General features: G+C 46.9%; 1 protein-coding gene across 1 annotated transcript; it reads right to left on the reverse strand.

The window, feature by feature from the left end:
* Window positions 1-421: 421 nt before the first annotated feature.
* EHD1 (EH domain containing 1) lies at window positions 422-43,101 on the reverse strand. Its single transcript, XM_066582921.1, has 5 exons — window positions 42,609-43,101; window positions 35,099-35,196; window positions 8,586-8,998; window positions 6,462-6,626; window positions 422-2,333 (listed from the first exon to the last, which is right to left on the reverse strand). The coding sequence occupies exons 1-5, from the start codon at window positions 43,010-43,012 to the stop codon at window positions 1,809-1,811; spliced, it is 1,605 nt and encodes a 534-aa protein (XP_066439018.1). The 5' UTR covers window positions 43,013-43,101; the 3' UTR covers window positions 422-1,808.
* Window positions 43,102-72,089: the final 28,988 nt, after the last annotated feature.

Here is a 72,089-nt window from a genome sequence, read left to right on the forward strand (position 1 = left end):
CCAAGTTCAGCTCAGCTTAAAAATCAGTTGTCCCGAAAGCAGGGACCACATGCCGAGTTACCCGCGGGCAGCGCAGATATCGTTTCAGCTGCTGTCCTGCTGGAGAATAGTGATTTATTTAGAGAACAGACCACCCGCTGTTCTATAAATACATCCAAATGAAGCTAGTTAGCTACTAATTCGCTGATTAGCCCATTAGTAGCCAATGCAAAATGATCGCTCAAAATTTGTCAGAAACTGACAGTTTTGAGCAATCATCTTTGCATGTAAATGGACCCAAATCCTATGTAAAAAAGGTCTATACACATGAATGGATTCGGAAGGGGTCCGTCTGGTAACAGGTGAATGCACCAGCTGCCAGTCAATGGATAGACCAGACAGTCTGCATACAGAGTTAGTAAATGACAATCACAAGAAAACATACCAAAAAGCTGTGCCGTTTATTACCACACAATTAAAACATCCACAGGGCCTGCTAACAGCATAGGACGTAACGCTATGTGAATGTGCAACTTCCCTCAGTAACAAGTCAACTCTCGTCCCATATAGGGCGACAACTGAACACCCAACCCCACTGCTGAAAGCAAAAGTGATAATCATATAAATACATACCCCGTGAACTGGGACATAAAACACATTGCCATAAGTATGTCAGTCTAGAACAGCTTTGATAAAAACTTTTATATTACAGAATTCACAGAGAATGAGAACTTCTACAGAAGAAAAAAAAAAGGCACAGACTGGTGATCTGCATTATATATGCTTGGTATGTGCTCCTTATAAAGGGTAGCTGCATCGCACAATGGGAATTAAAATGGATGGCATTCACCCCAATAATAGACAATTAAAGTCTATGGAAACATTACTACTAGGGCTTGACGTCCCAGCCAGGAAACCTTCGGTCGTCCACTCCAATGTCCTCGTGACAACAGATTCTGTTCTGTGCTCCAGCAGCATCATGGGGGATGACCTGCGGATCCAAGTCAGTATCAATCCAATATCTGGCTTGTAAAGTTGTAGTTCTCTTTGGCCACACCAACAACAAGCAGAAAGACTTTCATATACACTGAAGGGTCATTCAGCCAACGCTTCAGGTCGTTCTTTAACTTTTAGCTAAGATATAAGTCAATGAAAAGCAAGAAAATGAATGCAAAAACACAACTAGTTGAAAGAGGCTGGACAGCCGATGGTTGTTAATACCGATCACGTTCATTGTTTCGGGCAGTTCTACATTAAAGCTGGTGAAGGTAATGGAATAATACTGGAAGTACAACAGTGTTGGCATGGAGGCATTGTTCCAACTTAGCAGCTTCAACGTTTAGCAAGGCAATAAAATAATGGTAGGACAGTAAAGATGATGGCCACCACGTGATACAATGTGTATTCCTTTATGTACTTGTACAAATTAGGCAGCAAGATGGTGGTACCATGGCCAACAGAAGACATGAGAAGTCCATCTCTAACATCCTGGAGGACAGACTTGCATACAATATCATGGAAGAATAAACTAAGTGATCAGTTGTGATTTGAGGAGAGCGGCTCATTCCATCATAGGTCATGGATCACAATACCCTTCATGTCACCCACCCCAAGTCCTTCTATAGCACCGGCACACCACCTTTGCTCCACCAACAAACCAGTCTTGTTTCAGTTAAAGGGTTTTTTAAAGAATATATTTATTTTAAAACGTTATGCAGGCATCGAATCTCTTCTTTACTGTAGTAGTTCTTTCCAATGGAGCATTTAACAGAGAACAGAAAAAAAAAATGGAAGACTGAAAGTGGAAAGCGGGTTGGCAGAGTAAACCGTTACTCTCCCCGCCGTTTTGAAGGAGGGATTAGATGAGAAGGGAGATCCGCTGGTAGCTCGTGCCCTTCTAGCTTCACTTTTATTAAGTGATTTGCTAATGCAAACTCTTCATCATCAAGAAAGCCGTCTCGGTCCACATCTGCCAACTTCCAGATTTTGCCCAATACTGTGTTTGGAAGCTTAGACTTCACCATTTCCTTTTTGGCACTGGCACCAGTGATTTTTCCATTGACAGGAGAAAGTGTGTAAAAGATCTCATCATAGGTTGGTTTATCTTTACCCACTACCCACTCTACATCATCGATGCCCTCTCCAGCTCCCTCCCCATATCCGTGGCCAAATGGGCCATTCATGGTTCCCTCAAATGCACCTCCTTTGACCACTTGATTTGTCATTTGGGATTCCTCTTGTCTGACCAGGACCATAAGCTTAGCAATGTCGTTGGCCAGCATATCATCAACTGCATCCAGCAATTTTGGCTTTATAGCCTGGAACTTGGAGAAGTCTTGGGTCATAAGAATATCCTTTAGGGGAAAAGAAAAGATTGAGATGTTTGGATAGTGATATACACAAGTTTATATTTCATGTAAACTGACAGTCTATGCCTCATTATAAGGCCTGGTTTGTACACCGCTACAGTTTTCATCCATTGTAATGGGATACATGAGGACAGGTCTGTGGATCTAATCTCACTGATGGCATAGGAATAGTAGGCTATGGCAGCAAATGACAGTTTTGAAAATCGCTAGTCCTAACACATTGTAGGGGTATTGGAGTCTCAGCAAATAATCGCTGTTATCTAATCAAGTAATGTGTCAATTATCCTTTGTGTCAATTCCTTGCTGTTAAGATCTCTGCTTGTTGTTCAATAGGAACCTTGATTGTCTATTTCCATTGGCTAAAAATATGCCCTGGACAGGTTATGGACAAACCGGTGACCAGCTCTATAGTTTAGTGTTCACAGCAGTGCCTTGCAACAAACCCTTCACCATTGTGTCCATAACATGTTCAAGACAAGCAGAGATCTTGAAAATGGAGGATCGTATAATATTGAAAAACGGTATAACTTTGCATTATACAGTATCTAGTGAACTATGCAAGAGGATAGGAAGAAAAAAGCAACACTAAGGCTCTGTCCAGTCCACCTTCCAGACTTACCATAGCAAGTTGCACTGTGGCAGTGGCAGAGCTCCTTCCCTACTGAGGTGACTGTCTTTGGCACTGTCGGTGGTTTGCGACGCTCCACAATACCTCAAATAAAGCACTGCAAAGTGTCGCACGGCATCGCACACAGTAATGTCTTAATTAGTGGTGCATTCGCCTCTTCCCTCCTATAGTGGGAGTTTGTCCTGCTTTTGCGCCTCCTGCAGCCCCCTGTAGTCTGAGCTGCTGGTGGACGGAGCATCGGGGCTGCATGCACTGCTGCCAGGCAAACTGGGCATCATCACCGAGAAGTTTATGCCGTGTGCGTCTGCCAGTCAGTCTAGAGTTCATATTATAGGGGGTTATTGCAAGAGGGGGGCAAACCTTATCATGCCTGGCCATGATATCAACCATATCAACTAACACATCACAGCAAGTTGTCACCTATCCACAAGGTAGGGCATAACTTGCCAATTGGTGGAGGTCTGCTGCTGGGATCCCCACATACCAAGATTTCACTCCTGGAGTGTCCTGAAATTCTGGTAGCCAGTAAAACCTCAGGATGCACTGGACTGCAATCTTGGGATCCATGCAGGTCCCAATCGTTGGACAGCCACTGATAAGCAAGTTGTGCCCTACCTTGTGAATGGGGAATAATTTGATAAGGGGATATCCATTTAACTAAAGGGCATTTGAGGCCGCTTCAGTTGCAATTTAGTGTGGAATACATTAAAGGGCAAACACATTTTAGGGCCAGTTTCATATAAGCGTATCATGGACGCATTTTTGCGGCCATAATATGGACAACAGTTCCAGCACGGCCGTGGATCTATTGACTCGGACTCACAGAATCGTATCAATGCTGCTGTGAGCTCGGGTAAGTAAACCTGCAGTCAGGCTGGGACACCCATCTGTATGGTGAGTACTAAACTGTATCCATAATACACTTGTCCAAAACTGGCCTTTTAGAGAAGGAATATTCTTGATTCTGGTGCCGTGTCTATGTACTGAGCTTTGTTCTGGTGCTGTACCTATATTACAAGCTTAGTTAAGGTGCTGTATTGATCTTAAGAGCTTGGGTCTGGTACTGTATTTGTTATTAGCCTGGCTCTGGTGCTGTATTAATGTCCCAAGTTTCGTTCTGGTGCTGTATTTATGTACAGAGCTTAGTGCTGTATTTATCTTATGAACTTGGTTCTATTACTGAATTTATGTTAGGAGCTTGGTTCTGGTGCTAGATTCGCGTTAAGATAAATCGGTTAAAGATAAATCGGTTAAAGATTGAAACACATGGTGTGGCTGGCTGCACGTGACCAAACCGTGCCCACACGCTGCAGTCAATAGCTGCCAGCCACACCATGTGTTGTCACCCTGAGGGTGAGCCACTACCCTCATGGGCTGGTGCTGTATGCTCACCCCCCTAGGCTAATATTTGCCAGCCAGCCCCTGTTTCGGCTGATTTGCATGGTCTAGGCTAACAGCTTCTTTATATATTGCCCATGTATGAAAAGAAAAGGATTGTAGAAGCACACGCAGTCATCTGTATAATCTAAGGCATCCGTTTCATTACAACGTGCTCTTTTCATACACCAACGACTAAGCTGCAGAGCACAGGAAGTTGTGTATGTCCCTGGGCAGATACAGACATGAGATATACAGCTGATATTACTGTGCAGCTGCTGTGAAACTATTACCATTTCTGCAAACACTTCCACCTCCATGCAGTTTGCTGCTACTAGCGTGGCGCTACTATTTATTGGTTTCTACAGGTCTTGCTGTTTTCATATCCCAAAATTAAAAAAGCTTAAAAATTACTAACTTTAACCCCTTAATGACGTGTCCCCTTTTTCTTTTTCCATTTTCGTTTTTTCCTCCCCCCTTCAAAACAATCGTAACGCCTTTATTTATCCATTGACGTCGCTGTATGAGGGCTTTTTTGCGGGACGAGTTGTATTTTTCAGTGGTGCCATTTAATGTACCATATAATGTACTGAAAAACTTTAAAAAATTCTAAGTGAAGAAAAATGGAAAAAAAAACAAGACACGACATTGCCAACTTTTAGTGCGTCTTGTTTCTACGGCGCACAAACTGCAACAAAAACGACATGATAACTTTATTCCATGGGTCAGTACAATTGCTACGATACCAAACTTGTATAGGTTTTTTACTATACTACTCTTTTTTCAAAGACATTTAATTTTTTCAATTATTTTCTGCGGTCATTTTGTGCGCGCAATAACTTATTTTTCCGTCGACGTAGTTGAGCAAGGACTCATTTTTTGCGGGATCTACTGTAGTTTCTGATAGTACCAATTTGGAATACATACGACTTTTTGATCGCTTTTTAGTGCGTTTTTTCTGGGAGACAGGGTAACTAAAAAAGTGCATTTCTGTCGTTCTTTATTTTTTTTTTTTTTTTCGGACGACGTTCACCGTGCTGGAAAAACAATGCGCTGCTTTGATAGATCGGACTTTTACGGACGCGGCGATACAAATACATATATTTATTATTTAGATTTAATAGATCTGTCAAAAGGGGGGTGATTTAAACTTAACTTTTTTTTTTTTTACAATTAAAAAACAAAAAACTTTATTTTTATTTTACTTTACTTTGAAGTCCCCCTGGGGAACTTTAACATGCAATGCTTTCATTGCTTCTGCAGTATGATGTAATGCTACAGCATTACATCATACTGCCATTTAACAGGCAGTATATCAAGCCACCCCATACCCCACCGCTCCATGACGTACCTATACGTCATGGAGCGGGAAGGGGTTAAAGTGAATCTGTCATCAGACTATGCCGCCCTATGTTACAGGTAGAATAACGTTGGGACAGGCCTGCTGTCCTATTAGATGAAAAGACACAGAAAAAAAATAAAATTCTTACATCTGGCCAATATGTGTCAAAGTAAAACAACTCAGATGAGTCTGCTCTACTCGGTTAGAGCACTCCCCGTAGTGATCGATGGGCTGCAGTCTAATCGTACATTTACACGCTCGTGCAGAATATTTAGGCAGGCAGATCGCTGCGAATTGCTCACTTCGACAACTTCTTCCCATTCTATGTGACGCACGGAGCGGGGAGCGTTTAGATGCAGCCAGAAGTCAGCGAACTAGTGATAGTTTTCATGCTGGTAAAAACTAAGCGACAAACGAAAAATAAATAGTGAACAATGGCGAAGCATCTAGACGCAACGATTATCACGCATTTTTGTTCGTTTGAATTTTGCACCACACTAGTTACATGTAAATGACACAGTTACACAGCCGCCTGCCAGCCAACCAATCACTGAAGAGGTTGGGAAGATGCTTACAGGCCCGCTGTATTCTTGCACTGCTACCATTAGCGAACAAGCACGATACTGTGTGTTTGGGCCAATAGGGGAGCAGACCTGCCTTTACATAGGACAGTACATTCAGCTGACCTATAGAACAACTTGAATATCCGGGAATGCAATTTAAATAATTAACAAATAATCAACATTCCAAAACCTAAATCTTTTACCTGCATCTTCTTAATGCTCGGAAAGTCTCCAGGCGAGATCTGATGCTCCTTTTCTATTTTCACGTAGATCTCCACCAGGTTATTGATCAGCTCCCTCTTCTTGTTGTCTTTACCAAAGACATTCGGCATTTCCTTTTTTAATGAACTAATTATATAAGCGTGGACCTGAAAGGAAGACATTGGAGGTAAGATTCACAAGGCTCCTTCAGATTATCAATGCAAGATCTGTCACCCTACAACAAGGATATGTAGGGCAATGAGCTACAATACCCATATGATCCTACCCAGCTATGGCCGAGATGGGAACACCCATCTCCTGGCCGTGACCAGAAATGACTGGGATCATGGAAACGGCACAGCAGACTGTTCTACGTCATTTCCATAACTCATAGTGAATGGGTGTTCTGGAAACTGCGTGTCCGGAATACCTGGACTGGTATTTCCATCTCAACCGTGATGAACAAGGATGGGAATACCCCTTAAAGCTTAATAAAGTCCCTAGTGTAATGACTAAATGAGAATCAGTCCCTACGACAGACAACAAGGTCATCAGTCCACGACCCTCATACACTATATGGGGATCACAATAACGTTTAGTCATGTAGCGGTCCTGGGCAAACAAGCCATTTCAAGCTACCGTATGTGTGTGCATTAAGACATGAAGCGATCCATTGGTTAACCAATAACCTGAAGGCCTAGTGCATGCTGGCATATATAAGACATACAACTCATGGTCTGCAGCGGCGGGTACCTACCTTCTGTGAATACCTACTAAGTGGACCGCTTTCTAATTCTGCCTGGAGCAGCTCCATCATCAGCACACCTGAAGTCTATTGCCTCACTACTATAAAGGGGTTGAATGTTAGAGGGGTCTTTGGCTCAGGACCCCCACCTTTCCTCTTTGAGCAGGATGGAGTGACTATAGCATTCATGTGAATGCCATTGATGTAATACCATCTTGCCCTTGCCGTCAGGGGAAATTTCTGGCTCGCCGTGACTTTCCCTAACAGAATCAGCTGGCTGTTGTGAGTGCCGTATCCAGGATAGACAACCCCTTTAAGCAGGTATGATGTGACTAAGTAACCCCAAAAGTACCAGGGGCTGAGTACAGCCGAAAGCACTTTGGGGCAGATATATCTAGACTGCCCAACAGTAAGGCTACCTCCAAACAGTCGAGCACGTTCTTGATCGGAGAAACCTGGGCCCAATATTGCGCATGTCAACGTGTGTTTTACCCATGGATGTGAGGAGTTTTTCACGAAGAATGCCCACACCAATTCTGATCCTCTGGCGCTCGTTTCCCGTGTGGAAGTTGGGAAAGTATTTCCCTAGGACTTCAAGGGGGCAAAAACAAAACAAAACAACGTGCAGCATTGCTGAGAGGGAGAACACGACTCGTGTGTCTGACTTTTATAATCTGTCTGAGTTTATAAATCGCAGTTTTGTGCATCTCGCAACACAAAAAAACTCAAGTGCAGTTCACATGAAGGTAGCCCAAGGCCTCCTTGACACTGACGAAAGCGATATGGTCGCAAGAAAATCACTGCAAAAATCACAGCTTTGTTCAGACTGTTTAAGCGTCAGCAGATCTTTTTTCTTGTGCCTCCCACGATTTTCTCACGCAAAAGTCAATAGGAGTTTGTCAACGCATGAAAAAATCGCAAGTTTGTGTGATGCGATAAAGAGGAGGCTACATAGGAAATATGGGCTAGAGGAGCAAAAACAAAAAAAAACAAAAACAAACATGCAGAGAAATAGGACAGGCTGTGATTTTTAAATCTCGCAAGATCGCAAATGAGAATGAAACCATTAAAAAAAAAAAAAAAAAAATTTGGTTTCATAATTCTGCATTTTCACTCACTCTTGCATGGTGCGATTTTGTTGCCAGTGTGAAGGCGCCCTAAAACGGTCTTTGTCGACCATAGAAGCCAATCAGAGCTTGGCTTCTATTTTATAAGAGCAGTTTAAGAAATGAAAGCTGGCCTCTGATTGGTTGCTATGGGCAGACAGCCTGATTTTCCTGTTAGGGCCTCATTTATCAAAATAGTCTATGTGGCTCTGCGGAGGTCCAGGCCACCAAGGAGGATCTTTACCTCAGACAGTCAGTGACCCCCTTCTACTTACCTTAGCCAGCCTGGCCCTTTTAATGAGGTCATTTAGCTTGCGGAGGGCAGCGTTCCTGGGTAGGGACTGAATGTCCTTGAATAAGTCTTGTTCTTCGGCTTCGAACAGTTTGCGGTTGTCCGGGATGAGCAGGGGATGTGACCAGAAGGAGCCGATGTAAACCCGCACCACCTCCGGAGTGTTGATGATCTTCCCCAGGGACCACATCAGCGCCCCGTAGACCCTCATCAGCTGCTGGGTCTCAATCTGATCTGCTTTGTTCAGTACAACTCGGATCTTATCCTCGTGGTTTTTGAGGGCTTTGATGACCTCAGAAAATTCGTCAGATATGTCCAACTTGTGAGCATCGAAAAGCAGAATAATGCGATCCACGCGTTCAGCGAACCACTCCAAGACTGCGGCAAAGTCGTAACCTGCGAAGAAGTGAAGAGGTTTAGGCATCTCAGAAGACGTACGGAGTGTTCCTACATGCTGTGAACATATGCTAACAATACCAAATGCTACCTGGCAGAGGCCACGGGAACCACACCGAGCAGTGGAGAGCATACGGGAGGAACCCACTCACCCGCCACTGGAAGCACGGGAAATCATTCATACAAGTTGTCTAACATCTTCGGTTTGCGTTGACCAGAACCTACGCAGCCTCTCATGAAGTCTGGTTGGCAGGTAGCCAGTTACACCGCTGCTCCCCACTGACTTCGTGGCGTCCGCTGGGGTGTGCCGAGGGGTTATTTTGACGGGTAGAATAGTGCAGCAGGATTTCGCCCCCCGTCCCCCAATTACCTGCAGTTGGATTAGATTCTGACAGGTCCAGACAACCCCTTTAAAATTCTAAACACAGGATCACCACCACAATAATAGTGAAGCTAGAAAAGCCAGCATTGGAAGCATGGGCGTCCTCACCAAGATAAAAGCATGCGTATTTGTTTTGTGGGTCTTTAGGTCTGGAAAACAAATCGCAGCATGCTCCATTTTAGTGCGGATTCTGTGCGGGCGGCTTCCATTGAAGTCAACAGAGGTCGTCCGACCTGCGCCCGTCCGCAACTGACACTGCATACGTGCTGTGGATTTCGCGGGAAAGGAGAACCAACCAACCACAGCGTACTGCAGATGTGCGCCGGTCGGCCCCTTTTTTTTCTCTGTACTGCAGAAGACCCAGACAGGGTCAGCAGATTCTGCTGCGGGCTCCCACATGCGGAATCAGACTCACCCATAGACATGAGGCCTTTAGATGTACAATATTTATATAATACAGTATATTCTACATAATATAATTGTGTATATTACAGTATGCAGTAGAGCGGTTAGATGACGGACCTGTATACTGTAATATACATATGCAGAAGAGAACTCAGATGACAAACTTCTCTTCTGCATAGTGTTATAAACGTGTTTTGGACCTCGCCCCATATGGGAGCTATGCGAGGGAAGCTAAGTGTCAGAAGAGGTCCGACACTGGATTGGAAAATGTTAGGACATACAAGACTAACCAGATCCAACCTTTCTAAACAGGAAGTTTTGGTTAGGGCTCGCACCCACGGGTGTATGTATAAAACACTGTGAGTCTCCCCGCAGCAATCGCTTATGGCTGCATGTGCGCTGCACATGCCCACGTATCACACGGACACGCGAAGTGTGACTTTATGTTGTAATAGATGGAAAGCATAGGACCGTGTGTGACACAATGACGTCCGTGACGCGGTGACATGCCAGCAGTAGGTGGAGGGGGTTTTCACAAGGGTGCTATGTTTAAACATGAAGATTGCTTCTCCAGATCCGGCCGTAGATAAGTCAGTGACTCAGCGCTTCAAGTATGCAACTTTCACTTTCTCTCCTGAAGAGGGGGCTTCATGGGGTGGGCCAGGGAAGGCTACAAAAAGGAGTCTTGTACATTTAGCCCAAAAGCACCACAACAGATTTATCCCCCCCCCCCCCCATTTATTTACTTGACGTTTCCTTGACGATGTTCCTTCAGACATGCTTGTGTGAGTCTGAAGACGCTCCCTAATACCACTGCAGTCTCTGATTCATTCTTTACCCCTGTGGGATTTACTAGCAGCCAGAGGTTAAGTGTCCGGTCTCCATTTTGAGCCAGAGCAGGGATGTGTATGAAAACTTTGCCCATGCGTAGTATATTGCATAACGACCGTGTATCATACAGAGCCTAAACAAATGTATCAGGCTCATGCTGCGTGGTACACAGAGAAATAGAGCATGCCGCGATCTAATTCTCATGGATATCTACACACATACATGCGTGGATCACTGAAAAAGTCCATTGCCGTTTATAGACTCAACCACATATCACGCATCTGTGTAACACAAGCGTAATAAACGGTGAAGACGCAGTCAAGGACATAAGCCCTTCATGTAAGGTCAAAGTGTGCAGCAGTGGATACTTTACATTGAGAAAAATCCCATTCGGGGGTCAGACGAGTCACTTTCTGCAAGTTATTCATCTATTGTTGAAGCATGTAACAAAACACAGTGTGCTCACAATTATAGGACACCTCAAACACATCTTTAGATTGTTCTTGAAGGTTTTGCCATGTGTTATTCTACCATTCCAACTAAAAGCCCATCTACACGCAAAGACAATCAATCTTTCAAACGATTGAAAAAGATTGACAGTTTTAGCGATCATTTTACAACAAGCGTTAATGGACACTAATGTCAATTAATAAGTTATCTTCATTTGTATGTAAAAGGGCCTCCAGGAACCGTTTGCAGAGCTCAGACCACATACTGTGTTCTGCAAACAGCTCCATTGTCCTCACTCGGCAGAATACAATGTTATCTCGGACTCCCGTGCAGAACACAGCGTGCGGTCCCTGTTATTCCTCTCCGGCTGAGCAATGGATTTTAAGCTTACCTTAAAATAATCGTTCAGCCGAAAAGTGAACGATGGCAGTGTTTACACGCAATAATGATCGCTCATTTGCAGTCACTTGACTGAATTTTAAGCGATAATTGTTGAGTGTAAATGGGCCTTAAGGATTCGTATGGGGTTTCGCTTTTTGGGATTGATGGTCCCTATACTTATACCAGACGTAGTCATGGAATGTGTCCGAGTTTTCTAGGTGTATAATGAGTCTAAAAGCCCTGGAAGGCCAGGAACAAGATGCAGTCGCCTTTGTACAGAGATTAAAAAGATGTATAAGCGAACCTACTCGGCCACGCCCCTTTTTCGCCCGAGCGCCGCGATTTTCGAGTACTTCCGTACTCGGGTGAAAAAGTTTAGGGGGGCGCCGTTTAGTGAGTGGGGGAAGGGGGAGAGGGTTCCCCCCTGTTCCCTGCTGCTACCCCACGCTCCGCCACGCCTCCCTGCGCCCCCCGAATCTTTTCACCCGAGTACAGGAGTACTCGAAAATCGTGGTGCTCGATCGAGTAATTACTGGAAACGAGTATATTCGCTCATCTCTAATAATGTAAACCACACCAAAATCTGCAAATAGCTTGGAACCCCACAACAAAAGGGTTTTTACTGCAGCACTGCACTAAATCTGCGTTTGTTGATGGTTGAGAATAAAACGTTTGCCAGTGTGAAATCTGTGTAACTACCACTAGTATACCACAAGAACGGAGTAGAAAATCTGCATATAACAAAAAAAAAACCCACACAAACAAAAAAACAACAAAAACTGCAACAAATTCCAGAAAGCTAGTTAATTCCGGCCATCTGCGCAAAAGCAGCAGAAATTCTGCTGCAAGATTTCTGCAGCTCGGATGTCGTGTGACGGTGGTCTTCTGGCTGCAGGCAGGCAGGGCCGATGCAGCGAGCTTTAAAGTACGTTTATTCTGGGACGCCGCAACAATTTAGAATAAAACAAACCGTGGCACTGCGCATCTTTCCGGGGTTCATGTTGATCCGTGGCCCGGTGACAGGCACACCCTCCGCTTAACCTGAACAGAACTGCCAACTCTAAAACTTTATGTTTACTATCTCTACAATGAAAGGATAACGTTCCCTGTCCAATATGGATATCCGTTACGGCCTGCGGCCGCAGTAATGCTAGTAGATGGAAAGCGTAGGACTGTGTGTGACACAGTGAAGTCCGTGTCAGCAGTAGATGGAGGGGGGGGGGGTTTTACCAAGGCTGCTATGTTTAAACATGAAGATTGCTTCTCCAGATCCGGCTGTAGATAAGTCAGTGACTCAGCGCTTCAAGTATGCAACTTTCACTTTCTCTCCTGAAGAGGGGGCTTCATGGGGTGGGCCGGGGAGCAGCTGCCATGACTGCAGGCCTACAGAGACCGCGGCTGCTCTGCTCCGAAGGCTACAAAAATGTGTCTTGTACGTTTAGCCCAAAAGTGCCACAACAGATTTATCCTTTTTTCCCCCATTTATTTACTTGACGTTTCCTTGACGATGTTCCTTCAGACATGCTTGTGTGAGTCTGAAGACGCTCCCTAATACCACTGCAGTCTCTGATTCATTCTTTACCCCTGTGGGATTTACTAGCAGCCGGAGGTCAAATGTCAGGTCTTCCTTCCCTTATAAGGCCAGCAGAGAGCTTAGCCCCATTTATACAAAGGCTTCTAAGTCTATGTGCAAGAACCTTTCCTGGGACAACCGCACCCCGAGGAGGACTGTGGCCCCTACTCAGTGGCCCTGGCTCATGTGCAGTAGTTTCCCCCGCGGCAGGGCCGCTACGTACACCGGGTAGTTATGATGTGTAAGGCCGCTTTCACACTTGCGTTGGTGATTTTGCTTTCCTGCACCACTCAGGGAACAGGAAAAAAGGAGTCCCAGCAGCCGCATGGTTCCGTCCAGCGCCGGATGGATCCCATTGACTATAATGGGGTCCGTCCGCTTTACGCCTGGCTTTGGGACAGTATAAACAGCACTTCCAGTCAGATCTGTGATGGAACCTCTGACGCGGATGTGAAACTGGCCAAGGCCGGCTTCACACGGATGGATTTCCGCTGCAGACTCCAAGTTCAGCGTCCGCAGTAAATACCGTTCAAAGCACGCCATGTAAACTCACTTTCCTTCACACTTTCTGCGAGTGGCGGAAATATTGCAGCATGCTCCATTTTAATGCGGACTCTGCATGGATGGCTTCCACTGACTTCACAGCCCACTGACATTGCGGACAGGCCATGGGTACCCGCGTGATCGCCTAGCAACGGTGCAGGAAAAGCATTAAAAAATAAAATAAAAATAAAGTAAATTTGTACTGCATATGACCAACGGTGAGCCTCCGCAGTACAGAAGCAACAGGTCCGCGGGTTCAGAGCTGGAATCCGCTATGGGAACCCGCATGTGGAATCCAGCTCTGCCGGGTGCAGGCGGCCTAGGGAAAGCAGCCGTCTGTTCTCCAAGGAGATACCTTCTTGCCCTCTGGCAGGCAGTCACTCCATTCTCTTCCTTTTGGCTTGGTATACCGGCCATATTCTGGAAAGCAGATAAAATAATGGGGAAGCTCTGCCTGTTTGTCCACCTTGGACAATCCCCTTTTGTTAGATAGATCCCTACATGTGATCTGCTACTGGGATCTCAAGCAATCAACTGTAAATCTATTGGGGCAACAAGAGCTGAATCTCCCTGCAGCGCCACCACAGGAGGAAACGGAGCACTACAGAGCCCACATTCAGACCAATGGGGCGGTACATGTAATGCACTGGGTCACCCAAGTGGAAATTCTCTACTGCAGCTGCTCTCATGTCTATTCCTAAAACTGAAGTAAGGACTTACTAAATAAACCATCATAAGAAAGCTGGCTAGATCTGCACTGGGTTTAGAAGGAGCTTCAAAGAAAGCAGAAGGACAAAAGTGTCTTCAGATTTCATTGTGTGCATAACACACATACTCCTCCAAGGTCACTAATGTAGACTTAGTGGCTACAAAGACAACTGTGCCTTGTACCAGCCTCACACTCCCTGCTCCCCCCGGCTAATGTGAGCTAATAGGAATCTTGTGCTCCTGTATGTTCCACAGGAAAATCCCAATTGGCTCCGTACACAGGAATGAGATCAGGAACCCGGGAGCTGGATATTCCGCGACACAGAAGTGCGTGCAGCAGGATTACAAAGTAATGCCCAATGTCCATGGGCGGATTGGATTTGCGGAATCCGCGCAGAAGATCCGCAAATCAAGCCACCCATAGGGAAGCATGGTCGTCCGCATATGAATTAAAGCATGCGGATTTGTTTTGTGGACCTTTTGGTCCAGAAAACATTACAGCATGCTCCATTTCAGTGCGGTTCCTGCGCGGACTGCTTCCATTGTCAATGGAAGCCGTTCGATTCACTGCGCATGTGTGGCGGAGCGCAGGCCGGTGCTTCTGCACACATCTGCAATGAAGAAAATAGAAGACCCGGACGGACAAGCAGTGCCCTCAGCCGCGGGCAGGGTCGGGGTCTGCTGTGGGCTCCCACATGCGGAACCTGATCCGCCTGTGGGCAATAAATAAAATTACCTGAAGGCGCTGCAGAATAAGTTGGCGCTATACAAAGCAGATTTTATTTTTATTTTATTTTTTTTACACGATCACCTGAGGAGAAAGAGGCCAGATATTTCAGAGAGAACCAACCAATCAAGGTAATACTAGCTGACGTATGTCTAGTGGGGGTTAGCTACAGAATGAGTGAAAAAATAAAGTCACTGGAGTGGCCCATGAGACGCTTTCACAATGCTTTGTAGCCCAGGTTTCTTTATTGTATCACACCGCATGTACTTGGTATTTTCATGTTATGCGATACATTTTTAGCATTAAAAACTCCTGATGAAGTCGCAGGTAGCAGTGATGCAAGATTTTTTTTTTTTTTTTTTAAAAACAAGAAAGTATCACCAACGCTACAAAATCGCATGTACAAAGCTGCATCATCACAGCGATTTTATAGCGCCGATATCACTGTCGTCCGTGTGAAAGAGTCTCTAAAGGGAGTTTGTGTGCTCTCAGCCAGATGCACCGAGTAAGAACACATGGACACTCCTAGGATACGGTCCCGCAAAACATGCAGTTTTTGGCAATTGGATTAATAATGCCTGATCAGATCGTACTGTGGATTGTGCGATTGTAGATTAGGCCGAACTCTCCTACTCCTCATGCAGGAGGCGACGAGGTACCTCCCATTATAACACAGAAAATAAGAGGGGGGCACCAATCACCACAGAGCATGAGGATGGTTTAAAACTCCTCTAAATTGTACAAATCATCCTGGTTTGCATTAACCCTTTCCAATCCAATTTGTATTCTGGTTTTCCTAGGGGGCTTACTCTTTTTCTGCAGTTACACAACGGCGCTATATGCTGGCTAAAGCCAGTACTGCATAAGGTGACACGTTGGATAGGCTCCGACAGCAGAGAGGCTAGCAATATACAGTAAAAGAACCCCAACGGATGTCTTCCAACATCGGAGCTGTAGAGTCTTAAATCATAATGTCTTCAGAGGTCAGACAGTGGATTGGAAAGGGTTAACCCCACAATACTGTACATTACCGACTACCAGGCGATCTATTCTTGATAAAACATTTATCCTCCATATATGGCCGCCTAAAGTTTATACATAGGATGATGGAGGTTTGATCCGTGCCTGACCCCAAGCATATAGTACATTGCCACAGTGCAGGGATGTTCTATTTCTTCACATTTGCATCATACCATCCGCTCCCACAATGCTGCCCGTGCCGTGGCATCACATGGGCAGGGAAGAAAGGACATGGCCAAGTCGGACTTCATAAACACGGAACAACCAAAGAACGAAGCATTCTATTATAGCAAGTGTGAGGTGTGCCGCTGGAAAGTGCCAGTAATTGGACACAAACTGATAAAAGGAGAGCGAAACGGGAAAGGATGGAGAGTCCAGAAGCAGATTAACCATTTCACAATTAAGACAAGTCTTGTAAAACAGAAATTAAGAAATACATGATTGCAGCAATCTGAAATTCCTCTGATGCATCTACTACATTGTAGATCATGGCCAATGTCATTACTGAATGCTCCCATACAAGATAGTAGTAAGCGCCAGGACCATAAGGTAAACCGTTACAGGACCCCAGCCCCAACTATCATGTGCCGCTGGTGTGGTAGAGGGGCTGTGGACTTCCGGGCCGCCTGCTACCTCTGCACTTCCTGTTGCCATTCTCTCCCCAGCCCTCATGTTAGGACCCTTAACGCGGGCCAATAAATCGTTCAGATTGCCGCATCCAGCAGGAACCCGAATGATTATCATTCAGTGTAAATACACGCCCGACTGACCGACAAACAAGAATCTGTTCACTTCTTGTAAGGCCGCCGGCAGACGGGCGGGTCGGATCTGGCAGCGAGAATTCTCGCCGCGGGACCCGACCCCAGCGCCTGCAGGGACGAGCACGTACTCACCCGCACTTGACGGCCCCGGCTCTTTCATGTGCTGGCTGCCGGCGCATGCGCAGACCGGAGCCGGCGGCCGGGTGAGTGACGTTTCTGTGCGAGGCTCTGCGAGCTCCGCACAGAAATAGGACATGCCGCGGTTTGTTTGCCGCGCGACATGTCGCGCGGCCAAACCGCGGCCGTCTGCATAGGAGTGCGTATTGTAATGCACTCCTATGCAGACTTTGAGATTCTGCATGCAGAAAACTGAATGGATCAGCCCAAGTAAACAGGCAGTTGGTCATCTATGAACAGCCCATTTATTGTGAATGGAGGCGGCGGGGTCGGAACAATCCCCAGATCGCGTCACCTCTATTCACTAACAGCAGGAGTTAGGGTAGTAAGTTTTGGGTTTTGTTTCTCAGATTCTGCTATTTTTTTAGAAATGCCCCATATCTGCAGGTAAACTGCTGTTTGGGCACATGGCATGGCTCGGGAAGAGAAGGCGCGCCATTTGGCTTTTGGAACGCAGAATTTTCTGGAATAACTTTCAAATGCCAATGTGTGTTTGCAGCCCCTGAGGTACCAGTACATTTGAAACCCCTAAGAACTAACCCAGTTTTGGAAACTAGACCTCTCAGGAATACATTGAGAGGTGTAGTGAGCATTTTTAAATATGTATTTTTTAATTTTTCCAGTAATATGTAGGTTAAGCACCAAATAAAAAAATGAAAATTACCCCATGAGGTTACTCAATTTCTCCCAAGCATGGAAATGCCCATATGTGGGCATAAACTGCTATTCAGGCACTTGGCAGGACTCAGAAGGGAAGGATGGGCATGTGGCTTTATGTATAAGCTGTGGGGAGTACATCCGGGTAAATCGTAACGGTGGTTCAATTCAATAAGGTTAAAGTTCCTGGAATGTATGTTATATTTTGCATCAGTCTTTTATGCGTGTTCTGTGTTCCACTGACATATGGTGTAGTTCCTTGTCCCTCGTTTGTAACTCCACATTTTTTCTGGCTCCTCCCCTTCTTACCAGTGAAGGATATTTCACTAGGAAAGTGTTCCCCTGGTACATTACATGTGACCTCGTTTTCAGAAGTATATCTCCGAGCTCCAGTACACCCTAATGCTCGGCTTCGCTAACCCCCCCCATACATTATACAAGATCCCACAATTTTACAGTTTCGGATGCATCCATGGGGGGTTCATTTGTGGTGTTTTGAAAAAACTGAGCTGGCGGGGGGTTTTCTCAGATGAAATTCTGGACATATAAATAAGTTTAGGTAACATGGACAATAAAATCTAGAAAAAAATTATAACTTAAAGTCCACCCCTGTGAGTCCTGCTGTATTAAATTGTATCCGAGTTCAGAGTAAAGTCAGGGATCGGGGGTAATCCACTGGGCATCAGATTAATCTAGGTCCTCTGAACTGGCAGTCCTTGGTCGCTTTCTCAGGGAATACAGAGCGTTCAGACTTGCTTGATGATGAGGATAACGCCAGAAAAAAAAAAGAAGAAAAACAAACAAAAAAAACTGTACAATTAACTCTAGCGGTTTCTATTCTATGTCCACCTCAGTAAGTGTTTCAGGGTGGTCACACATGCTCAGTCTTGCTTCTCTGCTTGTCAGGGGAGATATGAAGCAAGTGATAAGTGAGACAGCGTAACTGCAACTGTACAGAGACTCCTCTACCATCAGAGAAGATGCAACAACTTCAGAAGCAGCCGCTCACCCAGTGGAGCAGAGAAGCAGGACTGAGCACGTGTGACCACTTTGGAACAATTACTGAGGTGGAGACTGAACAGCAGGTGGCGCCTTTTCCAACATAAGTCCTGGAATAGTCGGTGATAGAAACACTTAATAAGTGGACATACAAAATATGTTTATAATTATAGGCTGAGGTCTCCCACATCTCATAGGCGTATGCCAAATCTGTCATATTCCTGCTAACTTTTTCCTAACTGACATCCACATCTTATCCGCCTTCTACTATATCACATTCCAAAGATCACTTAGAAGCTGCTACTAACAACAATCAAGAAACAAAAACTTTGTTTCAGTAAGAACTAAAGTAATCTTGAAGATAGGAGATCTTTAAATGGCTAAAAAAAAAAAAAGCCGTTACAGCAAGCTGTCGAACCTACTTAGGCCTCCTGTCCACGGGCGATTGTTCATTGCATTACCTGTGGCGATAATCTGGCCGCGGGTAACGCAGTGAACGCTTTCCATAGCGCAGCCTCTGTCCATGGGCGGAGAATCATAGCGATTATTCAAATCGCAGCAAGCCACGATTCTCTGCGGTGAGCCTGTCAGATAGACTCACTGCAGAGAACGGACAGTTCTCTCCCCTGCTGCCGGAATATCGCTAGCGATATTTCGCAACGCCCGTGGACATGCAGCCTTAGGGCGAGCACCCACTGGCGTTTTTTTACCTGCATTTTGCGTTTTTCCTGCACAGGCATAGAGATAACATGTGTTCCTGTCCACTGGCGTTTTTTTTGCGTTGCGTTTTTAACATAGGAACTGTCAGTTGCATATATGTCCTTATTTTTCTCCTAATGCACCCATGAAAGTCAATGGAAATTAATGGAAAAGCCGCGAAAAACGCCGCGGAAAAATCGCGGAAAACGCGGCGAAAACGCTGCGTTTTTTTCCCGCGGAAAACGCACACGCCAGTGGGTGCTCGCCCTTAGGCTGCTTTCACATCTGCGTCAGGGGTTTCGTTATGGGATCAGGAAAGCAGAATCCCCTGGCGAAAGGATGTGTCTTATGATGTACCGAATGGACTCCATTGACTATAATGGGGTCTGTTTGGATTCTGCTCAGCTGTCTGGCTTTCACAGTCAAAAAAAAAAAAGCTTTTCATATTCAACACCTTTAAGAAGGGGGTTTTACAGTCTAGTACTACTAACAATCTATGCTGTGGTTAATAGCAGATCTGTGGGGGTCCGCCGCTGGTTAGGTGGACACCCCAGGATGCCATCCACTCAGCAGTGCCCAGTATGGTAGTACAGCACTTGCCTATTCACTTCAGTGGGAATCTATCAATAGTATTGGATCAGAAAACTCCTTAAAGGGGTTGTCCCGCGCCGAAACGAGTTTTTTTTTTTTTTTTTCAACAGCCCCCCCCCGTTCGGCGCAAGACAAACCCGATGCAGGTGTTGAAAAAAAAAAAAGAACCGGATAGTACTTACCCGAATCCCCGCGCTCCGGTGACTTCTTACTTACCTTGTGAAGATGGCCGCCGGGATCTTCACCCTCGGTGGACCGCAGGTCTTCTGTGCGGTCCATTGCCGATTCCAGCCTCCTGATTGGCTGGAATTGGCACACGTGACGGGGCGGAGCTACGAGGAGCCGCTCTCCAGCACGAGCAGCCCCATTCAACACGGAGAAGACCGGACTGCGCAAGCGCGTCTAATCGTGCGATTAGACGCTGAAAATTAGACGGCACCATGGAGACGGGGACGCTAGCAACGGAACAGGTAAGTGAATAACTTCTGTATGGCTCATAATTAATGCACGATGTACATTACAAAGTGCATTAATATGGCCATACAGAAGTGTATACCCCAACTTTGTTTCGCAGGACAACCCCTTTAAGTGGATTTTAAAAGGGAGCTGGCTCATCTGTTCAACCACCTTCAGCGTGCGGCCCTCCGGGTGATCAGTTGATCGCCCCGGGTTTCGATTCCTGCACTACTAGCCAACAGCTGACTTTGATTGGCAGGTTGCCGCTTTCCACGGTAAACACCCTGCAGCGCTTGCTGCATGGGAAATGGCAGTGCCAGTAATATAAGGAGTAATTTATACTTAGCGGATCTCATTATGAGCCAGAACAGAGGTCCACTTTATGAAGTTGATATGCCCCAACACCAGCTCTTAAAGGGGTTGTCTAGACTTCTTCTATAGATGGCCTATACTCAGGAAAAGTTATCAATAGTTGATCATTGGGGATCCGCTGCTTGGAAACCCCCAGCGATCAGCTGATCAACCTGCTGTCAGTGCAACGGGCCAATTGTTGCCATCGGGGGTCGGAGCAGGAAGTCTACCATGCGGCTCTACTCCCATGCATTACTACGTATGAGTGATTTACCAACTGCTTGCAAAACTATAATGTTGGTAAATGTTAGTTGTGAAACTTTAGGACATCCTTCTGCTCCTCAGATACAGCAGAAGTGGTGTTGTAAGTCAGACCCTGTTACTTCTAACATGGACTTTGGTATAAGCTAGTGCTGGAATAAAGTACACTTCTGCTGGCTCTTAGAACTCTGACATTGCATAAACCTCCTCCCTGCAATTTATTCTTCCGCTCAGTCAAGTGGAACAAGTTAGTACTCCGAGTCGGGGCGTCCCAGGGAGCACACAACACAATAGGGTTGCAGGTCCCATGCCGACTCCGGCTTCCTGAAAAACACCTAATGCTACAAAGAACAGTAATAAAACTGTTATCAAATATCTCATGCAGTTCTGATGCCATGTTATTTTTATTACGTGGGCTATAGAAAGATATCATTCATAATAACCATAGTGCAGAAGAATGTTGGCGATTAGCTTGTTTATAGTTACTGTAATCTGGAAGACAAACAGTGCGCCCCGATCACAGCCCCGCACAGTAGTACACTGCAATACTGAACAGTGGGAGTCTAAGTACCACAGCAATCCACAGCTTTAAAGGGGGCTCATCACTAAAGAAATGCATCCTCCATAAGGATAAAAGGGTTATTTGCCGGGAGTCCAACATCTGGGACCACCAGCAATCCCGATACTGGCACACCCGAATGCCCCATGTGAATGGAGTGGTAGTGTGCATGTTTGATCGCCGCTCCATTAACTTCTACGGGACAGGCAGAGACCCACGTGCTCCACAGTATTCCTCCATCCTTTAGAAGTCAATACAGGGGCAGTCAAGTATGTGCACCGCCACCCTATTCGGGTGTTCCGATCTTAGCATTGCTGGTGACATCCAGTGATCAGGCATTTGCTTCCATCTTGTAGATCAACATCTTTAAGGGGAAAACCCATTATCTCTTTAAAACCGAGATAAGTCACCTATGAGCAGAATAAACTACAGGCCCTTTTACACACAATTATCGCACAAAATTTGTTCAAACGGCCGAAAGCGAGCGATAATCGTTACACGTAAACGTGGGTAGTCGTGCACCAGTCGTTCAATTGTCGTTTAGCCCACATTAAAGTCATTGTTTGAGCACTCGAGACATTCCATTTGAATGGAATACGTTCAGTCTTTTGAGCAGCTTGTGGATTTAACAATGTACTCATTGTGTTTGCCTTGCATGCATACATAATGAGAACATAGTTTACTCTGCCAGGAGGAGACAATTGAATCCTGCGGGCCAGATAATCCCTCGCATAAACACACACCTACAACCTGTACTGAGTTTATTTTAGCTAATGATGAAATGGAGATGATTAAAAGCCATTATCTGTAGGTATAATTTTATGCAGAAATGTTATCAGTTCGTTCAGTCGTGCGGCAGTTTTAGCGATAATCATTGCGCGTAAAAGGGCCTTAAGTTATGGTGCTCACAGGCCAGGTTGCAAAGAATTCTGGGATGTAGTTTTGAAACTCAGCCAGCTCCCTGTTCTTTTGCTGATACCCACTGACATTGGCGCCAGCACACATCTTTCTGGGCGGTGCATACACACTGACTTACAACAGAACTTCTGCTTTATATGTGACGGCAGCTCATCTCCCGCAAAAACAAAGTTCTTGCTTGGGCATGCTGAAATTCAGGTGTCGGCAGGAAGGGGGGGAGGGTGGAGAGATCTCTCTCTCTCCCCCGCAACTCACCTGTCACCCACGCCGGCAGCCGAATCTTTAGAGACAAGCGGGAAGGTACTCGAATAAGGTACTACTCGCTCGAGTAGTTTGCCTTATCGAGTATGCTCGCTCAGCTCTAGTGGTAACCCAAATATGCATGTTAGCTTTAATTCATCATACAGAACTGAACCCAAGAGTTCTCGCAATATGAATGAAGCTACACAAACATTTAGTCTCCAACATGCCACTGCCCAGTTCAGCGGGGCTGTGCCGATGGCTCATTTTCTGGCACTCCTAATAAGAGATCTTCCGTAATATGTGGACGGCTGCCATCCCCTACGTGTATAGTCTCAGAGCAGCTTTCACAAGTCAGACAAAATCTGTGATCTGAGTTGCTATGGGCCATAACGCGACAAACAGTATAAATCTGCTATGCGATTGATCCACTTAGACGCTTCAATTACTAGTTCTGTAATTAGTTTGATTACTGCACAGCCCAAACTTGGAAAAATAAATTAATTGCAAACAGATTTTCCCAAGCGAAGGGAATGATCAGGCCGTCCCTTCATTGGCAGAACAGGGGTATGGAACAAAGATACACACAACCAATTAGAGAACAACTCAGTCATGGTTAGTAGTAGACTGCAACAATACAAAGGCAGAACACGGGATTGTGAGAGAATTTCTCAACTATTCATTAAAGGGGGGTTCCAAGTATATTTTTAACCAGCAGGCTGTGCAAAAGCGTAATAAGTCAGCCTATGAATTACCCATCCCGGATCCCCACAGTGCCAGCATCACAACTACCGTTCTCCCTGCTGATGCTCCGTTCACAGGCTGCCTGGAATGATACAAACTGACGGCAGCCAATCACAGGCTTCAGCTGTCTAGGTTTCAACTTTAGGCCCCTTTCACTCCTGTTCAGAGCCTCTTATGCAGATCAGCATGAAGAAATGAAAGCCACGCAACATTCTGGGCCATTCCATCCACTGGGAGCTGGATGGACCCCATTATAATCAGTGGCATGTGTCGGATCTGGTGGTTCCGGTACCCATGTTGATTGGCTGCGAGCACAGAGCCGAATAGCAGAAATACAAGTGCAAGAATGAAAGGGGCCACATTCTTCAGAGCACTCAGCTGAGGGCGGCACACGGCATTCCTTCAGTCTTGCCTTACAGGATCATAGGCACCATTTGTGACACCATTTGGTGCCTTCATTAGACAACATTCTCCTGTAGTAGCAGTGCAAATAACTCTAAGACAGTATCCAATTGAAAATGGTAAAACTGTCACGTCGCCTAACCGCACCATAACTTAGTTTATGGTGATGTGGGGACGTGACAGGTTCCCTTTAAAGCCTTACCAAATTATCCAAAGAAGGAAGAAAAAAAAAAAAAAGATCCGCGCTCGTGTGGGTCCGACCGACTAATCAATCCTCGTGATGTGGCTTAACATCTATACTTTTATTATTGAGCAACGTGTTTTGGCACAACTTTGCCTTTCTCAAGCTCAGAATACCAAATTATGGTGTGGTCAGGAGACGTGACAGGGAGCCAGGTGATGCATTTTTAAAAAAATTTTTTTAGATTTTTACTCACCCGCTCCTGCAATCCAGTAATGTTCTATATGAAGATTGTGCTAGCACTGCAAATCTTCCCATTTTCACAGAGTTGTGCGCACCCTCTCCTATACAAGTCTATGTGAGAGCATGTGCACGGCCCTGTGAAGAGTCCGATTGGCAGTACTGGAGGGATCTTCAGAGGGCGACACCGCTGTCTCGCAGGAGAGTATAAAATAAGTAAAGATATCACTCCCGTCTCCCGGTCACGTCCCTAAGAGCACTATAACTTAGTCTATGGTGTTGTGGGGACGAGCAAGGTTCCATTTAATGTATGAAAGCCGACACTGACAGGTACAGAAATGCCATTTAGATTTTTACAGGGACTGCATGACTTTTTGGATTGAAAGGAAAAATAAATTCCTCTTCAGGTGGGTCAGGTCATCTGATTGTGCCCACCCGACATATAAAGATTTGTACTCTGAAGACCTTTTTCCCTCAGTAGAATTCTTTTTTGCTATTACATGGACTGTATCACACAAGCTCTTCACAGGAGAACAAACTCCTATCAGTAACTTAACGATTAAAGGATCTTGTCACAGTTTTAGTGAAGGAGATCACAGTTCACCCTCCTGACCTATACTTATGGTCTTTAGCTTATTTAGGAGGTCATGGTAATCACACTATCCTCACAGCAGGCAGAGATTGTACTGGCTCTAGTTGATCATGTGACACTTTGATAATGCATCATGGGATTGTTAGTACAGCACAGAGAAGGTTTAGCTTTCTCCCTGCTTCCTCTAAGATAGTGTCTTACAAGTATCAGACAGAAGGAGTCTATGTGCAGGAGTGAGTGCGATGTATACAGAAGATATCTCAAATGGCCCTTTAATATAAAAGCTGAATTCTACATGGTCATCTTGAATGCCTCATGTTTAGGCAGATATACCAGGTAAAGAAGGAGGTATTAAAAAGTAGTCCCATCAAGCCAACACCACCCCAGCCCTCCGATCAACTGGCCATATGAAGTCTAATCAGCAATACTCCAATAGAAGTCAGAGGAAGAACACGAGCAGGTGACCCCACAATGCAAGTCTAATCTGTATCGGTACTGCAATATTTTGTAGAGATTACAGACTAAAACCTGAATGTAAATGAAAGCAACCGGTGGTAATAAACCCCAGTCTTCATCCCTAGGAGATTAACTATTGTTTGAAGACACTTCCTCACTTTGGCCCTTTGGACTTGTTACTGGGGTCTTATCTCCCACAACACAACTTTTCCTGCTGCCAGCATGAAGGAACTGCTGACCAGGCAGGGAAGAGTAGAACAAATACAGGAACAATTGACATGAAGTTGGTCAGTCAGTTAGAAATAAAGTAACGCTAGTTTTTAGACAACAAACAGCTGCCAAAGTCATCATCATGCCTGCGTGCTGGGAGGGGCGCTGCTCGCCGTTCTCCACCGACATCCCACTTTCTACTGTACTGTATCCAGGAATTGCTAAAACTTTGGAGTCATTTTCCTCAACCCAGTGTGTACCCATGATGCATCAGAACACGGATTGTATCTGCCCTTTAAAAATCAGGTTTAGATATCAAGATGCAGTTTCTTACATGCCCCGAGTGGATCATGAAGTTAAAGAAAGCAGTGGTGGCAGCGTGTATCTGGGGAAGGAAGGGGATCTTCATACTAAATTTGCAACATAAGTGGAAGATGAGCACAAGGCTGGGCCAGTGGAAACAGATAAACCATTTGCAGTCTATTGTCCCACTTTTGGGATGTCAGGTCACTATGAAAGGGATTACCAGCAACGGTGCCACGGCTCCCCGGCTGGTAATCACTCAGCAGCGCTGCTACGGGTGCACACACTGCTGGCAGTGTGTGCAACCGGGTTCCTTTTCCCCTGACCCTTCCTCTCTGGTTCTGCAGAAGGAGAGAAGGCGTCCGGGCGCACACACTTCCGCCCACAGCAGCGCCGAGCAGAGCAAGGAGGAGGTAAGTATATGTCCTAGGCAGGTGCTATTACTACCGGGGCCAATGTAGGGGACACTATTGCTACTGAGGTCACTCTGCACATGGTAGCATACCTCAAGTGGACCTAGGCCGCTTTCATACACTCGTGAAAAAGGGGGAAACAAAGTCGTGGCATGTTCTATCTTTAGGCATTCCCTCAGAACGCATCGCCCCTTGTTTTTAATGGGACCAGGAAAGCACATTGCACGGCATGTGAGTGCGATGTGAGGTTTTACCATTGAAAACAATGGACAGCACTTGTCAATCTTCCAATGCGACTGAAAGCTGCTCTGGAGGATCAAAACCTCACAGAAACGACGGGCGAGAAAAAGAAAAAAGAGCCTTGCATCCATCGGAACATCCCGCGTGCACGAGATCACGCTCAGCCTCAGTAATCCGGTTATATCGCCGTGTCGGCACTTTGTGATAAACAAGTGGGTTTTGGGATGCAGTTTCTGCACTTGGTCTAAAAGGTTCGCCATCACTGCCCTGTAAGCATGGGATCAGTAGGCATGGATTACGTGTTTCTGCGTATCACACTAAGGGTCCTTTTAGACTAACAGATTCTTGTATGAGCGAGGGAGTGACGCCACCACTAACTCGTGCGCACGCATGCAGTCTGGTTAGAGGGGCAAATACATTGTAGGCGCATTCAAACAAGAATCGTTCAGTGGCTGTATAGGGGATGAGAGGGACTGAATAATTGCTGTTTAAACCAAATGATAAGTGAACGATCCAGCAAGGTTTATGGAGAAATTGGACGACCCAGAAGCCATCAATTTTCGTTCTTCACTTTCGCTCGTTTGAACGATAATTGCTCTGTCTAAAATGCAGGATATCGTAGCCACACTGGTGCGATATGCCATCATTATCCGACTGGTCAGAGTCCTTTAGTCTCTACTGACTGCAGTATCACTTCCAACTAGCCATATTCAAGTGAGTGGAAAAACCATAATGCAGCACTTGGTGGGAGTAGTGCGGTACATTATAGGCTCATTCCACATTGATATAATGATCCAGTATGTCTGATAATTTGTTGATTACAAGTCCCAGAAAAGAATGTAAATTCTACTAGCTACGGAATAAGAGTGTTACAAACATCTATTTTGGTAAAGTAGAAGATTACGGCCTCCTGTCCAGGGGTGATATGTCACTGTTATGTAATAATCCGACCACGGGTAACGCAGGCCCTCTGTCTAAGGGCGTGATTCTGCCGGCGGTAAATCGCCGGTGTATCACACCGTCTGAAGCTTTCCATAGCGCTGCTATGGAAAGTGTCGGCCCCCTGTTCACGAGCGGAGAATCATTGCGATTCTCCACTCGCGGATGGCAATTCGCAGCATGCCGCGATTCTCCGCGGTCAGCCTATCTATCAGATAGGCTGACAGCGGCAATCCATTGCCAGCTCCTGCTGCCGGGCGGCTACCACAACGCCCGTGTACAGGGGGCCTGAGAAGCATTGCCTTCTGAAGGCCATAAACTTTCTTGACCTTCAGATGGCAAGAAACAGTCATGTGCTGAGAAAGCACAAACACCTGTTAAAGATGCAGAACTAGCCCAAAATGTACAGACCCCTTAACATAGCTTTAATCCTTTCCCCCAGCAGTCAGTTTTGGCCTTCCTGACATGTGTCACTTTAAGCAAGAACTTTAAAAAGCTTTTACTTATGCAAGCGATTCTAAAGAAGTTTCATGGCACACTGCAATTTATGTTAGCGGTAAGTTTTGGTCGACAAGTTTTGCATTTCTAAAAAAGAAAAGTTTGAAAATTGCAAAGGTTTGTTTTTTTCTGCAAACTTTGAAGTTTTTCTGCTTAAAGACAGATACCATACAAAATATTTTTTCACCATATGCACAATGTATGATGGCACCATTTTTAAAGCATCCTTTTATTCACTTTGGGCAGAAAAATGTAATTATTGCAGTTTCTAATTTTGATGAAAATATCCGAAGGCTTTCTTTGGAAGAAAAAAAAAAAAGGAAGAGGGGGGGGGGGGGTGATGTAATCAGTTTTTTATCGAATGCTTAGGAGACGAACTGTAACAAGACCCCACAACTCCATTCTGTCATTTTTTTGGCCTCCAGGACGGTCCTGGGACCATACCAGGGCACCACAGGCAGATAGAAACTATGAAGTAGGATGGGGTAAAAGTCTTGTAAAGATAAAGGAGTCACGGCACACAAATAGGCGGCCCCTGGTTGGTCCATGTGTTGCATTATTGGAGCTGAAGATCACCTGAAGTAAGCACATTGACCTGGTGGCCTTCGAGGAAGGCTTTTAGGTGAGGAGCCAGTACAGGGAGGCCTTAGAGGTCAACAGGGTGCCTGATCGATAATATCTTGACCAGTCAGAGCCGTATTTGTGCTAAATGAAGTTGGCTCAGGAAATCAGGCAAGTCTACAGGTGTACAGAGCGGCCATTGTGTCTGACAATAGGAGCAAAGAGGTATCCCCATTGGCAGGGATAATTACTTTCCTTCAGGACATGAAGCAAGGGGCAAGATTCAGCCATCATGGATAAGGTTCGTCTTGAAAGGTCTGGAAAGATTAACAGCTGATGGCCTTCAAACCAAGCCCCCTGACCATTTCCTGTCTTGGTGAGGATCTTATCTTTGACTTCATAGAAGCGAACCCTACAAATCACATTTCTTGCTCTGTTTGGTTCGGGATCTGGTGAGCATAGGGCACAATTAACTCTGTCAAGTTCAACAATGTTACAAGCCGGAGCCCAGAGTATACCATTGAAAACGTGTTTCAAAGTTGATGCAAGGGCTAGTGTGGTGAGTGACATTGGCAGGCCGTGGATGTGAAGATTATTGCACCTACTTTGATTTTCCAGGTCATCTATATGGAATTTTAGGGCCATTATATTTTCAGAATGTAAAGCCCTTTTTACGGGCCAGCAGTCTGTTAAGCGACTGCACGAGAGCCGACATAACCGCTAGAAAATAGTCAGCGCTCGTGTAGAGCTTTAAAACTGAAAGTCCAGCCGGCGGCTCGCTGGCTTCTGGTCCGCTTCTTGCTCCCTGATGCCTATGGAAAGCGCTGAGCAGGAAGCTGTCACACAGAAACGAGGAGCCAGCGAGCGCCAACTAGGTTTTTTTTAGGCAGACTGAAAAGTCATCTTAAAAACAGTCACGAACGACAAGTGAGCGATAGTTTTGCTTCACCCTTGACGATTATCGCCTACTTTCGCTCATTTGAATGAGCTTTAATAGATAATCGTTAAGTGTAAAAGGGCCTTAAATGATAGATTCCTGGATGGTACGGTAAGTGGTGTCAGAGCAGGTAGCCCTTTCTAGGGCATCTACCCTTGTGGATAGAGCAGTTAAGGCCAACTATAGTTTGGCAAACTCTTACTTACATTCGGAGATCTGTCGTGCAAATGTGACCACATCAGCCTTGGCTGGGAGCGAAGGACCGAAGATCTAAAAGTGTAAATGAACGTATTACAACTTCATCTGCAGGTGGTAAGAGTAGAAGCTTGCAAAAAGGAGGATCCTGTGGGTATAGGAGTCATTCTTCAAGGTAGCTGAGAGTTCAGACCCTGTGGTGCATCCATAGTTGGGCTACCTGTGGTGACAGAGGCTGGCAGCTGGAGAATTGTGCCCTAGGTCTGAGGATGGGTAAAATCAGTTGTGCCACTGGGGCACAGATGATACAGGGCCAAACAGTGCAGGTCAGGGGAGCACCAGCATTAAAAAGGCAGTTTGCTGGCCCATCCGCTATCAGCACTCTCACATTGCATAGAGAAAGCCCCCAGCTGAAAATTGAGGACTGCAGTAGGAGCGCTCTGCGCCAAGTCTGAGATCTAGCCAAGGTTTAAGAGTATCTTGTAGCTCTAAAGACCACTTTCAGGGGATGTGGCAAGGGAGCTACCTGGTCCGGAGATCTAAGACAGCCTGGAAATCTCAGTGACGGCTACAGTCCCTGTGGTAGGAGGGGAGCTGGCAGAGGACAGCACGGCAAGTGGCAGAGGCCAGGGAGCTGTGGAAGTGCTCAGGGGAGCAATTGGAGTATACTGCAGCAACGCATGTGGAGAAGATGGCAGTACTTCTGGCGGGCAATTCGGCGCTTTGTGGTGCACTGGGTGGCAAGGAGTGCTGCAGCAAGACTGCGCCCTTGGTGCCAGTGATTGTAGAGAGGCGTTGCATGAATCGTTCGAGTCAGAACTCTGCTCCTGGGTGTTCTTCAGTAGAACGTTGGAGCAAGCAGGCAAGTGAATCCAAGTTGGAGAAGAATTCTTCAATGTTCCCCTGGTGGATGGTAAGGGATCGCGCCCTTTTCACTATTCCCATGGTGCAAACACCTGCAGTTACGGTCTGTTTTTAGGTATGGGAGCCGAGGAGCAAATGTCTTCACTGCTGCATGACTGGCCACAACCCCATCCCCCAAAATATATATTTTTTTAAATTTGCATTTCTCCAATAATAGGGTTTTATTGACAAAATAGCGATTTTCAGATTTATTTTTTCAAAAGGTTTTTATTGATTTATTCATAGATTTTATTTTATTTTTTTACCATAATCGTTTGTTCCACAAAGAGCTTCTGAGCCCCCTGGAAATCAGTGCCATATATGCATGGTGTGTATTGGGAAGGGGTTAATTAAAAGTGGTCCAAAAAAGGAAAAAAAAAAAAAAGTTAAAACCCAGAATACAGTGCTCTAATCACCAAGTAGCACTTCCCTGTACAGAAATTAGTTGATCCCGGAGTGCAGCATAAAGTCAAGGGAGGGGGAGGGGATTTAAAAATCCAGCAATCTGAGCAACTTCCAACGAGATTTGGTCATTGTTGCTAGACCAGCCAGGGCCAGCATTTTAAAGACTGCCACCCTTGTGGGGTTTTCTTGTGCCACGGTCTTGTGTATATCAAGAATTGTATGACCAAGGAAAAGCATCCAGCAAAATGGATCCTATAGATATAAAAAGACAACTGGTCGACAGGCAGAGGAGGAAGTCAAGAATTAATCTGATGAACAGGCGATGCATAGTCAAGCAAATTACAACCGCAGTACAGCGCTGATGCCCCAACGAAGTCTGAACGCACAACACGTCGTTCCTCAGTACGGATAGGCTAGAATACCGTAGCAGATGATAAGTTAGATGGCGCTCAAACTGGTCAACTGCAAGAAGCTTTCTGTCCGCAGGGGCCGATATTCCTGCAGAACAATTTCAACACTGTAGTGTAACCTATACCACAACAAGTTGGCACGGTACTGAAGACCAAAGGAGGTCCAATGTGCCAGTAGATAGAGCCCTCTACTAAAGTGGCCATTCACTCTGCACTACATAAAAAGACAAAGTACAAGACTAACATCCCACACCGGATACATGATAGTGGAAAGTACATATCAGAAGGATTATGTAGTGTACATAACAGTGAGATACCCGCGCCCTGTAGCGCCTGGTACCGTACGTTATTCAAAGCATGCCAGGGTGGGGAATTCTTACAACGGAAAGAAATCCCCAGTGATTGAATAGCCGTCCTTATATCTTGGCATTGGTCCCACAATGCTTGGCATTCCTCGTCTCCCTCTACGCACTGAGGAATGTGTTACACCCGTAGGGTTCTTACGTATTCTAGTACCCTCTGAAGGGGTAGGAGTAACATGTCAGGATTTTAGACAGGAACTTGGCAAAGATGGTCAACCACAAAGATCTATAAATGGGAAGTCATTTTAAGAAAACGCTAGTTACCGGAGAATACAATTTGACCACAAACAAGCAATATTTGTAGCAATAGGTCGACATAATATCTACATGGGGAGGCGGATGACGTGGTTAGAGTAAAACTGACTGCCACAAACCCCTCGTAATTGAGCTTCAGATTTAACCCCTTCCCCTCTGTAGCCAGTTTTGGCCTTCCTGACAAGACCCCATTTCTCTATTTTGACATGTCTTATGCCAGAATTTGACATTATCCCCAATGGGTTCTGACCTCCTGCTGGATGACCTGACTTCTAATTGAGCCTCGTGTGGTGCAGAGTGTTAAGGCAACAGTATGCAATTCTAAGCTCTCGCTCACAACCTGAAGGTTGTGGGTTCAATCCACACATGATTCAGGTAGCCAGCTCAAGGTTGACTCATCCTTCCGAGGTCAGTAAAAGGAGTACCGCTGTGGAATATGTTGATGCTATACTAACCCTCCCCAAAATTCATAAGCACCCAAGCTCAGCCCCCTGGTCGTCCCATTTCATCAGGCAGGGGTTCACTTTACAGCAGTGTGTCCTGCTTTGTGGACAGGATCCTTAAACGGTTTGCCATCTCAGCTATATCATATATACGAGATAGTTCTGAGTTTTTAATGAAGTTCTCGTCACGATTACAGAGAATTCTATTCTCAGATCCTTTGACGTGTCCTCACTTTACACCATCATTAGGCGTGACAAGGCACTTGAGGCCACTAGAGAAACTTATTGGTTCTGTCCAATCAAACCATAGACTTTGTTCTGTTCTTATTGGAGATGGTACTACAGAGGATTTGTTTCCCTTTTATGGGGGCTCGTTCTACCGCCAGAAGCAGGGAACTGCTACAGGGGGAAGGGGTTAAATGCACGTTGACACGCGTGACATTGATCTGGGTTTCTTAACCAGATATTCGCGCTCATCCGTGTGTATGTAGCCTTAGGCTGGGTTCACACAGGGCGGATTTGCCGCGGAAATTCCGTCCGGAATTTCGCCGCGGCAAATCCATATGCGGCCTCTAATCCCGGGATTAGCCAGCTATGTGGACGAGATATCTCAGAAATCTCGTCCACACGGGATGGCAAAGCCGGCAGAAGCCCCGCTGCGGCGCGGATTTGCCGGCCGCATGTTCATCTTTTTCTTCTGTTCCGCTGCGGCCGCGCTCTCCTCTATGGGAGCGCCGGCCGCAGCGGAAAAGCGAGTGGCCGGGCCGCTTCGAAACCGCCACGGGTTTTGCAGCAACGGTTCTCCCGGCGGAAATCTCGCGGTTTTTCCGCTGCGGCCAAACCGCGAGTTTACGTCGAGAATCCGTGCCGTGTGATCCCAGCCTTAGGGTGCAGTCACATTGGCGTATTATGGTCTGTTAATACGCAGTGTATTCACGAGCTGAAATATGCTGTTGCCTTACGTTTTTCTGCTGATCAACAGTCTTTACACGTTGGGGAAAACAAAAAACAAAAACACACAAAATCCCAGTGATTGTATGTAAATATACGGTGAATACACCGGTTTCCTGCGCGTTTACGCGCACTCATTAATTTCAATAGGCTATTATGGTGCATAATACGCACCAAGGTAGGACATGCCACATTTTCTTTTTCACGTGACCGAAAGCTGCGTGAAAAATACGCTGCTGTGAATGCATAATGTTACACATTTCCGCTTGTGTGAATGAGCCCTCACCAACAGTAATGGAAGCTATGCATGCTAGTTGAGTCATATACACCAACGAGTGCCAATCAGCACGCATGGACAATAATCTCCCCCAGGAACAGCCCCCCCTGTCTACGGGCTGCTAATACTACAGCTGAGCCACAGTCACTACTGCCAAAACCTTCAGAGAGATTACATCCATCATTAGACGAGCCAAGATCAAAGCTTCGGTCTCATCATGCGAGTCCCATGACTGCACCGTGCAAAGTCTACAAACCAGTCAGGATTAAAGGGATGTGAGCCCTTCAGTATACTTACTGGGCACTTGTGTTCTCTTATGCCAGGGAGCAGCTATTTGGAGAGAGGCCGGCTACAGCGCTCTTCAATGGGATTACTATTAGGAAGTACGTACCGCATTTTTCAGACTATAAGATGCACCTGACTATATGCAATGCCGGGCTCACACAACCGGGTTGGATTCTGCATGCGGAAGGCCTGCAGTGGATTCCGGCTGGTCACCCCACGTACAGCAAGTCATTTTACGGCATATGACTGCAGAGGCATGCAGGCGGATTTTTGTTTGCATATCCTGCGCTGTCGCTTAGCAACAACGCAGGAAACCGCAGCCCATACGCAGTGTAATCGCCTATCCGTGACCATAGAGCGCAATGGGCTCTGTGGTAGCAGATTCTGCAGTAAAAGAGAATGCTGTGATTTTTCTTCTGCTCAGGGAATATGCAATTCGTATCCACGAGTGTGAAGGAAAATTAGGAGACTTCATGCCTTTTAATGCTCGCGTTTTACCATGGATCGTCCGTGCGGATGGCGATTGCGGAATCCACAATATAAATACAGTCATGTGAGACCAACGTAAAAACGCACCCCGGGGAGTCTAGGCAACAGAAAAAAATATTTCATGCCAATTTAAATATCTAATGGGGAAGGGGGTCTAGCAAAGTAGTGGGGCTACTGTCATTAACTTTGGTGTTCTAGTATAGAAAAGGGGGGTTAACAGTGAAAAGTCAGCTCCTAATTAACTTGGTGGTGTGTCCATTCAAACAATGACGCAAGACGACAAGTTCACATTATACACGCCTCTGCTACATGCATACATCTATGCAATCCCTCTGATCTTTGCCATTGTCTGTCCCTGTGTGTACAGAGGATCACCAGACCCCTGGAGAGGACATCTGAGTGATCTCCAGTGTTATTTACTCAGGGAGAGGGAGGACCGTGGAGCCGCGATACATCCGACTACAGAGCTCTCACGGAGCGCACGGCTGGATCATTAAAGGGGTTGTCCCGCGACGAAACTTTTTTTTTTTTTCATAGACCCCCCCCGTTCAGCGCGGACACCGGCTGGGATTCTGCTGCAGGACCCCGCAAGTGGAATCTGACCCGGTCGTGTGCAGGCGGCCTAAATGCTTGCATGCTCCAGTAATATGTATATCTGTACAAAATGGCCCCTCCCTCCACAAGCATCACTCGCTACTGACTATGGGAGCGGTTCCTTACCTCGGCTGATGCGCTGCTTCTCGCCAGACAATATCCCCGGTGTGTCGATGATGCTGATGCTCTCCAGGACAGGATTCGGCAGCTGCGCACACATGAATCTAGCAGCAAGAAAATCATTAGTCCCATTTTATAACATTCTCCCACCAAAAAACATGTTAAAGTTCACAACGCGGGAGCATTTGAGGCATTTACAAATCACTTTTATTGGGACCCAAAGAGTTAAGTTGCTGGTAGGCTGCTGAAGTTGACCAAATCATGGTATAGCAAGGGGACAACTGTCCATCATGTAGAACAGCTACAATGTGACTTGTCCCATCATATATAATACAAGCGTGCCTCCGGCGGTATTCCTGGCACGGATCCCCACTAGTGATTCACACATACTTTTCCAGGGTGGGAGCAGCTAATAGACAAAAACCATCTAGGGGTGAAGTGAAGTGCAGAACCACACAAAGAAAGAAAAAAGGAAGTTGGTTTTCTAAAACCACTATGAAAAAGTAAAGACTGTTATAATAATGCATCCAGACATTATATCATGTGATGTGCCACACGTGCCAACATACCAGGGGAGCCGGGACCACCGTCAGCTGCTACAACAAAGGGTCCGCAGGCATTCCAGAAAGCCCACTTGCCTTTAAAGGGATTGTCACACAAAGTTATGTCCTACGCACGGGACAGGGCTTAACTACCTGATTGCTGGGAGTCTGACCACAAGAATGGGGGTAGTTGGAGGTTCCAGAACGACTGGACTACTGCTCCATTCATTTCAGTGGGACTGCCAGAGATAGCCAAATGCTTGAACTTGGCTACCACAGGCATTCCCCAGAAATTAATGCTGGACTGTCCCCCCATTTAAGGACTCTTGGAGACTTTCTGACCACGCCAAACCACAAGAGGTCAGACCCCGACCAGATAGTTATACCCCATCCTTTAGATAGGAAATAACTTTGTGGGACAACCCCTTTAAAAGACATGTGCACTTGGGTGAAGCGAACATGTAGGTTTATGGAGGAGGCACCATTTGTAGATGCCATCTTCTGTCTATTGCCAGCTCCAGAACATGTGGATGACCTCTGCATCATGCGTTAGCGGTCATGAAACGGAGCCCCCAATTTGTCCATTACATGTAAGTTTAAGGCTGGGCTCACAAGACTGGATTTGTATTGCAGATTTCGTGAATGGCGTCCACGCTTTTAGCGGTAAGACGCGGGTATTGAAAAAAAAGCATGCATTTGCGTTCAGACTCTAATACAAATTGTGTGTTCCGCGAGTGGAAGAAAAATTGCGGTGTGCTTTATTCTGCCACGGAATCCACGCGGATGGCCTCCATTGAAGTCAATGGAAGCTTCTGACCCGCAGCCCATATGCAATTAACATTGTGTATGAGCTAGAGGTATGCTCGTTATCACCAAGTGATGGTGTTGGAAATACAGACTAACAACAAACTAAAAACAAACAAACCAACCAAACAAAGCCACACAACACACTGTACTGCGCATGACCGCCTGCGAGCCTCTGCAGTACAGCTACAGGGGCTACACCGGGTCACCGGCCAGGCTCAAAGCTGAAATCTGACCCACTTGTGAAAGCCCGGCCTTAGAGTATGTAACCTCTGAATGGTACATACAGAATACTACTACAGACAGCGCATGGCCAACAGCCCTAAAGCTATGAACCCTACATAGTGTCACATGGGAATTAATTTTTACTTTTCCGATTCCAGTTAAAAGGGAACATGTCTCTAGGATTATGCTGGCCAAACCACGAGCAGCATGAACCACATGGGTGCCCACATCTATGTTGTGAGAATGTGACTTGTCATCATGGGGGCGAGGCCCTGCCAGCCTTCCTCCACCTGGATCAACTAGACTGTATATAAGGAGACCTGTTGGTCCAGGAGATGAGGGTGGGGAGATGTTGGCAGGGCCCAACGCCCTGAAGCTCCGGACCCAGTTCCAGGTAGACTATCAAAGTGCTGTTTTTAAAACACCGCAATGTTTCGGAACAAACCCACACATAGCGTAGTGTGCATGCCTACCTGCATCAAGATCACATTGCCCCTGGTTCGGGCAAAGATGACCCTGGTGGCAGGTTCCCTTTAAGGGCCTTTTACACACCTTGTTTATTAAATCGAGAACATTCCTTTGCCCAACTGTCGAAAAGACGAATGAGAAGTAATTGTTGGCTGCAGATCTTCCTGTGTAACTGGCGATGTACAGCCGTCCACTGATGGCTGCACGGGGAAAAGCAAATCGATGGTTCACGCCCAAAGTGCAGATCATCTGCTCTTGTGAACATGAACAAGTGCCGACTGAGGGGTTCACTGCTGGTCACATGATCTGCCCACGTAAAAGGGCCCATATAGTTATTTATCACAAGCCATTGCAAAATAGTTTACTTACAAGTAAAGAAGTTCAAGTGATCTTCCCCTCAAAAAAAATATTGATAAGCTATAATAAACCATCACTTTATGATTAGTGGGGGTCTGAATTATGGGACCCCCACCGACCTGAAAATGAAGGTGCTGCAGTCTGTCCATTCTCAGAATCAGTCCAGTTCCTGGAATTCGCCCTCCACCGATCATAAAGTGATTTAATATCCCAGCAGCACGTCATTACTTCATATAATGGGAATAACCCTTTTAGGACATTCCCCAAAGTGTGACTCATCCAGAAAACATCCCAACCGCAGCAATTGTGCTGGAGAATCCCAAAAACAAATGCAGAGATTCTCCCTGTGAGGCTCCCAACATGGTTTTACCATCAGCAGCACATTTTACTGAAAATTACACCAATATAAACTGTATGCCGGATATAAATATCATCAGAGAAACAATACGTATTGTGGACGTCCTTCGGAAGGTTAAATGGGGTCCAGTTGGAGGAGAACATGCGATATAGATTCACTTTACTCATCCATTCGTCATGTTGAGGTCATCTCGGCTGTTCGCCATTTCCTATTTTCCAGTAGTATTGACTCCAACATACAGGAGTTTACACTTGGGCACATTTTTTTGTTTTTTGGGAGACTTTCTACCTGCAGCTCCAGGGAGTGGCTATGGGGGCGTCTTGTGCTACTTCATATGCTAGTCTTTCTCTGGGGCTGTGGGAGAGGGAGATATTCCTTACTAGTTTCACAGATCTACTTTTGGGGCTGATACATAGATGATGTTCTCATGGTTTGGCAGGGGTCTGTGGATGAGCTCAAGTGCTTTATGACAGTGTGATGTTATACTTCGTATAGCCCTACTGTAAGAGTTCTTGGACCTTCCTATACAGACTGCTATGTTTTGGAAAGGCACTATGACATGCTGGACAGTCTCGTCCTTCTCACTTGACTGACAATATCCCAGTCGGACAGTCCTTAAGAGCTCGTAGGATTTGTTCGGACTCCGGCAAACATGAATATCAAGCAGAAGATCGGCGTCATCGGTTTCAGGAGAGGGGCTACAGCAATGATCAGTTGGGAGGAATGAAGATTGTGCCAAGAATACCAGACGGGAGGATTTGGTTTACGCTCAATAGAAACCTTCGATGGAGAAGGATGAGGCGAGACGGATTCATAATCCATTACTGTTACCATCAAGTTTTCTGTTATCGAAAAATATTGGCCTATTTCACTCATTGATGGTAGAATAAAGGAATGAGTCACGTAAACCTGGGATTACCTATAGGCGATCTAGAAACCGCCGGGATAGTTCATTCATCTCATCAAGGTTTGAAACCAAGTCAAACTTGTCTCCAAGGGCCCAGGATGGGGCTGTACACCAAGTGGAGGATGTATTGCATGTAGGAACATGGAGTCATGGAAAGCTTCGGCACTGTCATCTGGACACAAGGAGTTTAAGAACACTTCCCATATCAACTATGCCACGAAAGGACTGTACTATATACTGTACTATACTCGTCCCTGTAATAGAGTCTACATTGGTCTTTCTTCTAAAGAGTGCAGAAACTCTAGACATTCTAGCGGCTGCTGAGAATTCGGATGTACGTGAAATGGAAACAATTCTGAAACATTTTCAGACTTGACCCGAAGGACCACAACTGTGACAAGGGCATTAACCGGGTACCATTTGGTATATGAGAATATGGAAGACACTCGGCACAATGTGACACTCAACTTCATTTGATCCGAAGGGTGCTAATATATTGAGATAAGGAACAGATTAGTTTTGCGTATTCACTGTATTTGATTATATTTTAATTTACATGTTTTTGCAGATTTAAAAAAAAAATATTTTATTTATAACACCTCATATCAGAGCTGCAAGCTCATAGTCACCCGCTTTCTCATTTATGTGTTTGTAAGATGTTCAAAATGTGTTCCATTTTTGGATGAAAAAAAAAATAAAAATCAGATAGTCCAATAAATCCATGAGGGGTCACTGCCCCATTATATCCTTTGTGTGTAGAAAGGTTTTTATTTTTCCATTATTTTTTTTAGCATCAATAAAGTGTTCCTTTTATATTATTCACGTCCAGCGTCTTGTTTCTATTAGTGTAATATTCGGTATACAGATTGCACTTTTTTTTTAAAGTTGATTTAAGTTCCTAAAGGTTATTGACAGTAACACTTCCATATAAGAAGCCACCAGACGTTCCTACAGGAGATGTGGTGGAGTTAGATGCTACACGGTGTAGCATCTCCCGGTACACAGCGAACACCTCCGTACACAGCGAACACCTCCGTAGGATGTCATTCATACAAAACATGCAAAAAAAAAAAATTGTCCTCTTGGCCCCCGGTGGGCCGTTATGTGTCAGCAGACATTTACTGTACAGCAGGCTACACTTCCCTACATAATGCGCCAGGACGGAAAAATCTATACTGCAATGTAGGCCTATATAGTGGCATACTTTGGCATGGTGCGATGCTGCGGCACACGGCGCTACAGTTACCATAGCAACCATACTACAGAGTATCTTTGTAATTGAGTGTGATATGGTTGCCACATTAAAGGGGTTGTACCAAGATTATGTTTTTATCACCTATCCATAGGATAAATGATAAAAGTGTGATTGGTGGGGGTCTTACCACTGATCCCAAGAATGGGGGTTCCTTGCCCCCTCTTCTGTCACTGCAGGCTCACTACACCCAGCCGCATCAGATTGAATAGAGCGGTGGTCTCACGTGCATGGTGCGGCGCCATTCAAGTCAACAGGACTGACAGAAATAGCCGAGTGCAAGCCATCAGCTGTCTCCGGTGGTCCCACTGAAAATGAATGGAGCGGCGCTGTGCATGCGTGACCGATGCTCTACAGTAAGCCTACGTGGGAGGTGTTACAGACCCCCGTTCTGAGGATGAGTGGTGGAACCCCCTCCAATCAGAGTTGTATCACCTATCCTGGGTAGAGGTTGGGCCGGCTGCACACGACTGGGTCAGATTCAGCATGCAGAAGCTTGTGGCGGAACCTGGCTCTAACCACGAGGGGCGACCCTGCGTACCCGATTTCTTCTGTATTGTGTATGACCGTGGACGTTCACCATCTGATATGCACAGTACAGGGTTTTTTTCCTGTGCCATCACTGGGCGATGATGGGGGTACCCGCGACTTATCCACAATGTGAATTGCGCATGGGCTGTGGGTCGGACAGCTTCAATGGACGCAGTCCGTGCGGAAACCACACAAAAGAACAAAACATTTCGCAATTTTATTTCCCCTCACGAAAATCGCAATCCGTGTCATGTTATGTGAGCGAACATTCAATTCTTTAAATGGATCAGGAATACTGTGGATCAGCCGCACGGGTGACTATCGTGGATTCTGCTATTCAAATCCAGTCGTGTGCCACCAGCCTAAATCTCCTTTGACTGTACACCCCGTGTTGGCGTCCCTGTCTCCATGGCGCCGACCGAAGCCTTCTTCTGTCTCGATTAGACGCGCTTGCGCAGTCTGCCTCTTCTCTCCCGTTGAATGGGCCCACTCCGGCGTGCTCGCGGCCGAGAGCTGGTCTGCGCATGCACAGAAGCCCTGTGCAGTGCGAGCATGCCGGAGCGGCCCCATTCAACGGGACAGAGAGGCAGACTGCGCAAGCGCGTCTAATCGAGGCAGAAGGAGGCTTCGGTCGGCGCCATGGAGAAGGGGACGCCAACACAGAGGGGTAACTTCTGTATGGCTCATATTTAATGCACGATGTACATTACAAAGTGCATTAATATGGCCATACAGAAGTGTATAACCCCACTTGCTGCCGCGGGACAACCCCTTTAAGTCTGAGAACGCCCGTGTGAGCACTCAGAACTCCATAATATATAGCGGCTGTTCTAAGCGCCGGCAGGTTCACGGGCAGGTGGAAACTCAACATGCTGCGGCACGTGTAGGGATCCCGAGCCGTGTAACCGACGTCAGGGCAGATATCGGCTTCCTTCTGACAAATGCAAGTCAAAACTAATCCCGCAGCGGAATCCGACCTGGTGCCCGGGCTGTGTACCTGTCCGGCCGGCACATGCCTAGTACAGACGATGTGCCATTGCTAGGTGATGGCGTGGATCCTGTGGTCAGTCCACAGCTGTCACTGCAGGGGGGGCTGCAAATCTCATGGCTTCCATTAACTTCAATTGAAGCCACACAAGCGCTAAAGTAAGACATGCTAGGATTTTCCCTTCGCAAACGAAAAATCGCTATTGATTTCGGCTCATGGATAAGTGTTTTTGCGGAGCACATCTATGGGCAGTATGTGCTGCGGAACCCGGATTCCACAATGCCTAAGTGCCCATTCACACGGGCGCGGTTCCTTCCACATGCAGTATGTATTTTACGGACAGCTTACAGACTCATTATAGCCAATTAGGCTATCGACACGGCGAGTATCTGTGCGCTCACTGAAGGTCGCAAGCGCAACTCGCATTCACCTAACAGTTTTCTAGAGTAAAACAAGAGAGGGCAGTGGCAGTCTATCCTGCAGTAGTCATGAGGAGGGCACAGTATGCCAGGGGGTAGAGCCTTTCAGAAATAAGGTGGTCAATGCCAGAAAGCTCCACAGCTCCCCAAGCAACTCAGTGCCATTCAATGAGTGAAAACGCCTGGCGGTATTAAAGGGAAGCTCCGTTGTATCACAAAGATCTCCTGGCATCTTGGGCGAGCCAACGGTGACTGTGCCAGCTGCTGGCATATGATGCTACACAGCACCAACACACCAGCTGGAAATGTTCTATAAGCCACCATAAAAGTGGGACGTTTACCGGCTCTAAGTGGAGATTTAAAAAAAGAAGTTTACACCGAGTTTCACGCTTTAAGGGCTCATTCAATACGTAAATATGAGATCAATGGGCTCTATTCACGGGTATTACACAGGTGAATAAGCGTGTAAATACATGGCGCCTATACACCACCTGAAAATAAGCCCTAAATCCCAGCACACAGCGCTCAGCCGCAGCCCTGCCGCTGCCACAAAGTTCACCAACTCCTGTCAAACTTTTGGCCCAAGTGTAACTTTCTGCCCCCATAGAGGTGTGCCATGACTCCGCGCCGCTGGCACTTGTAGTCCTCCCGCGGACACTACTGACCTGTTGAGGAAGGCGTTCCCGAAGGCGCTGAGTTTTCGGAAGGGTTTCTTGGGGTCCACGACCAGCGCGTTACCGGGCAGCACCCCCTCCACCGGGCCGTGCATGACCGCGATGAAGGAGTCCGTGGTGGGCTCCGGCCCGATCCGCATGCCGGGGAAGTCCTGCTCCATCAGGTGGCGGATGAAGGTGGTCTTGCCGGTGCTGTACTGCCCCACCAGCAGCACCATGGGCTTGTTATGGAAGTCGGCATCCTCCAGCGCCGGGGAGTGGAAGTCGTGGAAGCGGTAGGTCTCCTCCAGGGGCAGCAGCTTCTGGTTGTACAGCTTCCGCAGCCCGTCGGCCACCGTCTGGAAGAGCTCGGGCTCCTTCTTCCTATGAGCGTCCTTACTGACCCAGCTGAACATGGCGGCGAGCGGAGCGGCTCTAACGGACCCGGCGGGGGCTACAAGGATCCCTGAGTCGCGCTGGGCGTGGCTGGGGCGTGGCCTGGGGGCGTGTCTGAGGCGACCCCTAGTCGCAGCCGAGGTGTCACGAGACGCTATCTTCTGCGCACCGGCGGTCCACGTAGGCTTGGTGCAGCACGTTCACTAACGTAACGGCAAGCCGTTCGCTCTGACCGGGAGCTGCGGGTGTATAACAGTAGTACGCAGGGAGGACCTTGGTGACGTCACCTGCTCTGATGACGTCACTGCAGGCATCCCCGCACGATGACACGTGGGAAAAGGAAGGCGAGAAATGTTGGGTGTGGAGCAGCTGGGCGCAGTTATTAGCCGGGCATCCTTCTACGGTGGTAACGGGCATCGAGGACTGGCATGATGGAATCTATTCTGTTCTCATTGGTTTGCCAAAACTTTTTCTACATGAAAGGATCATCGCTCAAAAAATTGTTCCAACGAGCGAAAGTGCAGCGATAATCGTTCAGCGCGACCGCCGCCAGCAATAATCGTGCGCTTTTCGTTGGTCGTTCATTGCATGCAGGTGTATCACCTGCACCGATTTTGCGGCCACAAATACGCTCGTGTGCGGCCGCCCTTACACTGCGAATGTGACAGCTGAACAATTTCTCATGTGAACGCGCCAATGATGTATCTGCCGGTATAAGCAGGCTCGCGAGCTAGCGGTGACGTCATTCGCTCGGGTGAACGGTAAAAGGACCGTTCAGTCCGTGATCGTGTCAGATGAGAGGCGTGGTGAGGGCTCACAGGTTACGGGACGGCGGGGGGGAGGCTTAGCGTAAATTTCTTGACGCAGAAAACTTTAGGATGGAGTCACACATGGCGTAAATATCCACCGCGAACACGACCGCGCCGGGCAGACTCTGGTGTGGATTTGTAGGGGAAATAAAACAAAGGCGAAGGGCGGAATCTGTTGCAAAACCGCACCAAAATGGAAGCCATGCGGAGAAGGACAGATTTTCTTTTAGACGCTTTCATAAATCTGCCCCCTGCTGTTCTTACTGCAACGGTGATCGTTATTGTGGAGGCTGTGGGTGAAGAAGATCACTTAGGGCTCTCCCACACTTGTGTTTTTCTTGCGCGTTTTTTTAACGCGAATGTCAATGGGACTTTCCAATGTTAAAAATGCATCACACAAAAACCGCAAAGCACAAACGTGCGATTTTTTGTGCGATGAGTTTATAACATTAGAAAGTCCCATTGACAAAACGCAGCGATATCGTGTGAATAAAATACACAAGAAAAACGTAAATCTGGAAGAGCCCTGAGGCCCAATGTCCACGGGCGGATTTTATTTATAAAATTCACGTATGGCCCCCGCACAGGAGATCCGTGCGTATTGCTGCCCATAGTGATGCATTAGCATTCGTAGGGCAGCCAAAAGCATGCGGATGGTATTTCTTCCCGGCGTGCAGGTCGCACGAACGGTAAGAAATCGCAGCATGCTCCGTTTTCCTGCGGGTCTCCCGTACGGAATGCTCCTGCAGCTTCCATGGAAGCCATCTGTGTACGCAGCACATAGTAGCTGCTTTTGTGCTGTGCCGCAGATATGCAGGAGAGCAGGTGATTTAAAAAAGAAAAAAAAGCTGTGTGCGCTGGCGTGCCGAGCACATCCGTAGGCCAGAAGAAGAAAGATCCAGCCTGCACTGAGGAGAGTCCCGCAGTGCCTGGAGAGGTAAGAAAAATGTATTTTCCCTCTCCACGGCCACGTGCACGCAGAGATTCCGCTGCGGGATTCAGCAGTGAAATGCGTGCGTGCAAGTGGACATGAGGCCCGTGCGGATTTCTGCTGCAGATGCACTATCATTGTCTTTTTTTTCCATGCGGGAGATCAATTGAGCCCCCGCACGCGTAATCCACATTAAAATGGAGCATGCCGCTTTTTTTCCCCAGGCGTGAAATCCGCAAATCTCTTAAAATACCATCTGCGGTTATTTAATTAACCACGGGTAGTCAGTGCATTCCTATGGGATGTGGATTGGCGTTTTTTCCCCCATGCAGATTTGCGAAATATAATTTCCCCGTGGACATGAGGCCGCCTTCACTAACAAGTATTCAGGTACAAAATCGCCCGCTAAGCGTTGTATTCAGAGCCTCGTTCAGAAATGGCGCCAGACCAGGTCTGTCACAAACATGAAGAGGTTTCCTTCAGTCCTGACATCAGCCGTGATGTTCAGCAGCGGATTGCAAATAGGCCTCTTATATCAACTCTGAGACTCGTCCAGCATGTTGGTGAATCACGGAGGACATGTTGGAGGGGCTGAAATCTCTGGACCTGAAACCATACCGAATAACGCGTGCGCGACAAAGCTAAACGCATAAATTAGTTGTCTTTGCTTCATTTGTGAATACCGCAGTTTATCTGCACAAATTTGAATTTTTACGGAAAGTAAACAAAAAGAATATACTGCTTTTTCCAACAAGATGGGGCAACATATCCTACCTCCCGCGCCTCACTGACACCGGTTCATGAACTGTTCACGGAAGAGCGAACTCTGAGCAAGGAGTGATGGCCATCACGTAAACAAGACTTCTCCACATGCACTTTATGGGGAGATGTATAGCAGAAAGTATACAATAATCTGCATAACCTGGATGAACTCAAGGAAAGCATCACAAACATTATCCGCAGCAGCACAGTTGAAGAGCTGCAGACAATATCAGCCAACATGTTGCGGCGTGCCCACAAGTGAATAGAAGTGAACGGGGACCACTGTTGTAACGTGGGTAAATCAATAAAGCTTTGGAAAAAACAATCCACTTACTTGTTCTTCCGGTTGCAGTGTTGTACATTTCTGCGGCCCTCCCTGTATTTTCACCCTATTGGAGGGTTCATTTACTTTGAAAGCTGCATACAGCAAATAACAAACACTTCTGTATTCTCTCAGTGTGAAGATATCTGGTCCAACAGCACTCACAGATTAAAGGGGTTGTCCCGCGGCAGCAAGTGGGGTTATACACTTCTGTATGGCCATATTAATGCACTTTGTAATGTACATTGTGCATTAAATATGAGCCATACAGAAGTTATTCACTTACCTGCTCCGTTGCTAGCGTCCTCGTCTCCATGGTTCCGTCTAAATTCGCTGGCAGCTTGCTTTTTTAGACGCGCTTGCGCAGTCCAGTCTTCTCCTTTCAGCACGAGCCGCTTCAGTGTGCTCCCCGCTACAGCTCTTCTGCGCATGCGCAGACGAGCTGTCACTGCTCGGGAGCGCGCTGGAGAGGCCATTCTGTACCATCCTCTGTTAGAGGAAGGTGCAGAGCTGCTCAGCTGTCCCGAGAAGCCGCCCAGCTGTCCCGCCGTCCTGCCGCCCAGGTAAGTGATGGGCCGGGGGGGGGGGGCTGCCGCTGTGCCCGGAGGGGGGAGGGGGCTGTGCCGGGGGGGGGGGGGGGGCTGCCGCTGTGATGGGGGGCTGTCACTGTGATGGGGGGGCTGTCGCTGTGCTGGGGGGGGCTGTCGCTGTGCCGGGGGGCGGGCTGCGCCGGTTACCTGCTGCCTGGCGGTGGGTGACTGGTCGGCCGCGTTCAATCCCGGGGTCCGGTCGGCGGCTGCGGGGCGTCTGGTTGTCAGGGAGACACAGCTGGTAGCGTCTCGGGAGCGCGCACATCGGGCTACAGCAAGCGATGGGAAAAGAGCTGGCGGCCATCTTGGGAAAATTTTTATGAGTTGCTGAAACGCTGGAACAGATTAAAGTACAAACCAACTAGAAAAGTCATTTACAGGGGGGCTTAGTAATGTATGCTTAATTAGGGGGACTGGGCAAAAAAAAAAATTCACTGCTTCCTCGAGACAACCCCTTTAAGGGCTCAAGCAGACGGCTGGTTCGGATCTCGGGATGCGACCCGTGCCCCAGCAGTGACCTGCGGCTCACCTCCTGCAGAGTCTCCTCCTCTGCTACGCTATGTTCCGGCTGCTGCCCAGCTGGCACATGCGCAGAGCAGAGCCGGCGCGTCAGCGGTGATGTTTCTGTGTGGGCCTCTGCGAGGCTTCCACAGAAATAGGACATGCCGCGATTTGCTTACCGCACGAGTTTTCACGCGGTCAAATCGCATCCGTCTGCATAGGATTGCATAAACTAATGCAATTCTACGTCAGCGGGCACAATTTCCAAAATTCTGCAGGAAATCCTGCAGCGGAATTTCTGCCCATGTGCAGGGAGCCTAACAAAATCCCAGCAGAGGGAGTCGGAAAGATGTACAGACACACCGGGAACCATCAACCAACAGTTCTCTTCAAAAGTCCAGGTAGTTGCAAGAGCAGCAGAGCGGTGAAAATAAAATAACAAGGTTTTAATAGTCCATGTTTAAAAGTTGGAATAGGCAACGTTTCGACCTTCTCGGCCTTTCTCCAGCGATCATAAGGACACATGAACAGACACAAAAAAAAACGGATATACACCCCCCAAAAAGCATACATTATAAGACTACCCAATACCAAAATCTTTTACAGTGGAAAAATTACAAAAAAAACCTAAAATAACGTGGTTGCATAAATATACACACCCTAAAACTAATATTTTGTTGATGCACCCTTTGAGTTTACTACAGTGTTCAGTCTTCTTGGGTTGGTGTCTATCATATGGCACATCGTGACTCGGCAATCTTTGCCCACTCTTTCTTGGAAAAGTGCTCCAAATTTGTCAGACTGCAAGGACATCCCATGTGTAGCGCCCTCTACAGGTCACCCACAGATTTCCAGTGGGATTCAGGTCTGAGCTCTGGCTGGGCCATTCCAAAACTTTCCTCTCCTGATGAAGCCATTCTTTTGGTGATTTGGAGGTGTGCTTTGGGTGGTTGTGCCGAAAGGTGAAATTCATCTTTATTTTTTTTAGCAAAGACCTGAGGGTTTTGTGCCAAAATGGACTGATATTTGGAATTCCTCATAATTCCCCCCACCTTAACTAAAGCCTCAGTTCCAGCAGCAGAAAAACAGTCCCAAAGCATAATGCTGCCCCACCATCTTCATTGCAGTTTGGTGGTCTTCTGGTGATGTGCAGTGTTGGTTTTGCACCAAACATTATGACCAAAAACTTCCCCCATTGTCTCATCAGACCAGAACACGTTCTCCCATATACTTTTAGCAGACTTGATGGAGGTTATTGCAAAACATAGGCGGGCTTGGATGTGAAGAGGCCTCCGTTTTACCCCCTTACCCCACAGCCCAGACATCTGAAGAATACAGGAGATGGTTGTCACCAGCACTACACAACAAGTACTTGCTAGAAATTCCTGCAGCTCCTTTACTGTTGCTGTCGGCCTCTTAGCCACCTCCAGGACCAATTTTCTTCTGGTCCTTACATCAATTTTGGAGGGACGTCAAGTTCTTGGTAATGTCACTGTTGTGCCAAATATAATCCACTTCTTGCTGACTGTCTTCACTGTGTCCCATGGTATATGTAATGCCTTGGAGATGTTTTGGTCCCCTTCTCCTCACTGATGCCTTCCAACATCCGGATCCCTTTGATGTACTGTAAGCTCTTTACTGACCAACTAAGAAAATGTCAGGGAAATCCTCCTAAAAGAGCCGAACTTTATATGGGGTAAATCAGAATCCCTGTAAATAATGGGGGCGGAGTACTGACTACTATTTATCATGAGTTTAAATGTGATTGGCTGATTCTGAACACAACCACAACCCCAAATATAAGAGGTTGTTCACACTTCTGCAGCCACATTATTTTAGTTTTGTTATTTTTATTTTTCTACCCTGAGGCCTCCCTCACACAGGGCGTTTGCAGAAACACCGCGTTTTTCAACGCTGCGTTACTGCAGATTCCGCCCTGTTTCAGCAGCGCTGGCATACTTTATGCCAGCGTTTTGGCTGCGTTTTCAGCTCGGCTGAAAACGCAGCCAAGAATGCTGAAAAGAAAAAAAAAAGCTATACTCACCTAGCCGCTGCAGTCCGGGTCGTGGCCGCTGGTCTCTGCCGCTGATCCGGGCTTCCTCGGCACCCCAAAGTCTATTGCCGGAGGCCAGGTTTGAGAACCTCGTCTCCGGCAATAGAGTGGTGTGATTGGTTGTCGGTGCTTGCTCGATGCCCAATCAAAGCTCTTCATTGACTGTCTCAGCCAATCAGTGCTTGCCGGCGCTGATTGGCTGAGACAGTCAATAAAGGTCTGTGATTGGGCATCGAGCGTGCCGATAACCAATCACAGACCTTTATTGACTGTCTCAGCCAATCAGCGCCGGCAAGCTCTGATTGGCTGAGACAGTCAATGAAGGGCTTTGATTGGGCATCGAGCAAGCACCGACAACCAATCACAGCACTCTATTGCCAGAGGCCAGGTTCTCAAACCTGGCCTCCGGCAATAGACTTTGGGGTGCCGAGGAAGCCCGGATCAGCGGCAGAGACCAGCGACCGCGGCCCGGACTGCAGCGGCTAGGTGAGTATTGCTTTTTTTTTTTTCCCCACCTGTGAGGGTCTATGTATATATTGCCATATGTTTTTATGCTTTTATACCTGTATGCAAGTTCTAGTCAATGCTAAAATGAGAAAAACTTAATCTGTCGCCTTACATCAGATATTCCAAAGGCCTTGCAAGGCGAGGACAAAATGTATCTTAAACACTGCAAGGAAGAACCGAACATGAAGGCCGCGTGCTTGGCTGTTTTCCCAGAGGCGCCGTATCAAGATAACGACTGTTTAACTACGTATATGACTATTAGTGCCTCAGCCGGAAATCCGAACTTAACATATATGGTTATGCGGTGAATTTGAGCCAATGAGACCATCACCCATTCCTAGTGATGAGACCAAAGGGTATAAGATCCCATGTAATCTGTAATAAAGTGCGCAGTTATGTCCCCGTGTGAGGAACTATACCAGACCTCTGTGTGTGGTGTCTCTTCTTTACCGCCGGCAGCGGGGCATTGGGGTGGGCCTGATTGGTGCTGTACGCAGAAATTTCCCTGACACACCTAGCAGGAACTGATTTTCGGGGTAGGGCTTCTATTACAAGCCCTCACCCTGAAAATCGGAGAGCGGTTAACGCTGCCAAAAACGCGGCACCAAGTGTTGCCACGTTTTTAGCAGTGCCAAAACCGTTGCCCATTCATTTCAATGGGCAACGCAGGGCTGAAAACGCCCCAGAATAGAACATGCATCGCTGTCAAAGCGCAGCGTTGGGAGGCGCTGCGTTTTCAGCCCTGTGTGAGCAGCCCCATTGAAATGAATGGGAGTGTTGTACAGCGTTTAGCGCTGGGCTGAAAAGGCAGCGCTAAACGCTGTATAAAAAGCCCTGTGTGAGGGAGGCCTAAGGCTAAGGTCACACGGGACTGAAATCCCGCGGAAATCTCGTGGAATGGCCATACGGAAATACCACGGGAGAAGTGCAGCTTTAAAACACGCGGCCTGTATTCTGCTGCGGCCATCTCTCCCAATAGAGAGGAGAGAGGCCGCCACGGAAACTGGAAAAGAATTGACATGCCGCATCTTTGAATTCCACGCGGCATGTCGATTTCAGCGTGACTTGGCCGCCACAGAACAGTTGCAGCGCATGGATGAGATTTTTGCAAATCTCATCCACTTTGCTGGCTAATCCTGGGATAAAAAGCCACAGGTGGAATTTCTGTGCAGAAAGTCTGCATGGAAATTCCGCAGCAATTACGCCCCGTGTGACCCCAGCCTAAAAGGTTTCAGTTTGCTTTTTGATGGAATTGTACAGATAACGGGTCACAGTGAAAGTGGGAATAAATCTGAAATGATTCATTGATTTTTTAATATGACAAAAACATGGCATTTTTGTACAAACTTTTTATATCCACTGTCCATAATAGTTCTCAAAATGTTACACTGCGGTTATAAATGCCCACCTGCCCTTTATTTGGCAATGTATGGTGTAAATAGGTGTTGATTAGAGATGAGCGAGTATACTCGCTAAAGGCAATTACTGAGCGAGCATTGCCTTTAGCGAGTACCTGCCCGCTCAAGACGAAAGGTTCGGGTGACGGCGCGGGGGAGCGGTGAATAGCGGCTGTCAGCAGGAGGGAGCGGGGGAGAGAGAGATCTCCCCTCCGTTCCGCCCCGCTCTCCCCCGCAGCTCCCTGCCCGCCGCCGCCACCCGAACCTTTCGTCTCGAGTGGGCAGGTACTCGCTAAAGGCAATGCTGGCTCGAGCAATTGCCTTTAGCGAGTATACTCGTTCATCTCTAGTGTTGTCTGATACAGAAAATGAACAGGTCTGAGAGCGAATGCCACCTACTGTGAGTATGGAGGGTTGTGTATAGATCAGCTCTTGTGGCTGTACATTGACTGAGCAGCTGTAGGCCATGTGTGTAGATGTGACAGCCGCTTGTGATGTCTGTGACAGCTGCCTTGTGCAGCCAACGTAGCAGGACTGAACACTCCAAGCTTAGGTTTTATCAGTCCGTGAAGTCAAACTCACATTTTTCTATTGCTATCAATTGAGAAGGGGAAAAAAGTAAGATAAGGCCCGCTGTAGTCTAAGGGTGGTTTCAGATGAAACAGATAGAGTTCAAAACATCGTTTAATTGAGCGAAAGTCAACGATATATGCCTCTAAACGTGAGCCAATGACCGAACGATAATCATTCACTTTTCGCTCGTCATTCCTTTTATGCAGGCATAAAAATCATCGTTGGCTCATTCACTTATCGTTCGGTTAGACAGCCATTCTACAATGAAAGACTGAACGATTCTGAACAATTTCTCATTTGAACAAGCCAACCATATATCTGCCTGCATGAAGAGACTGCACGAGCGAACGAGGTAATGATGACGTCATTTGCTCATTCGCATGTTCAAATGATAAAGCGGCTCGTCTAAAAGGGTCCTAAAGGGAGTCTGTCAGCAGCATAGATTCCCTTCAGAAGAAATTCAAACATTGTCGAAATATCTGTCAGTTTCATTCATCTGAATGGGGCCGTTTCTGCATGGTTTTCTGCAAGCCCTATCCAGATGAGTGGGACAGTCAGAGGCATTTCTACAGTGAAGCTCCCGCCAGGGGTGCCACCATCGCTTCTCTGCTTGCACATGAATGGAGGCAGAGTGGATCGGATCGGGATCATTCCAGCCACCCGCCTCCATTCATTTTTCGGGTTTATTCACATGAGCGTATATCGGCTGCCGTTTTCACAGCTGGCCGATATACGCTACGATCTGATGCATTGGATTCCAATGCATTAGATCACACAGGCGTATTCCCGCAGCATAAAAGCGCCTCACTGGCAAATATATCGCCAGGCACTGTTACGCCGCACAGCAAAGATAGTCCTGGAACTATCTTTGTACTCAGAATATGTCGGCCACTTCATCGGCTCCTAAGGAAGCCAATTACAGCGGCCGGAGAAGGGAGGTGAGAGGGAGTTTAGCAGCGTGAATGCTAAACTCCCTCCCCGTTCTCTCCTCCCCTCCGTCTGTTTGCAATGGGAGGGGGTGGGGCGGACCTAGGCTCCACCCCTCCCATTGCTGGCGGAGGGGAGGGTGCTTAGCTCCACCCTCATCCCGCCAACTCGAAACAGCCAGAGGGGAGGAGAAAGGAGGTGAGCCGGCGAGGAGGTGGGAAGGGGAGGCAACTGCATTGCGGCCTCAGCGTATATACGCCGGGCCCATGCCATCTGAATGGACGCACAAATGTGAGATTTGTGTGCCCGTTCACGCATTTTTACGGCGCTGGCGGGTGTACGTGAAAAACGCCTACGCTTGTGGGAAAGAGCCATAAGCCGGAATCACTCAAAGATTGTGCGGCTACTGTTTACATGACCCGATAGTCACTTGGTTTTAGTTATGCTATAAGCCAGGCGATTCCAATATGTGAGTGATTTCTCGCTCAGTGCCTTGTTGGTGGCTGTACACTGGACCATCAGCGCCCAAATTTGAAGTTTCAAGTGAGAATTCGAGCGATAATCGCCCCATGTAAATAATTCAACAAAACGGTACAACAGCGGCCTGGACGCCTTTCTTGAGCAATGCAATATTATATCTTTGATAATCAATAATTACTGCAGAAGAGTCCAGGGATTATTCCGATTGCCAGATTGGAGTCGGGAGATCATTTTTTTCTCTTATATGAGGAAAATTGGCTTTTAACTCACTGTTTTTTTTCCTTCCTCTGGATCAACATTGGGGTGTAATAGGCTAAACTGAATGGAGGGATGTGTTTTTCACTCTTAACACATTATGTTACTATGTAAAGTGACTAAATACTACAAATAAACATATAGTTGATTCAAGAGAACAACAATGTAGCAGTTTTTGATTGAATCAGCCATCTACCTGAGAATACAATGGTGATCAGATGTTTCTTCTACACAGCATCATTGATGAAAGTCCCGGCAGGGACAAATAGAGTCCCATCACATGATTAAAGAGATAAGAAGCACACAGTGTAATTGTCCTTGTGTATGTGATTCACAATGGGTTTCACTTCAGCAGGTATCTATAGAAGTGATTACAAAGACAATGTAGCTCTAAGCCAGACTCTTCTTGTAACATTTTGTGTGTTGCTGTCACTGAGGAAGTGGTAATGATCAAAACAGGGGGTCATGGGAAAGTCTAGTTTAATGTCAGTATAAGGCCGGGCTCTCACGACTGTATGGTAAAACGCAGCGTTTTACCGGTGTGTGAGCTGCGTATCAGTGTTTGTATACCTGCACATGAGTGCGTATCTCGCGTACGCTGTCATGCATCGGCTTCCTGGTTTTTCATTTTTTAAGTCATGTTTCCTAGCACCATGCAGAAAAACCGCGATACATATGCAATGTAAATACACATGTACAGCGTTTTCGTAGGCACCCATAGAGAACAATAGGGCTCTATCATGCGTAATACACTGAATTTACGCACGTATGAATGGATCAATGGAAATCAATATACTTTCATTGACCATCCACCATGTATTACACGTACTTTGAATGTGTAATACGCAATTAAATTGTGTGAGCCCCACCTATAAAACGCAGGTGTGAGTAGCCCAACATAAAACAATCATACACACATAATGCGCGGGCCACATACACCCCTGTGAGTGAGCCGTCACTTTTCAGTACTGTTCTTTATACGACAGCTGAACTTTCAGTATGCGGGCACCCAATGGTGTTGCTGAGCTCTGTGAACCCTGCCGTACTATACAGCAGCAGTCACAGGGAAGTCCTGGAGTCGTGCTACAGCAGCGCTGCCTCAAAGGCAACAGCAGCATTTAGGGAGGGGACTCACTCTGTCACTTCATTGGCTAGATACAATTGCAGGGTGCCAATGGGCTGCAGTGGAAGCTGGGGACTTCAAATGACCTGGAGGTCTGCCATGGCTGTATGCCTAGTCCTCCCAGAAGCATGGGCTAATACAATACCTATCAGTTTATTACTGACAGGTAATAATGTTTTGGCATTCTGAGCATTCCAACGCATTATAGAAGCGATCTGCTGATTACATGCAAAAAAGAAGAATTGCTTTCTTTCATCCTCCAAATTATAATGTAAGTTAATGAACAATTTATGTTTAGCCCAAAAAGTAAGATTCATCACACAAAACACGAGCGGACATATGGCTACATACACAATAAAATCACATTGTTATGTCACTTAGAAAGAGCAGAAAAGCTATTTATTTTTAATGATATGTGATTGTTGTGCCAAAGAAGAAAAGCATAAAAAACTATACATATTTCACATCACGACAATTGGACTGACCATGGAAGAAAAGATGTAAAACATAAAAACAATGGAATTGGAATTGTTTTTTTTTCCATTCTCCCCTCCCCCCAAAAAAGTTAATAAAAGTTCACCGATAAGTTACAGTATGTGTCTTCCAAACTGGTGTTTCAGAACAATACAACTGAACTGCCAACAAACAATCCCTTATACGGCTATGTTGAAAATAATGTCACAGTTCTCTGCAGCAACACAAAAAATTCTGCTTAGTAATGATGGGGTTAATCCCCCGCACTGAAGTAGTTAATGTATACTTTTTTTAGGGGTAGGGTGGAGTTTCCTGTTAGTCTATGAACAAGATATCTAGTAAATCTGCTAGACACATGCTGAAAAGGCACACGTGCCCCAAAGAAATCTGCAGATATTGTAGAATATACATTTTCATCTAGAACTTTACTTTCAGCTGTATGGCCCAAAGTCATGTGAATAGAGTCTAAAGAAATCGTGATGGCTGAACAATAGTTGAACCAACAATGGCTCAGAGAACGATCGGTTCACAGATAGAGCCATATACATTGGAGGAAATTCATTAAGACTGGTATTTTAAACACCTCTTCATCTATAAGGCGTATCCCGGCACCTCCCATCGCCTACACTGAAATGTATAACAGGCCCAACCTGGCGTACACTTCTGGTATAATTTATGGCAGTTTATGTTGTAAATAGAGATGAGCGAGCACCAAAATGCTCGGGTGCTCGTTACTCGGGACGAACTTTTCGCGATGCTCGAGTAACGAACCCCATTGAAGTCAATGGGCGACCCGAGCATTTTTGTATATCGCCGATGCTCGCTAAGGTTTCCATTTGTGAAAATCTGGGCAATTCAAGAAAGTGATGGCAACGACACAGCAACGGATAGGGCAGGCGAGGGGCTACATGTTGGGCTGCATCTCAAGTTCCCAGGTCCCACTATTAAGCCACAATAGCGGCAAGAGTGGGCCCCCCCCCCCAACAATTTTTACTTCTGAAAAGCCCTCATTAGCAATGCATACCTTAGCTAAGCACCACACTACCTCCAACAAAGCACAATCACTGCCTGCATGACACTCCGCTGCCACTTCTCCTGGGTTACATGCTGCCCAACCCCCCCACACGACCCAGTGTCCACAGCGCACACCAAAGTGTCCCTGCGCAGCCTTCAGCTGCCCTCATGCCACGCCACCCTCATGTCTATTTATAAGTGCGTCTGCCATGAGGAGGAACCGCAGGCACACACTGCAGAGGGTTGGCACGGCTAGGCAGCGACCCTCTTTAAAAGGGGCGGGGCGATAGCCCACAATGCTGTACAGAAGCAATGAGAAATATAATCCTGTGCCACCGCCATCAGGAGCTGCACACGTGGGCATAGCAATGGGGAACCTATGTGCCACACACTATTCATTCTGTCAAGGTGTCTGCATGCCCCAGTCAGACCGCGTTTTTTTATAAATAGTCACAGGCAGGTACAACTCCGCAATGGGAATTCCATGTGCACCCACAGCATGGGTGGCTCCCTGGAACCCACCGGCTGCACATAAATGTATCCCATTGCAGTGCCCTGGACAGCAGAGCTAACGTCAGATTAAATGCAGGTGGGCTTCGGCCCACACTGCATGCCCCAACCTGACCAGGGTTTTTAATTCATAGACACAGGCAGGTACAACTCCCTATTGTGAACTCCGTGTGGACCGACAGCATGGGTGGCTCCCTGGAACCCACCGGCGGTACATAAATATATCCCATTGCATTGCCCATCACAGCTGAGGTAATGTCATGTTTAATGCAGGTGGGCTTCGGCCCACACTGCATGCCCCAGTCAGACTGGGGTTCTTTATAAGTAGACACAGACAGGTACAACTCCCTATTGTGAAGTCTGTGTGGACCGACAGCATGGGTGGCTCCCTGGAACCCACCGGCGGTACATAAATATATCCCATTGCATTGCCCATCACAGCTGAGGTAATGTCATGTTTAATGCAGGTGGGCTTCGGCCCACACTGCATGCCCCAGTCAGACTGGGGTTCTTTATAAGTAGACACAGACAGGTACAACTCCCTATTGTGAAGTCTGTGTGGACCGACAGCATGGGAGGGTCCCAGGAAGCCACAGGCGGTACATAAATATATCCCATTGCATTGCCCAGCACAGCTGAGGTAATGTCATGTTTAATGCAGGTGGGCCTCGGCCCACACTGCATGCCCCAGTCAGACTGGGGTTCTTTAGAAGTGGACACATGCAGTTACAACTCCGTGTGGACCGACAGCATGGGTGGCTCCCTGGAACCCACCGGCGGTACATAAATATATCCCATTGCATTGCCCATCACAGCTGAGGTAATGTCATGTTTAATGCAGGTGGGCTTCGGCCCACACTGCATGCCCCAGTCAGACTGGGGTTCTTTAGAAGTGGACACATGCAGTTACAACTCCGTGTGGACCGACAGCATGGGTGGGTGCCAGGAAGCCACCGGCGGTACATAAATATATCCCATTGCAGTGCCCAGCACAGCTGATGTAACGTCAGCTTTAATGCAGGTGGGCAAAAAATTTATTGGATTACACTGTAGGCGAGGGCCCCAAAAAATTGGTGTACCAACAGTACTAATGTACGTCAGAAAAATTGCCCATGCCCAACCAAGAGGGCAGGTGAAACCCATTAATCGCTTTGGTTAATGTGGCTTAATTTGTAACTAGGCCTGGAGGCAGCCCACTTAAAATAAAAATTGGTTCAGGTGCAAGTTTCAACGCTTTAATGAGCATTTAAACCTTATAAAAATTGTTTACAAAAATTATATGAGTGAGCCTTGTGGGCCTAAGAAAAATTGCCCGTTCGGCGTGATTACGTCAGGTTTCAGGAGGAGGAGCAGGAGGAGGAGGATGAATATTATACACAGATTGATGAAGCTAAAAGGTCCACGTTTTTGATGGTGATAGAGAACAATGCTTCCATCCGCGGGTGCAGCCTACGTATTGTTTAGGTATCGCTGCTGTCCGCTGGTGGAAAAGAGAAGTCTGGGGAAATCCAGGCTTTGTTCATCTTGATGAGTGTAAGCCTGTCGGCACTGTCGGTTGACAGGCGGGTACGCTTATCTGTGATGATTCCCCCAGCCGCACTAAACACCCTCTCTAACCAGACGCTAGCCACAGGACAAGCAAGCACCTTCAGGGCATACAGCGCGAGTTCAGGCCACGTGTCCAGCTTCGACACCCAGTAGTTGTAGGGGGCAGAGGCGTCACGGAGGACGGTCGTGCGATCGGCTACGTACTCCCTCACCATCCTTTTACAGTGCTCCCGCCAACTCAGCCTTGACTGGGGAGCGGTGACACAGTCTTGCTGGGGAGCCAGAAAGCTGTCAAAGGCCTTAGAGAGTGTTCCCTTGCCTGTGCTGTACATGCTGCCTGATCTCCGCGCCTCCCCTGCTACCTGGCCCTCGGAACTGCGCCTTCAGCCATTAGTGCTGTCGGATGGGAATTTTACCATCAGTTTGTCCGCCAGGGTCCTGTGGTATAGCATCACTCTCGAACCCCTTTCCTCTTCGGGTATGAGAGTGGAAAGGTTCTCCTTATACCATGGGTCGAGCAGTGTGTACACCCAGTAATCCGTAGTGGCCAGAATGCGTGTAACGCGAGGGCCATGAGAAAGGCATCCTAACATGAAGTCAGCCATGTGTGCCAGGGTACCTGTACGCAACACATGGCTGTCCTCACTAGGAAGATCACTTTCAGGATCCTCCTCCTCCTCCTCAGGCCATACACGCTGAAAGGATGACAGGCAAACAGCATGGGTACCCTCAGCAGTGGGCCAAGCTGTCTCTTCCCCCTCCTCCTCATCCTCCTCATGCTCCTCCTCCTCAACGCGCTGAGATATAGACAGGAGGGTGCTCTGACTATCCAGCGACATACTGTCTTCCCCCGCCTCTGTTTCCGAGCGCAAAGAGTCTGCCTTTATGCTTTGCAGGGAACTTCTCAAGAGGCATAGCAGAGGAATGGTGACGCTAATGATTGCAGCATTGCCGCTCACCATCTGGGTAGACTCCTCAAAGTTTCCAAGGACCTGGCAGATGTCTGCCAACCAGGCCCACTCTTCTGTAAAGAATTGAGGAGGCTGACTCCCACTGCGCCACCCATGTTGGAGTTGGTATTCCACTATAGCTCTACGCTGCTCATAGAGCCTGGCCAACATGTGAAGCGTAGAGTTCCACCGTGTGGGCACGTCGCACAGCAGTCGGTGCACTGGCAGATGAAACCGATGTTGCGGGGTGTGCAGGGTGGGAGCGTCCGTGTGGGACTTGGGGAAATGTGTGCAGAGCCGGCGCACCTTTCCGAGCAGGTCTGACAAGCGTGGGTAGCTTTTCAGAAAGCGCTGAACCACCAAATTAAAGACGTGGGCCAGGCATGGCACGTGCGTGAGGCTGCCGAGCTGCAGAGTCGCCACCAGGTTACGGCCGTTGTCACACACGACCATGCCCGGTTGGAGGCTCAGCGGCGCAAGCCAGAGGTCGGTCTGCTCTGTCAGACCCTGCAGCAGTTAGTGGGCCTCTTCTCTCCTAAGCTGAGTAGGTTCAGCATGGCCTGCTGACGCTTGCCCACCGCTGTGCTGCCGTGCCGCGCGACACCAACTGCTAGCGACGTGCTGCTGCTGACACATCTTTATTGTGAGACAGAGATTGCGTAGGAGGAGGAGGAGGGTGGTTAAGTGGAGGAAGCATACACCGCCGCAGATACCACCACCGAGCTGGGGCCCACAATTCTGGGGGTGGGTAGGACGTGAGCGGTCCCAGGCTCTGACTCTGTCCCAGCCTCCACTAAATTCACCCAATGTGCCGTCAGGGAGATATAGTGGCCCTGCCCACCTGTGCTTGTCCACGTGTCCGTTGTTAAGTGGACCTTGGCAGTAACCGCGTTGGTGAGGGCGCGTACAATGTTGCGGGAGACGTGGTCGTGCAGGGCTGGGACGGCACATCGGGAAAAGTAGTGGCGACTGGGAACTGAGTAGCGCGGGGCCGCCGCCGCCATCATACCTTTGAAAGCCTCCGTTTCCACAACCCTATACGGCAGCATCTCCAGGCTGATAAATTTGGCTATGTGCACGTTTAACGCTTGAGCGTGCAGGTGCGTGGCGGCGTACTTGCGCTTGCGCTCCAACACTTGCGCTAGCGACGGCTGGACGGTGCGCTGAGAGACATTGGTGGATGGGGCCGAGGACAGCGGAGGTGAGGGTGTGGGTGCAGGCCAGGAGACGGTAGTGCCTGTGTCCTGAGAGGGGGGTTGGATCTCAGTGGCAGGTTGGGGTACAGGGGGAGAGGCAGCGGTGCAAACCGGAGGTGGTGAACGGCCTTCGTCCCACCTTGTGGGGTGCTTGGCCATCATATGTCTGCGCATGCTGGTGGTGGTGAGGCTGGTGGTGGTGGCTCCCCGGCTGATCTTGGCGCGACAAAGGTTGCACACCACTGTTCGTCGGTCATCTGCACTCTCAGTGAAAAACTGCCAGACCTTTGAGCACCTCGGCCTCTGCAGGGTGGCATGGCGCGAGGGGGCGCTTTGGGAAACAGTTGGTGGATTATTCGGTCTGGCACTGCCTCTACCCCTAGCCACCGCACTGCCTCTTCCAACCTGCCCTGCTGCTGCACTTGCCTCCCCCTCTGAAGACCTGTCCTCAGTAGGTGTAGCAAACCAGGTGGGGTCAGTCACCTCATCGTCCTGCTGCTCTTCCTCCGAATCCTCTGTGCGCTCCTCCCTCGGACTTACTCCAATTACTACTACCTCACTGATAGACAACTATGTCTCATCGTCATCGGCCTCCTCACCCACTGAAAGCTCTTGAGACAGTTGCCAGAAGTCCCCAGCCTCATCCACCGGACCCCGGGAACTTTCCAAAGGTTGGGCATCGGTCACGACAAACTCCTCCAGTGGGAGAGGATTCGGAACCATTGCTGCCCATTCTGGGCAGGGGCCCGAGAACAGTTCCTGGGAGTCTGCCTGCTCCTCAGATTGTGTCATTGTAATGGAGTGAGGAGGCTGGGAGGAAGGAGGAGCAGCAGCCAGAGGATTCAGAGTTGCAATAGTGGACGGCGCAGAACTCTGGGTGGTCGATAGATTGCTGGATGCACTTTCTGCCATCCACGACAGGACCTGCTCACACTGCTCATTTTCTAATAAAGGTCTACCGCGTGGACCCATTAATTGTGAGATGAATGTGGGGACGCCAGAAACGTGCCTCTCTCCTAATCCCGCAGCAGTCGGCTGCGATACACCTGGATCAGGAGCTTGGCCTGTGCCCACACCCTGACTTGCGCCTCCGCGTCCTCGCCCGCGTCCACGTCCTCTAGGCCTACCCCTACCCCTCAGCATGCTGTATTACCAGTAGTGCAGAAACAGAACGCTGTAATTAAATGTGCCGCTTATTGGCCTGTGGTTGGAGGCTGACTTCGCTTACGGAACGCACAGCAGAGGCAGGAAAGAATTTTGCGCAAGCCTGCTGTAACACTTAGCTGGCTGCGTATGAATTAGGACAACTACCCCCAGCAGAGACGCAGTACAGTCAGGACGGTTACAGGCAGCCCAAATAGATTTGTTTTCCCCAAATTTTTTTGGAAAAGCCCACTGCCTATATAGACTGGATATGTCTTTCACTGTCCCTGCCTCACCACCACTACTGGCCGTGGACTATGTAAAATTACTGCAGACTGTTTCACTCTGAACAGGATGACAGCAGTGATGTAAGAGGCAACGCAGAGGCAGGAAAGAATTTTGCGCAAGCCTGCTGTAACACTTAGCTGGCTGCGTATGAATTAGGACAACTACCCCCAGCAGAGACGCAGTACAGTCAGGACGGTCACAGGCAGCCCAAATAGATTTTTTTTCCCAAATTTTTTTGGAAAAGCCCACTTGCCTATATAGACTGGATATGTCTTTCACTGTCCCTGCCTCACCACCACTACTGGCCATGGACTATGTAAAATTACTGCAGGACGCAATGCTCTGCACGGCCGATATATAAAAAAAAAGTGCAACACTGCAAAAAGCAGCCTCAACAGTACTGCACACGGTCAGATGTGGCCCTAAGAAGGACCGTTGGGGTTCTTGAAGCCTAAAATCAATCCTAACACTCTCCCTATAGCAGCTCCGGCATCAGCAGCACTTTCCCTGATCTCTGTCAGAATGCATCTGTGGCGAGCCGCGGGAGGGGCCGATTTATATACTCGGGTGACACCTGATGTCGCCAACCACTCACTGCAGGGGGGTGGTATAGGGCTTGAACGTCGCAGGGGGAAGTTGTAATGCCTTCCCTGTCTTTCTATTGGCCAGAAAAGTGCGCTAACGTCTCTGAGATGAAAGTGAAAGTAACTCGAACATTGCGTGGTGCTCGCCTCTAGTAACGAGCATCTCGAACACGCTAATACTCGAACGAGTATCAATCTCGGACGAGTACGTTCGCTCATCTCTAGTTGTAAATCATACATAAATGTGTTGGTGCATGATGACCCCGCCCCCTCCTGACAAGCCCCATCCGCTGAACACGCACATCATTATTACTTGGGGGAGGGCATAAAACAGGACACTTTAACTGTGTGGATGGCGCTAAAAGCGGAATTTACTTTATGGGGCCTAATTACTACCTGGGGACTATGTATTGTGTAGATTTGTGGAAAACGTAGGTAGGGTAATAGAAAAGCAAGGAGCCAAAGACATCTGTGTGGCAACTTCTGCAGAGTCAGACTGTGGCCGGGAGAAGTCATCATGGCTGTCTGGGCCTAGATAGAAAAGAGAAAGAGAATAACACCAATCAGAGACAACACCACCTGTAAGTGGTGGGGATAACTGCAATGTAATCACTATTAAGCCTTGGTCAGATGAGCATGTTTTTTTGCGCACCTATGTGCATGAAAAATAGGCGCTGCACACATTAGCAATAAACACGTGCACAGGCACAGTTTCTTATGCGTGAAGCATGAGACTTTGCCCATTCACTGGAGCAGCTACACTTGGAGCGATGCTATCCCATTGCTTTCAGTGGGGTCGGCACTGCTGCTGCCCAGTTGAAAGTAATGGGATGAAGGCAACACCCACAGTGATTTTCAGGGAAGGGCTTGTGATATAAGCCCTTCCCTGAAAATAATCCCTAGATGCTTGAAAAAAAAAAATACATCTCCTCGCAGCGCTGTCGGGCTCTGGCGCATCTTCTCCCTGGCTCTCTTCTGAATCAATTCTTCTGGCCATGGATTTAAAAATCACTGCCTCTGATTGGCTGAGCGCAGGGACCAATCACAGCCATTTAATTTTTTTCAAGCATGTAGAGGTTATTTTCAGGGAAGCGCTTATATTATAAGCCCTTCCCTGAAAATCCCAGCGGGGGTTGCCTTCATCCCATTTCTTCCAATGGGGCAGCGCCGGCCCGATTGAAAGCAATGAGATAGCATCACGCTCCTCTGCCAAAGCTGTGGCAGGGAATTCTTTCACGCTGCTGCAGTCCCCTCATCACTGAACACTGTGACAGTGCTGTCACAGTGTTCAGTGATGAGGTGACTTGCCGTGGGGATTAATGGAACTCTCGGGGTCCCTGCGGGGACTAAGGAGTTAACAGCGGGACATTTAAAAGGTGCATCTGGCCAGAAGCACCTTTTAAATGCCCTGCTGTAAGCATCGGGGAAGCTATTTAGTGAGAAGGAGTTTCCATTAACTCCTTCTCCCATAGAAGTCAATGGAAACGCCAGCAAAAGGCGCACCTATGTCCTATCTTTTTTAAGTGTGCGCTGTTTTGCGCTTCAAATTACGCGCATATAAACATTTCTATAGGAACCCATTAATTCTTTTAGAAGCGTGCATTATGCGCACGCAAAACACGCTCGTCTGACAGAAGTCTTACTGTGTAGAGCTGACATATTTAGATATATCATAGTACTGTAAGAGGGGTCACTGTTGGGCACTATTAGGCCCAATGTCGGCGGGCAAATTTGAATTGCAGGATCCGCGCGGATGATCCACAATTCAGGCCGCCCATAGGGAGACATGGGCATCCACAGCTTAATTAAAGCATGCGGATTTGGTTTGCGGACCTTCTAGTCCAAAGAACAAATTGCTGCATGCAGTCAATGGAAGCCGACAGTTCCACTGCCCGTCCGTCTGCGGGAAGGCAGGAGATTTTAAAGAAAATGAAGACTCGGTCCTGTAAGCACTGTCCTCGGCCATGGGCTCCTGCATGCAGAATCCGACCCGCCCGTGGGCATATGCAGAATTTTCCACAGATTTGCTGACAAAAATGTAATGTCTGGTGACATGGGGAATATTTAGAAAAGAGCGACCTGCTTAGCTTGTGCAATTAACTGGGGATTTTTGCATTAAATACTGAGTATTCTCTAAAATTCCTGTTTTAACTTCTAAGAAGCAACTTCCTATTCTGTATTCTGTGGCGTCTGCTAAATATGCTTCAGTTATGCTTTGTTCAAAGCCATTGTTTAGTTAAAGAGTCACTGTAGTTTAAGCAAACTTTTCATAAATTTATACCCTCTCCTTTCTTTGTTAACCCCTTAAGAACACGGCCTATTTTGCTGTTAGGGCACAATGATTTTTAGGGGATTTTTATCTTCACTTTTCAAAAGCCATAACTTTTTTATTTTTCCATTGACGCGGCTGTATGAGGGCTTGTTTTTGTGCGTGGTGAACTGTAGTTTTTATTGGTTCCATTTTTGTGTACATATAATATATTGTAAAACTTAATAATTTTTTTGGGAGAGCAGAGAGAGAAAACACCTGAATTCTGCCATTGCTTTTTACAGCGTTAATCATGCAGCATAAGTCTGGGTTCACACACACCGGAATCCCGGCGGAAATCTCGCGGTTTGGTCGCAGCAAAAAAACGTAAGATTTCTGCTGGGAGAAGCGCTGCTTCAAAACCAACGGCAATTAGCCGCGGGTTTTGAAGCAGCCTGGCTGCTCGCTCTTCAGCTGCGGTCGGCGCTTCCATAGAGGAGAGCGCGGCCGCAGCGGAACAAGAAAAAAAATGAACATGCTGTAGCCGGCGAGTCTGCGCCGCAGCACCTGCTTTGCTGCTTCGGATTCGCCATTCAGTGTGAAAGAAATCGCTGAGAAATCTCGTCCACATGGCTGGCTAAACCCGGGATTTGCGGTCGCAGGCGGACTTGCGGCGGCGAAATTCCAGATGGAAATTCCGCAGCAAATCCGCCCAGTGTGAACCCAGCCTAGGATCAGTTTCACACGGGTGACAAAATCGTGCGATTTTCTCGCGAAGTGACAGTGCTACAAATGGCATGTATGTGCAGCCTATGGGTTTCTTTTGTAGCCTGCGACATTGTCAGAAAAAAAAATTGCCGGTTGCTAAATATTTAGTGATTTGTGAGGTTTCATAGCCCATGTTTCCTTATGGAGCCTTCCTTTCTGTTGCATCACATTGCACGAAAACAATAAGCCCTAAATAAGCATTAAAAAAATTAAAAAACACAATACATCACCGAACAACCGCTGTCAGGTCTGTCGCACTTCTCCTCCTCCGGCACTTTGAAGTCTTCTGTCAGGTTCAAAATCCCAGCCTCCAGGAAGCTCTGGCTGGTATTGGTTCTTGAGCCAGCACTTGATGAACCAATCACAGCACCATTCATGATGACTTCATTACAAAACCTCTAAACCTGCTGAATCTCACAGAGACATAAATTCAACAATCTGACACCTCAGTGCTCTATCCCTCTGGTACCCTCAGTGGTGGTAATCTACCATACTTTGGGCCCTCCTAGCCTGTTTCTGGATCATTTTGCCACGTGACTCCCCCACTTTTTAACCTGTGAAATCCCAACTCTCATCATGGGTGACTTTAATATCACTATTGATGACCCGCTGTCAGGGCTCAAACCCAGGAGCTCCTGTATTCCAGGTGGCAGCTCTACCTGTTGAGCTATCCAGCCCTCTGACAAGCTCCTTTGTTCCTAGCTCTTATCCATTACCTGTTTCCTTAATTTCTCCACCCTGCTTCCCTGCTTGCACACCCTATATAACCTGGTCTAGCACCTCTCATCCTTCCGTGATTATTGTGCTTGCAAGCCTTTAGTCAAACTCCACCACCTGCTGCTTCTCCATACTGCAAATGGATAGACTTGTGTACCAATCTCTGGCTTCCCCTGACTACTCTGCCTATCTGCTCATTTGTACCACAACCAATACTACCTGTGTACTGAGCCCTGGCTTCCCCCTGACCACGTTACTGGCCTGTACTGGTCACAACAAGAGGCTCCGAACTTGCACCTGATCATGACAAAATGCTCACGCCCAATATGGAGTCCATTGTGGCACCTTGAGGAAACAGGTTTCTAAACTCCAAGAGTTCTGTGCTACCTACCAGGGGAAGGTTGTTGACCTGCAAAGAGAGTTAAATGATTTACAGAGGCAACTCCTGGAAGTGCGCAATTTAGGTTCTGATGTCCGAATGCCACTGCCAGCAAAGTTTGGTGAGGATCGTCGCCACTATCGGGGGTTCCTTAAATAATGCCATATCTACTTGCAGATGCAACCTACTCTGTTTGCCAGTGACAGAATGAAGGTATTATTTATCATCAACCTTCTCACTGATGAGGCGTTTCTATGAGCCTCGACATATGTGGCAGCGAACAAATAGTAACCTCCTCGACAATTTTAATGCCTTCACTACCACTATGGATTAAGTCTTTGATGATCCAAATTGCTGTGCCACAGTAGAGGACAGGTTACATAACCTACAATAAGGGTGACCTTCTGTTGCCGAATATATGGCAGAATATCGTCGCTGGGTGACTGATACTACATGGAACCTAGCCGCCCAGAAGAGTCAATTCCCATGAGGATTATCTGAGCCAGTGAAAGATGATCTTACCAGAATTGAGACCCCTGACAATTTGGAGGATTTTATTCGGTTATGTATTCAGATAGATTAGAGACTGACTGAACATAAAAAGCAGAAGCTGCAGGTTTTTGGTAACCACCCTGCCTATTTCAATCAACCAGCATTTAACACCCTGCAAAGGACTGAAACCCTACCTGAACCAATGCAGATTGACATCATTCACAAACCGTCCACTAGTAGATAGGGGTTTTCACCCTTTAGTTGCCCAAAGGGAAAGTTTCCCTCATTTGTTTATTTTTTCGTGTTCTTCAGGGACTTCCTAGCAGTGTGGTGTGAACACTGCCGCAGGCTTTATATTTTGGATTGCAGTTAGTGCACACACAAAGCAGACGTGACAATAGCCTTTACCAGTGCTAAGACCATAGGTAAATGTGACATTCCCAAACAGCTGGGTTCGGTGTCACAGGCCATTCCATCGATAACTCAAGATGAAGATGGGATACGTCCTACATCTTTTCACTTAGTCATTCCCATACAAGTCCTAATTGGGGGCCAAAAATAACAATTCTCCACTATGTTAGATTCTGTAGCTGGAGGGAACTTTATGGACTTTAAATACGCTCTCAAAAATATCTTAAGTAGGACCAAAACCATACCAATTGATATGGAAACCGTGGGTGAACCACCGATGTCTTTGGGGCCTCTAACTCATAAGACAGTCAAATTTGCAATTGTTATTGAACCTAATCACCATGAAACAATTAGTTTCCAGATTATCTCTTCTCCTAAGTTTCCAATTTTTCTAGGAATACCGTGGTTTTCTACCCACAATCCTTCTTTCAACTGGGACTTAAGGACCATTACCTTCCCCTCTGAGTACTGCAAAAAAAGATGCCAGATGTCAGTACAAACCCTCGAATATACCCAAGTCTCTGAGGATAGTCAGCAGAATTCTGATACGTTGCCACCTCTATATCAACAATTCAATGATGTTTGCAGCAATAAGAAATCCAATCAACTTTCCCCTTATCAGCCATATGATTGTCCAATCGAATTGCTTCCTGGAACAACCATCTTTTTCCTAACCAGAGTTAAATGTACTCAGAGAATACCTGGACGAAAATCTAAGGAAAGGCTTTATTTTACTTTCTTCATCCCCAGCAGGGGCACACCTGTTCTATGTAGAAAATAAAGACTCAACCTTACAGCCAGGCATTGATTATAGGGAACTAAATAAAATTGCTGTCAAAAATCACTACCCTCTCCCCTTAATCATAGAATTTCTGGAAAGACTCCGTTCTGCCAGGATTTTACAAACTAGACCTGAGAGGGGCCTATAACAACATACGGATCCACCATGGGGATGAGTGGAAGACCGCCTTTAGAACAAGATATGGACATTTTGAATACCTGGTTATGTCTCTTGGTCTTTGCAATGCTCCTGCTAACTTTCAGCATTTTATTAATATGTTTCGAGATTTTTGAATCAATTTGTTGTTACTTACCTCGATGACATTTTAATATTTTCTGACAGCTTTGAGGAACATCGTAGGCATGTCTGGCTAGTCTTGGAATGTCTCCAAGGAAATCACCTTTATATCTAACTGGAAAAATGTGAGTTTGAGAAAAAAACAGGATTCAATTTCTTGGATATATCGTCTTCCCAGATGGTCTGAGTATGGACCATAGCAAAATTAAAGCTGTGGTTGATGGACCCACTCTGAGAAATCTAAAAGAATTAAGGATTTATAGGGTTTGCAATTTTTTACCAAAGATTCACAAGTCTTCTCAAAAATCATCTTACCAATCACTTGCCCACAAAGAAAGACAAAACATATTCATGGTCTTCAGAGGCACAGGACGCTTTTGAAAAACTAAAAGCTCTGTTCATTTCTGCAACAGAACTGGTCGATCTGATACTACTGGTGTACCGACCTCTGGCTTCTCCCTGACCACGCTACCAGCCTGTACTGGTCACAGCAAGAGGCTCCAAACCTGCACATCATCATGACACCTGATCTCCTCATCTGTCTCTCAACTCTTATTGCTAACTTCCTCCCTAGGCCTCTCAGCTTACAACTTCCACCATGCTCAAAGATGGCAATGCCCTTAATTTGGCTTTCTAACATTTATATCCTGTTTCTGACTCCTCTCTCCTGCTCTCTGATCAGAACTTCCTTTACTTTACTGTCAACATTATGTTGTCTCTGTCTAAAATTAAACCTCTGAAAAACTGAACTTACTGTGTTTCTGCCCTCTACTGACCATCCTAAACCTGATATCTCCATTTCAGTCTGTGGTAACATAACTCCTCAGTAGCACACCTGCTGTCTTTGGGTCATATTTGATTCTGACTTTTCCTTCGCTCCCCATATTTAGTCACCTTCTCACTCATTTCACGTGTACCTCAAAAACATGTCCTGAATCCGATCATTCCTCAGTGGATACAGCAAAAACTCTTAAGTCTCCTGCACACTGGCGAGAGCGATATCGGGCTGTGCAGGGGAAACCCTTGGATGTGAGGCGTTTTCATGTGAACAGTGCAGCAACAGTGCAGGCCCCATTGAAAGCAATGGGAGAAGATTGCAATAATCTGTCACTGCTGTGACAGCTGTGGCAGGGGATTCCTTCATCCCCGTGGGGAGTCCCCTCATCACTGAACACCCTGCCGCTGCTGTCACAGTGTTAGGCCCCATTGACAACAAGGTGAAGCACTTGGATGTGACAGCATCCAGGGGTTTCACATCCAAGGAATCCCCTGCTGCAGCTGTCACAGCCGCAGCAGGGGATAGCGATCCCCTACCATTGCTTTCAATGGGGCCGATGGCAATAGGCAATATCGCAAAAAGAATAGGCATGCGCCGATTTTTTTTCCACGCAGCATTGCTGGAGTGAAAACATCACAAATGAGAATTAAACCATTGAAATTCATTGGTTTCATAATCATGCGTTTTCACTCACTCTTGCATCGCACAAAAAATGTGCGATTTTCTCGCAGTGAAAAGGGGCCCTAACTTTTGATTACTGCAACTTACTACTGTTCAGTCTTCCCCCTCACTAAACTCTCCCCTCTCCAATCCATCCTGAATGTACAAGCAAGATTAATCTTATTGTCCAACCACTACACTGATGTTTGTGTCACTGGAGGCGCAGGCGACACAGGAATCTAAGAATGATGTGGACACAAGGATTACTTCCGGATGAATGTGTTCCTTGGCCCAAGCTTGATTATTTTAACTGGCAGACCTGCATTTAAGTTGCTAATGTGTGTTTACTTTGAGCCTTTTCCTGATGGCCCACCTCAGCTACATAGCTCCAATGTGTTTGGTACGGTAATGTAGGTGACGCATCTTTGGACATCTGTTGGGGGTACCCCAATTTGCAGATATGCAGCATGATGTGAATCTTTTGTAGCAGTCTCTCTAGCTGTAGTCCCTACAGCTTTATTCTCTCAGTGATGTTGGTTATGGCATGTTATGGAGCCACGCTTCTCAAACACCAGCTGTCTCCTTTCTTGTGCTACTGTCCCTCTCTAACAAGCACAGAGTCTCCAGAACGTGTCCTCCATAGCTCCCTAAGCTGAAACCTCACTCCTCTCGCAGCTCCCTCTACCAGCAATGCATTCTCTCTTGAAGCTCATTACCACTGGAATTGCTTTCCAGCTTGCAACTCTCTATGATCTTCAGCCCTCCAGATCTCCCACCTGACCTCTGCAACCAATGGGAAGTCACATAAAACACTCCATAGAGAAATACACAAACTGCAGTAATGTTTTGCGGCAAGTAGTGGTCTCTCTTATACTAGCAAAATTACATTACTATAGGAACCATTGCAGTGCTTGTAACAGCACAAACTCGAACCTGAGCTCCTTCCTTACACCTACACTCTGTGCCAGTTACTGCACTGGTTACCCATCAAATATAGAATGCAATTTAAAGTCATTGCTCTCAAATATAAGGCTCTCCACACTGCTGTATCATCCTATGTCTCGTCCCTCATCCCTGTCTACTCCCCTACCCATGCTCTCAGCTTTGCTAATGACCTTAGACCAAATTCCTTTCTAATCAGGATCTCCCACTCCCATCTCCAAGATTTTTTCAGAGGCACATCAGTTCTCTGGAATGCACTAACCCAGACAATCAGATTTATTCCTAATGCCACAGCTTTAAACCTTAAGAACACATATTCTAAGGGAGACCAATGATATTCCCTAATCTAAACTCTTCCTCGCCTACCCTGCCTTTACACTTTATCTTGGAAATCTGAGCCCCTTCTTTCCACTGCATCCCCCCCACACATCCCATCACACCTCTTATCTGTTTATTCACAAATACGATATTGTATCTTATGTGTAGACTTCCTTACAGTATGTAAGCTCTTGTGAGCAGGACCTTCACCCCTATTGTTCAAGTGAAGATAAGAAATCTTATCATTTATCTTAGGGTGCCTTTACATGGGACAACTATCATCCGAATAGTCATCCTAACAGTTGGTCCGTGTAAACATTAGAGAATTCGCTCACTAGCTGTTAGTCAACTTGTTTCATCTCACTTAAAAAAACAGTCACTGGTTGATGAATTATATCATCCAGTGTCAACAGGCAATCATTTCAAGGACCAGCCCAATGTTAATTTTCTCTCTCTGCAATTAACAAAGATGGAACAATACCTCTGCAGCGTCACCTATTGGATGGCAGAATTCCTGCAAATCAAAGTACGACTTTTTAACAAGTCTGTAAAACAATGATTGGGAATTGGAAACCAAGCCAGGAAACCAGAAAACCATACACAGACAGCTGTTTTGGGATGTTTGCCACTCATCAGAGTGCAGTATGTTTCTGGCTTGGCTGGTGAGAGGCATGTGACATGGAGAGACGACACCCCTCTTGACCCTTTCTCTCTATCTCCTGTTGTCTAGTGTATAGCCACCCTAGAGAAAATGCCTTTTTCCACTTATTAGACTTGTCTCTTCCTCCTACACTGATCACTCACTCTCAATTCACTGCTAAAATACTGTATATCTTAAAGAGAAAAACGTGAAAGTGATGGATGAATAAGAAGGAAGGAGAAAGAAAACATTCAATTTTTGAATGAGCTCAACCACGTAAAAGAAACCTAAAGGGCCACTCCAGCAAAAACACATTTTTCCATCACTGCACCCCATCACGTGATGCCTCTCACACTCTAGATGCCGATGTTATCGGAACCCCAATGGGTCCCTCTGATCTCACTGCCTGCTTCAAATTGTAATTGAGAAGGGGGTGCACACCGATAAAACCAAGGATGCAGAGGGCTGTATCACAAGGCAATATACTTTTCATTTATTAAGAGCATTATGGTACATATATACTCCAAATGACTTAGAAATAGAGATACATAACCTTAAAGTCATAAGAACTCAGAATAGGCTTTAGTTTCTAATGATTAACAAATGTTAACACCTTTATGTGTGTGTTACTATTAAAAACACGTGATTTCTAAGAAGCAATGAAACTTATACTGTCCATTATCCTAGTAGCTTCCCTTATCAGTGGTGGGGGCCCCAGAGCGCTTACAG

This window comes from Eleutherodactylus coqui, chromosome 11, assembly GCF_035609145.1.
Source record: "Eleutherodactylus coqui strain aEleCoq1 chromosome 11, aEleCoq1.hap1, whole genome shotgun sequence".
In the NCBI taxonomy this organism is placed as follows: Eukaryota; Metazoa; Chordata; class Amphibia; order Anura; family Eleutherodactylidae; genus Eleutherodactylus; species Eleutherodactylus coqui.

What these genes read in the sequence shown, in the direction of transcription:
- EHD1 (XM_066582921.1), bottom strand. Translation starts at nt 43,012, where the DNA reads ATGTTCAGCTGGGTCAGTAAGGACGCTCATAGGAAGAAGGAGCCCGAG. An exon ending in AAAGGGCCAGGCTGGCTAAG is followed by an intron (nt 6,627 to 8,585) that starts GTAAGTAGAAGG and finishes TCTTCCTTTCAG; the next exon opens with GTCCACGCTTATATAATTAG. An exon ending in CGAGCATTAAGAAGATGCAG is followed by an intron (nt 2,334 to 6,461) that starts GTAAAAGATTTA and finishes TTTCCCCTAAAG; the next exon opens with GATATTCTTATGACCCAAGA.